At 41.1% G+C, this 72,089-nt stretch overlaps 3 protein-coding genes and 1 long non-coding RNA gene across 5 annotated transcripts; all 4 read right to left on the bottom strand.

Moving 5' to 3' along the window:
- Positions 1–2,740: 2,740 nt before the first annotated feature.
- LOC307143168 (opioid growth factor receptor-like) lies at positions 2,741–31,590 on the bottom strand. 2 transcript variants are annotated; one of them, XM_079844483.1, is made up of 15 exons: positions 30,663–31,590; positions 30,024–30,092; positions 29,687–29,722; positions 21,680–21,734; positions 21,488–21,566; positions 21,308–21,374; positions 20,982–21,130; positions 20,576–20,897; positions 6,799–6,867; positions 6,491–6,526; positions 6,252–6,306; positions 6,062–6,140; positions 5,894–5,960; positions 3,337–3,485; positions 2,741–3,252 (listed from the first exon to the last, which is right to left on the bottom strand). In XM_079844483.1, exons 1-15 carry the CDS (start codon positions 30,825–30,827, stop codon positions 2,880–2,882), a joined length of 1,770 nt encoding a protein of 589 aa, XP_079700609.1. In that variant the 5' UTR covers positions 30,828–31,590; the 3' UTR covers positions 2,741–2,879. The 2 variants fall into 2 exon arrangements, with proteins under 2 accessions (XP_079700609.1, XP_079700610.1); XM_079844484.1 differs by lacking the exons at positions 2,741–3,252; positions 3,337–3,485 and adding an exon at positions 4,538–4,642.
- Positions 31,462–43,240, bottom strand: LOC307143167 (uncharacterized protein). Its single transcript, XM_079844482.1, has 8 exons — positions 42,921–43,240; positions 42,696–42,764; positions 40,198–40,257; positions 34,361–34,415; positions 34,169–34,247; positions 33,989–34,055; positions 33,694–33,842; positions 31,462–33,608 (listed from the first exon to the last, which is right to left on the bottom strand). The coding sequence occupies exons 1-8, from the start codon at positions 43,119–43,121 to the stop codon at positions 32,426–32,428; spliced, it is 1,863 nt and encodes a 620-aa protein (XP_079700608.1). The 5' UTR covers positions 43,122–43,240; the 3' UTR covers positions 31,462–32,425.
- A 19,959-nt stretch (positions 43,241–63,199) lies between these two features.
- Positions 63,200–64,862, bottom strand: LOC307143122 (opioid growth factor receptor-like; the record flags this gene model as incomplete). The annotated part of the gene is made up of 5 exons (XM_079844427.1): positions 63,200–63,779; positions 63,864–64,012; positions 64,201–64,267; positions 64,382–64,460; positions 64,775–64,862. 5 exons carry the CDS (start codon positions 64,860–64,862, stop codon positions 63,377–63,379), a joined length of 786 nt encoding a protein of 261 aa, XP_079700553.1. The 3' UTR covers positions 63,200–63,376.
- A 643-nt stretch (positions 64,863–65,505) lies between these two features.
- On the bottom strand, positions 65,506–67,604 carry LOC307143020. The gene is made up of 3 exons (XR_013818550.1): positions 67,359–67,604; positions 67,143–67,211; positions 65,506–65,628 (listed from the first exon to the last, which is right to left on the bottom strand). It is a non-coding gene; the product is annotated as an uncharacterized lncRNA (long non-coding RNA).
- Positions 67,605–72,089: the final 4,485 nt, after the last annotated feature.

Raw genomic sequence — 72,089 nt, forward strand, 5'->3', positions numbered from 1 at the left:
ATAGCTAATACAGAGCATACAAATGTATTTTTTTTAATACAGTTTCTAAACTCAAGATTTCATATAACTAAATGTTTAAGATTCAAAAGCTCATACTTCAGTGAATTTCCAGTATGTTTCCAGTATTCTCAGTAAAATAATTCATCAGAATAGATTTAGGGAACTCGCAAATCTAACATGTATGCTTTTTTTTTTATAGTGCAACCTTTGCTTCATCCTCACAAGTTTCTTTATTTCTCATCAAGCAATCAGGCTTTAGTCAAAGTCAGTTTGTCAGTGAAGACTTAATTTCTCAGTAGGCCTACACTCCATAATAAGCAAATAAGCAAAAAAACTAAACAAAAATACAAATAATCATCAATAAATTACTTTAACTACGAGGCAGGCAAATGTACTTTTATGATGCTATTTCTAATCTGCTTTTGTCGAATCATAAAGTTAGTTTCATATTTTCTGTATTTCAGTTGTGGGGAACAAATACAGAAACTCATCAGATTAAAGTCCGGTGCACACTGTATGATTTTAACTGTAAAACAAAATTAACGCTAGAGATTGTTTTTCTTTGCTAGCCTCCATTGCAAGCTTGTGATGCAGTTCACAGTCGCCGAATGTGTCATGGATTGATGATGTAAAACACGCACATCTTCTTGCGTGTGTCCTTTTTTCTGGCTATAATGACTGAGATCCTATAGTGTGACAAGGCTTACAGCTGAGATCATGTTCTGACCAGCAATATTATAAATCATACAACGTTTTCCTATTACAACTTTTTGTCATCACTTTTCCTCATTTCTATGTCAGACAAGAAGACCCTTCATCGGGGACCCAAATTACTAACATCATCATCACCATGAAACATGTTCGCTGGTGTCATGCCAACATTATCATCATCATCATTTTCAGGCCTGGTTCTTGCCAGCTACAGAAGGGAGGGCTGGTCGATTTTTTACATTTATTTATGGGGGTAAATACACTAGATACAATAGGGTTTGGTGAAAAACACACCGAAACTGAATGTATTGTTTAATGAAAATCCTGGCCTTGGCCGCTGGTCTTCTGTGCACGGCTCGCAACCACAGTTTACTCCAACTCGCCCAGAAAATGCACATAAGATGTGAGAAATCGAGAGGAATAAATATGCAACCTGAAATACAACAGCAAGAAATCCCAAAAAAGTATTCATGTACTTTCTTCACTGATATCTCCAGACCTGAACTGATGACAGTCAGGATTGCAGTTGACAGATGTGAATGCGATAACTTCTTGTTACGATGCAAGTTCACCAGAACACACCCAGCTATCGGGTTGTTTTAACCCAGCTATTGGGTTGTTTTAAGCCAACATTTAACCCAACCGCTGGGTTAAAACAACCCGAATGCTGGGTTAAAACAACTCAATTGCTGGGTTAGTCCATTTTCAACCCAACTTGGGTTGTTTTTAACCCAGCATTTTTTAGAGTGTGTTCTGGTGAACTTGCGTCAAATGTTATATTTATAAATGTGTAGAGAAAGAATATAAAAACACAAGTTAATCAAGGTCAACTACTAACTAGTCCAAGGCCAGCAGTTTACACAAGGCCCTAAAATGGCCGAAATGTCAACTGTGTTACCCGTCAACTGTAACCGTTGACAAGGATTCACATGGTTGACAATTTTGGTTTTTCAATTTAAATTTAATGAATTGCTTGTACTTACATTAGTTGAATAAAAAGAATGTTATAATTTTAAAGAGTTTTCTCTTTTCCTTAATGTGTCCTGTCAACGGTGTTACTCCTGTCAATTGTGTTATGTGTGGTTTTTATGTCATAAATCTTTTAAATGTGAACTAAACTGTCAGAAAAATAGATAGGGATATCTCTGGAGAAGGAAATCTTGGGTAAGGAGGGTGAATAATACTAAATTCAGCATACTGTGGATTTATGACACAGCATGTTAATTTTCATGAACATATTTAAAAAGTCATTATAGCTTAAGCATGCCAAATAATTAATTTAGCACATTAAGGGCATATATTATTCAACCACCTAGTTTATTGATCAAAAAAGAATACTGATTTCCTGACTTTGTGGCTGACATGAAACGTACCCCTAAATATAGAATGACAGCCGTGCACTGAAGACCAAGATCAGGATTTTCGTTAAATAATGCATTCAATTTCGGTTTGTTTTTCACCAAACTCTATCGTATAGCCTACCCCCAGAATACAGAATACAAATATATGGCACGTGTCGCATGGGACCATTCAGTGATACTTAAAAAAAAAAAAAAACTATTCACTGTCTTTATATGTACGAACATGAGAAGGAGACAAAAAAACAAAAGAAGGGCATACAGCATCCACCAAGGTGACTATAGTTTGCCTCGTACATTCAGTTTAACAGCATCAACAGCAATTGAGGGTATGACCCATTTTAGTAGTGGCCAAATGACACTTTAAAATTAGTCAGAGCTATATAAATGTATATTTTAAATAAATATGTAAATATGAAGATACTACCGAAGATACATTAAACTCCCCATGATTTGCACCTTGATAGCACGCAGATATTTATTTGATCGTGAATATGAAGCCTCTACTTTTCCACTATAGAGACTGAAGCAGCCTCGTGAATAACATGCCGCGCTGTTACTTTCAGCTAATAAAAGGAAAATGGTACCTACCTAACGGTATTTTTTAGTGTTATTTTTTAATTGGTAGGGGCACTCTACAGCCCTTCATCGAACTTCTCAACACACACATGCCGCCTAAGATTCTTTTTTAATCAACGCATAAATCTAAAAAACAAATAAACACTATGTGCCTAAATTATGTTTGGGTGGGCAATGACATACTTGGCTCACTCCAAGACCGACCTTGACCCACTCAGTGACATGATATCATCAACTTGATGAGCAAAAAGTGTAACAACCTTCTTTTTGTTTTCTCTTGTACAGATGACCTGTGCTCCCCAGGTTAGATGCCACCCTGGCCGGTTGCTCATGTTGCGCTTGCCTAAATCTGCCATGGCCCCAGACAAACTGTTCTCGGGGTTTAAAATTATTAAAAGCAAATCTGACCAGCTCTTGTCTCTTTGACTTGTCCAATACAGCAAACATAAAGTAATCTAGTACACTTTGTTTCACACTTTGAAGCTGTCCCTCCACAAGAGTTTCATGGAGGAAGAACTTGACCAGTGGGGCCTGGTAGTGCTGCAATCCTAGAGTCCCCAAACACTTCAGGATGCGTGTGATGCGCAGGTTGTTGTGTGAATATCTGCAAAATCAAAGAAAAATACTTTTTAGTACTGAAACAACATTAATGAAATTCAACGAAAAGGAAAAACATGACAGTAAAAACCTGTTCAGGTTGCTAAAGCGTTCCTTCCAGTTATTGGCACGTTCCACCTCTCCTGTTGTTTCGTTGACCAAGCGTATACCATAAAAATCCAACATGAGCTTATATGATTTCACCAATTTCCTCTTTGCTTCTTCATCTTTACGAAAAAGCTGGAAATCAATCGATCAGATGAATTTAAAAATCAATATCTATATACACCGATCAGGCATAACAATATGACCACTGACAGGTGAAGTGAATAACACTGATTATCTCTTCATCACACCACCTGTCAGTGGGTGGGATATATTAGATATTAGGCAGCAAGTGAACATTATGTCCTCAAAGTTGATGTGTTACAAGCAGGAAAAATGGGCAAGTGTAAGAATTTAATCGAGTTTGACAAGGGTCAAATTGTGATGGCCAGACGACTGGGTCAGAGCATCTCCAAAACTGCAGCTCTTGTGGGGTGTTCCCAGTCTGCAGTGGTCAGTATCTATCAAAAGTGGTCCAAGGAAGGAACAATGATGAACCGGCGACAGGTCGGCCAAGGCTCACAGATGCACGTGGGGAGCGAAGGCTGGCCCGTGTGGTCTGGTCAAACAGACGAGCTACTGTAGCTCAAATTGCTCAAGAAGTTAATGCTGGTTCTGATAGAAAGGTGTCAGAATACACAGTGCATCGCAGTTTTTTGCGTATGGGGCTGCATAGCTGCAGACCAGTCAGGGTGCCCATGCTGACCCCTGTCCACCGCCGAAAGCACCAACAGTGGGCACGTGAGCATCAGAACTGGACCACCGAGCAATGGAAGATGGTGGCCTGGTCTGATGAATCACGTTGTCTTTTACATCACGTGGATGTCCGGGTGCTTGTGCGTCGCTTACCTGGGGAACACAGTGTGGTGCAGTGTGGTGCTTTGGGCAATGTTCTGCTGAGAAACCTTGTGTCCTGCCATCCATGTGGATGTTACTTTTTACCACCTACCTAAGCATTGTTGCAGACTATGTACACCCTTTCATGGAAACAGTATTCCCTGGTGGCTGTGGCCTTTTTCAGCAGGATAATGCAACCTACCACAAAACAAAAATGGTTCAGGAATGGTTTGAGGAGCACAACAATGAGTTTGAGGTGTTGACTTGGCCTCCAAATTCCCCAGATCTTAATCCAATCGAGCATCTGTGGAATGTGCTGAACAAACAAGTCCGATCCATGGAGGCCCCACCTTCCAAGTTACAGGACTTAAAGGATCTCCTGCTATCATCTTGGTGCTAGATACCACAGCACACCTTCAGGGGTCTAGTGGAGTCCATGCCTCGACAGGTCAGGGCTGTTTTGGCAGCAAAAGGAGGACCAACACAATATTAGGAAGGTGGTCATAATGTTATGACTAGTGCTGTCAAACGATTAAAATATTTAATCGCGATTAATCGCATTAATGCCATAGTTAACTCACAATTAATCACAATTAATCGCACATTTTTATTTATTCTAAATGTCCCTTGATTTCTTTTTGTCCCATTATTTTTTCTTATTTTAATGCTCTTATCAACATAGAAAAGTGGATCGGCTTGCTTTGTTCAAATGTTTGTTTTATTGAAAACAACATTGGCATACTGTAGTGTTCGATTTCACACCAACATTCTCACTTGAAGCAGTCATTCACACTTGGAGCAAATAATCGCTCACACAATGTAACACTGTCCATCAATAAAAGGGTGAAAAAAAATACTTTGTTGCACAAACAGCCCCTTCAACAGCCCTTTCTAAGGGATCAAAACAGGGTGATACAAAATAAAATTACAAAGTGCACATGCAAGGTAAACTAGGACTCCGCCTATAGTGCAGTTAAACCAGGGGTCGCCAACTAGCGGACTCCGGTCCAAATCCGGACCGCGAAGCCTTTTGACGTAGGCTAATGAAACAGTTAACGTTGCAATGCTCACTGTTGCGTTCAGACCCAGACGCGCGGTCAAGCATGCAGGTGCACCGGACGCGAATGACGCGACATGCACGCCGCTTAATTCGCGCCGCAGAATGTCTATTTGCGTCTTTGCATTGACTTAAATCACTGGCGCAAAACGCTTCATTCGCGTCCGGTGTGAATGCACCATCAGAGCAGAAAGCAGCGCTCAAGACAAGCACTTTTAGTTGAAGACCCCTGAGTTAAACCATGGCATAATACGTTTCTCATTTCGGCGTCTCACGCTTGCCATCCACGTCTACTCTTTTAATGGCCCAAACAAGTGTGGGCAGCCGCAGCGTGCCTGATGTTTTGTTTCCGGTCTAGCTACATCCGGAGTGGTGTTGTAGTTTTTCTAACGTTACTAGTTGCTGCAACAGCATGTGAAAAAACTACAAAGTTTGTTAGACCAAAAAGAACGTTAATCTCGCGATAAAAAAATTGACGCCGTTAAAATAGGTTTGCGTTAACGTCGTTAATAACGCGTTTAACTGACAGCACTAGTTATGACTGATCGGTATGACTGATATGTATAATTATGTCAGCCAAATACTATATTACATAATATTTTTTAAGCACCTCTGTAAATAGAGTTGAACCATCTAATTGCAAACTGACCTTTATTTCCTTTTTTGTGAGCACATGTGCATCCCAATTGAATCCACGCTCTTGTATTGGAAACAACCTGCAAAGTTTTGATATGTTTAGTTGAATGATGGTTGAAACACTTTCAGGGTATAGAATAGTTCATAAAGAGCTCAGGAATGAGGTGTAACAGGGTCTAACCATTGAATGTAGGAGTGACAGTTTTCCAGCGAGTGATAATCACCCCACCACTTCTTGTGAAATTCATCAATGTGAACACCTGCGTGAACAAAGGTAATATGTTAAAGCATTTGCCTTGATTGAATAACACTTGTATTAGACAAACAAAAAAATTGTGTAATTTAAATACAGAATGAGCACAATGCCATACCATCAGGTGAAGAGTTTATTTGACCATGGTAAAACTCCAGGTTTAAGAAGCGGCTCTTGACAACAACAAAAACAGCAACAATTTAAAAACAAACAAACAAAAAAAACACTAAACCCATTCTTAAGCATCTGCTTCAAATCAAACCAGTTTTGATCACTGAACACTGTACACTGATATGACAGATGTGGCTAATTTTGAGTGTACACTCAATAATAGAAACACTGTGATGGATTACTTACTTGACCTGGTTCATAATCATTATCAAAATCAAGGATCTAGAGTTAAAAACAAACAAAGTTATCATGTAAGACAGAGTAAGACAGTTCTGGCATTTAGACATTTTTGTAGGATTTAGATTCTCACCAACATTTTTCCTCATATAGTGTGTATCAAAGGATGAATGTGTGTTGGCATTTTTATGACTTCATGCTTTATATGCTTTGTTTTCTAATTTAGGAGCTATGCAGTGATCTGAACTATCTTTACTTTTGAAATTGCTTAGATGATGAGTGCCACAGCTTAGGCTACCCCAGTAAGTTAAACTTACCCGGACACTGCGCCGAAAGTCTTGCATGTCCTTTGCAGCATGTATGTTCCTGCGACTCCTTCTGCAGATCTTTAAACAAATCCAAAATTTCTATCATATTCATAGAAACACAATAAAATAAAATAGGAAGAATGGTAATTAGCATAAGACATGTGGTGGGGTTGATTCAATAATAATAATAATAATAATAATAATAATAATAATAATAATAATAATAATAATAATAATATACAAATCATTTGTGCCAGTATACCGTTGCAAGGGCTGTGCCCGCACAGGGCCTTGCGCAAAACTAAAGTGACCGCTGACTTGATGATGTAAAGCCAATATAGTGAAAGTTCATGTTTTTGTCCTTCAAAATAGTTAATAGTTAAAAAACATAGCTTAAAGGGATAGTTCACCCTGAAAATTCTGTCGTCACTTACTCACCTTAAAGTTGTTCCGTTTCTTTGTTCTGCTGAACACAAAACAATATATTTTAAAGAATGTTTGTAACAAAGCAGATAGAGCAACCAGTGACTAGTATTTTTTCCCCTACTATGGTAGTCAATGGTTGCTCTATCTGCTTGGTTACAAACATTCTTTAAAATATCTTCTTTAGTGTTCAGCAGAACAAAGAAACTCATTGAAAATTATGACAGAATATTCATTTTTGGGTGAACTATCTCTTTAAAATGTGTATCTTGATGCTTTATTATTCTGCTTGTTAAAAATGTATTATGCAGTAACTTGCAATATCCTATTTCTCTATGCGTGAGACTGTGCGTGTGACAGGGATTCATGCGCAAGCCTAAGCAGATCGTAAAAACGATCACCGTTTCCCAAAACCATCGTAACTTAAGTAGTAGCCTACTTGAAAATCTTCGTAGAACTACTACGAGTGCTCTGGAGTAATCGTAACTCCCTAAGTGCATCGTAAGGAGACAGAGCTATGTGGTCTCCTGCAGGACAACCTGCGAATTGCACCTATAAACTTTACTCCTGTCCAATGTGACTTTAATATTGTTTTTATGTATATTTCTTTATAAATGTTTCCTTTTTTTGTTGTTGATTAAATTCATTTTGAATAATTCAATAAAGAAATAATAATGAATAAATAAATAAATAAAATAAAAACTACATGACTGAACACTGAATGAATTCAGGAATGAAAAAGTGCACTGCTGTATGGACATTCATAGGGGTTGTATGCTTATTTACAGTAGGCCTACTACAAATAGCTATTTAAATTTGAAACACTTACTTCTACTGCAGTATATTTCATGGAGCCTTAGTCTTTGAGTGGTTCAACAAACACGTTTACTTTTTGGTCAATGGGGATATTTTACTTGTATTGCCAAAATAAGCTAAATCAAAGACATTTTATTATTATTTGAAATATACTCAATGCTGTTGGTTTATATAGTGTATAATATAATCAATTTTTTAAATTAGTTTGACCTATTTTACCTATTTGCTTTCCTAACTTTTCCTCCCTACGGCGCCCATGCTCGTGTAACCAAGTGGACGATTAGGATGGTGTACGGGGTGGGGCATATGTTTATTTTGTCCTATAAATGCCGCGGAGGGCAGCAGGTGGCGTGACTGCCTGACGTTTGATTTCTTCCTGTCCTCTTCCGGGGTTGTGACCCTGAAGCGCCATAGCGAGGTAGGAGCATTATATTTTAGGTGTTATAGGAGTTTGCATAAGGACGTTGTTTTTATGATCTATCTTATATTGTAGAGAGAACCCCTCCCGACGCAAGACTGTGAGCGCGTGGGTGTTATATGATCGCATGCAAGTCGGGCATGCCGTGTTTGCGGTGTCATCAACAAACCGTATCACGCAGCGTCGTTAGTTTGAGCTATTGTGCCACATTTCTCGTTCACTCTTGGATTACGGCAGAGGTATGTCCGTATTAGATTAGGTTTATTATAATTCTTGTGTAATTGAGTGATTTAGAGGATTGTGTTGAGTGGGCCATGACTGGTGTTTTATGTGTTGATGTATTGTTTATTTTATTTATTTTGTTGAAGAATAAGTTATGTTTTTGTTTTCTGTTGACAGATCTTACTCTGTGGAGTTCTGTACATATGGACCTTTGATGTCTAGGCCCTGCTGTTTTGCTTATGCCTTATTTACTTGTTTTTCATAAGTTTTAATTTGATTATTATGAATTGTGTGTTTTGAAATTATTTCTTTTTGTTATTATTTGTTTTGTTACTTAAGTTTTGTTTGTACCAACCGCTAAGGGTCTATTTGTATGTGCTAAAGGGGAATTTAACCCATCTTTCTATTGTTTTTAGGAACCAGCCTGTGTGGGAGTTTCCTCTTGGGGTCTCCTGGGTCTTTTCTCCACTGCATGAGGTTTACAAACACTGCATGAGGTTTACAAACACTGCATGGGTATTGAGCGTGTGAGGCATTTGCAGTATTCACTACACCTTTTTTTAAATGTGTTGGTTTATGTACACGTGTGGTGAGTGCTGTTTAAACTGTGGGTCTTTGGCCTAGTGATTTCTCCTCTGTTCTTCCCGCAGGCTTGGTTGACCATATATATGCAGATTGAGGGTCCTGATTTTAATATTACATTTAACGATTAGACATCTCAACTTGCAATTTGAATATTCCGCCTGTTCATAAATTTTTGTACTAATTGTTAATAAAAGTGTTGTACTTGAGGGTCACGTCTATGTTCTTCATTTATTAGCGAGAGAGAGCTTGTGTTGCTGTTTAGTTATGTCCGTGGGTATTAAAGCCCCGGTGGCGTAGTCGGACCAAGTATGATCATTACTTGCCATCGGTTACATTTGGCGTAGGTCGGCAGGGTATGCTTGTGTGGAACAGGACGTGATTTTCAGGTGCAACTACACATTGTTTTTTTTATCCCTGGCGGTTGTTGTTGTTGTTGTAGTTTTTTTTCTGTTTTCTCTTTTTTTTTTTTTTTTTTCTATTTTGTGGCAAAACAGCAGCGGCCTATAACCATTCAGCGGGCAGGTGTTTCGCTGCGAGATCGTTTCTATTGAGGACGACGGAGGGATCTGTGCCTGGTGACTATGGAGGCGCCGTTGCAAGAGTTTCGGGAGGAGACTATGGACACTGAGTTGCAAGAGCTGCGGGACTTAGTTCAACAGCTAAGAACTGATAATCAACGCCTGTTACAGGCTCAGACTGCTCCTATAAGAACTGAATCTACTAATGTTGTTTCTGATGTTTCCAGATCTTCAGTTCAGGCTAATGGGTTCCATGACCGCATGTTGTATGTGCCCAGGGAGAGGAAGTGTCCTGTCTTTAGAGGTACTGTGGGAATTGGAATAGCAGAATGGGCAGAGGAGGTCCGCGCTAGTATGCGGGCCCGGGGCCTTATATCTGTTGATCAAGCCTATTTTATATATGATCATTTGGAGGGGGAAGCTAAAAATGAAATTAAATATAGGTCTAGAGCAGAAAGGGAGGACCCAGATCGGATCCTTTCTATCCTCCAAGAAATGTATGGCTGCCCCCAGTCTTATGTTGCATTACAAGAAAAGTTCTTTTCCCGGAAACAGATTGAGGGTGAGTCGTTACAGGAGTATTCCCATGCTCTGTTTAGACTTATGAATGAGGTGTCGGAAAGTGCCCCGGCTCCAATGCCTAACTCTGCCATACTATTGAGAGACCAGTTTGTGGAACATGTCATCGATCCAGCCCTTCGAAGGGCGTTGAAACAAATTGTCCGAGCCCATCCAAGTTATACACTTTTAGATATCCGTAAAGAGGCTATTCGCTGGGAGCGGGAAGGCATGTCTGTTGAAGGGCGGGCACGGAGTTATTCTGTACCCTCATTGTGTGCTACACATGTATCCACTACACAAAACCCCTCTAGTACAGGTAGTTATTTGGCTGAAATGGCTGAAATAAAAGAAATGTTGAAACGACAACAAGAACAATTAAATCAGCTAGGGGAACAGCTTTCCCGGTTGCAGAATCCTAACAAGCGGCCTCCAGTACATCGTAATCAAGTCGTGTGTAGGCGTTGTCAACAACCTGGCCACTTTGCTAGTCATTGTGATAATGAACGGGTTGAATCCCAACCACAGTCTCATTTCAGACGAAGGATAGGATCCCAGCAGCAGCTGTCGGAAAACTAACTCCCTCTGAGTCGCTGAGTCACGGTTCAGGAGGGGACAGTTCTGACTCAAGTAATTCTAATGAGGTAAGCCACCTCAATGTACCGAAATTAGTGGGGCCATGTCCATCAGTTATGGTTCTTATTGGGGGGATCAGGGTACCATGTCTTCTGGATACTGGATCAATGGTGTCCACAATAGCAGAGAGTTTTTTTTTCCAACATTTTAGTGAACAACTCCATTCTTGTAATTGGTTACAACTTAGAGCTGCTAATGGGCTTGATATACCCTATCTTGGGTATGCTGAGGTGAATGTAGAGGTTTTTGGGAAAGTTATACCAAATAAGGGGATTCTCGTTGTAAAAGACACTCCTAGTTTGTGGTCAAAAACAAATATTCCAGGTGTCTTGGGAATGAACATTATTAGTGAGTGTTATGACTTGCTGTTTAGTCAGCATGGTGCTTCTCTTTTCAGCCTCCCATGTATCCAGCAGGCTCCCAAGGAGTGGCAACAGGCACTCCAGTTCTGTCAGGATGCTCCCTCCTCTGTTAGGTCCGGCACAGGGATTGCAAGAGTTAGGGGTAGGTACCCTGTTCATTTACCAGGGGGAACCATGAAATTAGTGGCGGCTACCTGCTCTCAGCATCTAATAGCCCAGTCTAAGACTGTTGTTTTCGAGCCATTTTCTAATGTTGCACTTCCTGCTGGAGTATTGGTAGTCCCTGCTGTAGTACAGATGCTTAAGGGTACTGCTTATGTTCCTGTGATCAATGTTAGCTGTATGGATGCTCGTGTTCCTTCACGCTGTGCTTTAGGGACTCTGAAGTCAGCTCAAATAGTTAGCTTACCTGCTGGGGTTGAGGAGGTTCCCTTTTCACTGGGGGTTGGGGAAGTTCAGGCTATGATTGGTATGCAGGCAGGACAAGTTGGCAAAACACAGCAGCTGATACAGTCAGTTGATTTGTCCACCCTCTCCGCATTAGAGCAGAGTAAGGTTATTGCCCTATTGACAAAGTATCAGTCTGTGTTTGCTACCCACGAAGGAGATTTAGGCTGCACTACCCTCATTAGTCATCAGATCCCCTTAACGGATGAGGCCCCTGTAAGACAAAGATATAGGCGCATTCCACCTGCTGAATATGAGGCTGTAAAGGCACACATAAATCAGCTTTTAGAAAGTCAGGTAATAAGGGAAAGTTGCAGCCCCTATGCATCCCCCATCGTTTTAGTTAAGAAAAAAGATGGTGCTCTACGTCTATGTGTGGATTATCGACAGCTTAATCGCAAGACTCGGAGAGATGCTTTTCCTCTCCCTAGAATCGAGGAGTCCCTTGACGCCCTTTCAGGAGCTCGCTGGTTTTCAACTTTAGACCTGGCAAGTGGCTACAATCAGGTGCCTGTTGAAGAGAAGGACAAATGTAAGACTGCTTTCTGTACCCCATTTGGGCTGTTCGAATTTAATCGTATGCCTTTTGGGTTATCTAATGCACCAAGTACATTTCAGCGACTTATGGAGCGCATGTTTGGGTCCCAGCACTTCCAAACTCTGTTGCTTTACCTAGACGATGTGATTGTATTTTCCTGCTCTATAGATCAACATTTGGAGCGGTTGGACAAGGTTTTGAGTCGGCTTCATCAAGAAGGTCTTAAGGTAAAACTGGAGAAGTGTTGTTTCTTCAAAACGGAGGTCAAATATCTGGGGCACGTGATATCCAATGAGGGGGTCTCTACTGACCCTGAGAAGATTGCTGCTGTAGCCAACTGGCCTCGACCAACGGATGTAGCAGCATTAAGATCCTTTTTAGGGTTTGCCAGTTACTACAGACGATTTGTTAAAGATTTCTCAGTGATTGCAGCCCCATTGTACCATCTGATTGGGGAACTGGGCGGAAGTAAGGACAAAAAGGGTGCGCGGAGACCTGTAAGCAGTGCCTGGACCCTGATTTGTGAAAAGAGTTTTCAAGAGTTGAAGGAGTGTCTGACTAATACCCCTGTGTTGGCTTATGCAAATTTTTCATTACCTTTCATTTTGGAAGTAGATGCCTGCCAGAACGGGTTGGGAGCAGTGCTGTCACAGGAGCAAGAAGGGAAAGTGAGGCCTCTTGCCTATGCAAGTAGAACATTGAATCGGACTGAGAAGAGGATGCCAAACTATAGTTCCATGAAGTTAGAGTTTCTCGCCCTGAAATGGGCGATGGCGGAGAAATTCAGAGAATATTTGCTGGGCCATAAAGTTATTGTCTGGACCGATAACAACCCTTTGAGCCATTTGAGTACGGCGAAACTTGGAGCAACAGAGTTACGGTGGGCAGCCGAGTTGGAAGCCTTTGATTATATTATCCGTTATCGACCTGGACGGGCCAATAGGAATGCTGATTCCTTATCAAGACAACATGTCCCGGAGGGAGCATCCCATGTTGATCACTTTCTTCCAGGGACATCAGTTCCAGCCCGATTGGAGCAGGCTATTGGCCAGACACCGGTAGTTGCTTACCAGTCAGAAATGTCTGTGTTACCAGCCTATTCTGTGAGTGACCTTGCTGATCTTCAGAAAAGTGATCCTATGATTGCTGTTTTTGGTAATTTTTGGCAAACTAAAAAGAGGCCAGATTACATCGACCGGCAAACGTTGAGCAAGTCTGTACTGGAATTGGTGAGACAATGGGACCGTCTGGTAGAGAGAGATAAGGTCTTGTATCGTAGGACCTTTCGCCCTGATGGAGGAGAAGAGGTTCTACAATTAGTATTGCCAGAAATATTACAAGAGGAGGTGTTACAACAGTTACATCAGGGGCACGGCCATCAAGGTATTGAGCGGACCACCGAACTAGTGCGTTCAAGGTGTTATTGGCCTGGAATGTATAAAGCAGTTAAAAAGTGGTGCGAGGAATGTGAACGCTGCACTCTGGCTAAACCAGTACATCCTCCGGTGAAGGGACCAATGGGGCACTTGGTTGCCGCAAGACCAAATCAAATTTTAGCGATTGATTTTACCCTCTTAGAACGTTCAAGAGATGGTAAAGAGCAAGTATTAATAATGACTGATGTTTTTTCAAAGTTTACGCAGGCAGTCCCAACTTATGATCAGCGGGCTCCCACGGTAGCAAATGTGTTGGTGAGGGAATGGTTTTGCCGGTTTGGTGTCCCAGCCCGAATTCACTCGGATCAGGGTCGAAGTTTTGAAGGGGCATTGATACAGCAACTTTGCAACCTATATGGGATACAAAAGACACGTACAACACCCTATCACCCTCAAGGTAACGGCCAATGTGAACGGTTCAATCGAACATTGCACAGTCTCCTTTGTACACTTCCCAAATTTGCAAAAGCCGACTGGACTAATTACTTACCCCAATTGTTGTTCTCTTACAACACTACAATACATCAGACAACGGGTGAGTGCCCACATTTTTTAATGTTTGGCCAAGAACCTAACTTACCAGTTGATTTTCTCCTTGGAAGAGTCCCACAGCCGACAGCAGGGACAGTAATGGACTGGATGGCAGAGCATAGAGGACGTTTGCAAGTGGCATTTGATGGCGCTCGGGAGAGGATTCAAGCGGCAGCCCAGCTGAGGAAGGAGAGGCACGATCAGAGGGGGTATAGCAGTCACTTAAAGGAAGGACAGTTAGTTTACCGAAGGGACCACAGTAATCGAGGTAGGAATAAAATACAAGACGTTTGGAGCCCGACAAAGTATATGGTAATCCGAGCACCCACCGAAGGAGTGGTTTATTCCATTGCCCCTCCAGATAAACGGGCGCAAGTAAAAACAGTACATCGGACTATGTTGAAGCCTGTGCCTGACGTTTTGCCTTTGTATGTTTCGCCGTGTGTGGGCTCTGAGACTTTGCGATCTGAGAATGTTGCCCATGAAGAAGAACAGGAGGATGGACGATGGGTTTATGTCCCACTGCCGGAAGAGAGGACGCCTGCCACTGTGACCGTTCCAGCTGTTCCTTCACCTGGTCACTCCGAGTCAGTTGCTGGTGTATTGCATCCTGATGGCTGGAAAAGGAGTCTAGGTCGGCTGGTGGAGATGCCGCCTTCGGCAAGTGGTGAGGCATTAGACAATGAAGAAAATCCCCTACGCCGGTCAGCAAGAGGAACTGCAGGGAGGCATTCCAACCCTCATCATTTGCCACGGGCTGTGGGGAGTAGTGCAAACGGGGCTGCGACTTCTTCGTCTTTCCTTGGCCATAGTGAGGGGGTGACAGTTGTGTTTAGGCCCTGGATGTAGGTAATTTAAGTAAAAAAAAAAAAAAAAAATTTTTTCCTTTTAATTTGCCGACGGGGCGTCGACACAGAAAGAGGGGGTGAATTGTAACCAAGTGGACGATTAGGATGGTGTACGGGGTGGGGCATATGTTTATTTTGTCCTATAAATGCCGCGGAGGGCAGCAGGTGGCGTGACTGCCTGACGTTTGATTTCTTCCTGTCCTCTTCCGGGGTTGTGACCCTGAAGCGCCATAGCGAGGTAGGAGCATTATATTTTAGGTGTTATAGGAGTTTGCATAAGGACGTTGTTTTTATGATCTATCTTATATTGTAGAGAGAACCCCTCCCGACGCAAGACTGTGAGCGCGTGGGTGTTATATGATCGCATGCAAGTCGGGCATGCCGTGTTTGCGGTGTCATCAACAAACCGTATCACGCAGCGTCGTTAGTTTGAGCTATTGTGCCACATTTCTCGTTCACTCTTGGATTACGGCAGAGGTATGTCCGTATTAGATTAGGTTTATTATAATTCTTGTGTAATTGAGTGATTTAGAGGATTGTGTTGAGTGGGCCATGACTGGTGTTTTATGTGTTGATGTATTGTTTATTTTATTTATTTTGTTGAAGAATAAGTTATGTTTTTGTTTTCTGTTGACAGATCTTACTCTGTGGAGTTCTGTACATATGGACCTTTGATGTCTAGGCCCTGCTGTTTTGCTTATGCCTTATTTACTTGTTTTTCATAAGTTTTAATTTGATTATTATGAATTGTGTGTTTTGAAATTATTTCTTTTTGTTATTATTTGTTTTGTTACTTAAGTTTTGTTTGTACCAACCGCTAAGGGTCTATTTGTATGTGCTAAAGGGGAATTTAACCCATCTTTCTATTGTTTTTAGGAACCAGCCTGTGTGGGAGTTTCCTCTTGGGGTCTCCTGGGTCTTTTCTCCACTGCATGAGGTTTACAAACACTGCATGAGGTTTACAAACACTGCATGGGTATTGAGCGTGTGAGGCATTTGCAGTATTCACTACACCTTTTTTTAAATGTGTTGGTTTATGTACACGTGTGGTGAGTGCTGTTTAAACTGTGGGTCTTTGGCCTAGTGATTTCTCCTCTGTTCTTCCCGCAGGCTTGGTTGACCATATATATGCAGATTGAGGGTCCTGATTTTAATATTACATTTAACGATTAGACATCTCAACTTGCAATTTGAATATTCCGCCTGTTCATAAATTTTTGTACTAATTGTTAATAAAAGTGTTGTACTTGAGGGTCACGTCTATGTTCTTCATTTATTAGCGAGAGAGAGCTTGTGTTGCTGTTTAGTTATGTCCGTGGGTATTAAAGCCCCGGTGGCGTAGTCGGACCAAGTATGATCATTACTTGCCATCGGTTACACTCGCACCCGCCCTTGCGACGGGCCTGATTCGAGCCGTAGATGACGTAATATAATCCAGTCAGATGCGCTATTAATAGCCTACTATAGCCTAGTTCATATTGATATAAATAAAAATATAAAATACAATTTCATAGAACCGATCGATAAATAATGACTTAATCTTATTAACAAATGGAAGGTTTTTTTTTTGCACGTGATTATGCGGCATTTTAGGATTAATAATAAAAAACAAAGCGGCATTTTAGGATTAATAATAAAAAACAAAGCGTCCCAGAAATCCAGGAAATTAATTTTAAAAAAAAAAGGTCGATTGTGGTGCAGGGACTGAACTTCATTCAAACAAACGACAAAATAAGACAGCACTGACGTCCAAGCCTACCTTCTTTCTGCGTGTTTTGATTTCGTATTCATCTTCCCATGTGGAGTCAAACTCGCAATCTGACTCATCAAACTCCATGTCAAGTAGGCCTATAAAGTATCGCAAACTCAGTCCGATTATAATCTTATACCAAGAACCGGGACTATATAAAGAGCTCAATCTTTCCACTGTCAAGAGAAACTTCAAGTCAAAGTCATGTTAAAATCGAAAGTAGTTTCTAGTAGCCTACAGTTCAGCAAAGAATGACACAACTCGAGTTGACTAAAGGGTTGCCATGTCTTCCATTAATGTTCAGTAAAAAAAAAAAAGGCTATAAGGCAGGTCTTGTGACACACTTCTGCCACATAGCCTACATATTTTTTCCACTCAATCATGTCGTAATAACGAGATATTATGCCGTTTACATCTTTTCTCATAATAACGAGATGTATGTCGTTAAAACGACATATATTTTCTCCTATAATAAGGACATATGTTGTATAGTGATGTGTAGCTAAAAAATATGCCTTGGTCCACATTAGATTTAATTTAATATAGCCGATGTGCCTTTGTCATAGGCTACTGGATAAGACTTAAGTTGTTGAGAGAAAAAAAAAAAACAAACAAAAAAAAAAAACAGGTAAATCCACCTGTTTTTCTCTCTCAACAACTTAAGTCTTATCCAGTATGACAAAGGCACATAGGCTATATTAAATTAAATCTAATGTGGATTATTTTGTAGCTACACATCAATATACAACATATGTCCTTATTATAGGAGAAGTAAAAGTGTGACAGTTGCATTTTATTAAATTTTTTTTTTTCTATATTCACACTTGGATGCTAAATTATTTATTATGGTAACAATGCTTTGTATGACTCATATCCCAGTCTAAAACAACATTCACATGAGTAAAAAATATGTTTTTAATATATATATATATATTTGCATTGTTGCAAGTTTTTATTTATTTATATATATAACACTTCGTTATTTTGGCTTGGAATTTCGTTTGTTGAAAATTTGAAATGAATTTTGAAATGCTTTTGAACTTAAAAACTTTGCGTTTAATAAACAAAATACATTTTTTGAAATTAAGACGTTTGGAGTGGAGTGCATGCAAAATAATCTGTTCCCTGAGTCCACGGCCTTTGTTGTTATTGTGAGTTTATAATATAGTTTATAATTATGTCTTGAAATGATCTGTATGATAAAAATACTCCGGTAAAAATGAGTATGAGTATTGTGAGTTGTTTCCACTGTCATAAAGGAAAAAAAAATCCTTGGCGCCTTTGTCAGACAGAGGGTTAAAGCAAAACGTAGCCTATATTTAGTTTCATAGTTAGGCTATGTTTAAATATTAGCCTATGATATTATTTAAAAAAAATGTAATATGTTGATTATGAAAAGTGAGCAGCATGAGTAAGATTATAACATTATAAGATGCGCGAAGGCACATGGGCTATATCAATTCTCTAATGTGGATAAAGGCATATTTTGTACACATCACTATACAACACATGTCCTTATTAGGAGAAAAATATGTTGTTTTAACGAGAAAAATACATCGTTTTAACGACATAACATCTTGTTATTAGGAGAAAAGATATTGTTAAAATGACATAACATCTCGTTACGACATAATTGAGTGGAAAAAAATAATATATATGTGTCTGACCAGAAGAGTCAGGATGTGACGTTTGAGTGAAGTTGTCACTGAGGCACCAACAGACTTTTTTCGGGAGGAGAGTGGAGCTTTAGTTTTAATTTCAACATTTCCATAACTGTTTATTTCACACAAACATAATGAATTGTTCTGCATCTGCGAGAGTGTAGGCGGGCTTTTGATATCACACCTCTACTTCCTGCTCTCTACTGCGCAGATTCCGGTCCTGAGAACACTACTGTGCAGACTCAATCCCAAATCTGCGCAAGATGTCAGCACCATATTTGGACCTCCGGAGGCTTCAATTACTTCAGCGGAAGCCAATGAAGTCGTGTCATCCATATTTTCTATGAGCGAGATGCGAGCACAACAGTCAAACATTTGACTGTTTACATTGAAAATGTATGGAAAAGTATAGCGCAATGGAATGAATATCTATCTATCTATCTATCTATCTATCTATCTATCTATCTATCTATCTATCTATCTATCTATCTATCTATCTATCTGTTGGGAAGGTTACTTTGGAAATGTAATAGCCTAGGTTACAGATTACAAGTTACCCTATTTAAAAAGTAATAAGTAGTGTAAATATTTCAATTACTTTATTAAAGTAATGTAACTGATTACATTTGATTACTTTTTGATTAATTTTCTAATTTCCAGCACTAAAATGCCTTTTTATCACTTGCCATGGTAACTCTCAGACAGGTTGTAGCCTAAAGAATGGAGAAGAAACCCTTTAAATGTTGAGTCATTTTTAGTCGCAATATTGTTGAGCAGCTTTTTTCTCCAGTTTTTTAAAAAATATATATTTATAGCATGTAACTATACATGTTCAGTGGTTTACAAAAAGGCTCTATTCTTAATTTTAGCATTTTATTAGTGGGAACTGGGAAGACATTGTTTATTTGCTTCAGCAGTTAAAACCTTGATAACAAAACCGAGCAAATAACTTTCAAAAACTCACATAAAGAAAATTCCAATATATTTTCTCAATATCTCAGCAAAATAAGAGATAAAATAATAAATAAAATAAAAAACCCAGAGAAATCGTGATTCTAAATGAATTAGGTGCTAATTTTCATATGGCAACCTTGCTTTATCTTCACACGTTTCATTGCTTCATTTCTTGTCAAGCTATACGTTTACCTTTATGATGCCATTTTCTCTAAATAACCACACTATAAAAACATATTCATCTTTAAAAATCTTATTCTGTAACTTGAGCCAAATTCAATTTGACATTCAGATCACATTCATATAATTCAGAGGAACAAACATAGAAAATCCTGAAACAAATCTTTTTAAGTTCAACCTTCAAATTTTCCTATAACATTCCTCATTTCTATTTAGCAAATCAGATATTCACAACCTACTTCAGATTATTATGAGAACTTGTCTCTTCATTACTATCATTAGTTTCCGGAGCTTGCTTTTGCCCTGTTTTATTGTTTGAACTGCATTGTCTGTTTTCATTTGTATCATGTTCATCTTCATTATTTTTGTTTGAACTTGTTTTGACCAGCTGATCTTTTCCACCATTTTCTTCATTTAGCATCCCTTTGACATGATTAATGGCATCTATTTGGTTCCCTTCATGTGCGCTATTGTCTTTATTCTCTGTAAACTGGCTAAAGTTTTAATTTTTGCTATGTACCTCACCTGACAGAAACTTTTTAGAGCCATCATCATCCTCATCATTATCACCAACGATCATCTCTAGAATTGTCTGTTCTCATTTGCCCCCTGATCACGTTCAAAAATTTCCCCCGTCATTTTGTTTGGAGTATCTGCCTTATCTATTCTCTGGTGATATTTTTTACCAGGTGTCTCACTTCCCATCCCTTCAGGAGTAGGATTGGCATCTATTTTGTTCATTTCATCTGTGCTCTCACGGGGGTTCACCCAGTTTTCTTGGGGCTTGGAATGCTCTTCATTACTTTCATTACTCAGTTCTTGATCTTGCTTTTCTGCTTTTTTATTGTTTGAACTGTTCTTATCTGGATCCTCTCCTAACGTCTTGGCATCACCAACACTCACCTTGTGGTTTTTCTTTACACTTCCCTCTGGATCCTGTTCAACTTCATCTACCTCACGTGACAAAAACTTCTTGGGGCCCCAGACAAACTCTTCTTGGGGCTTGAAATTCTTAAAGGCAAATCTAACCAGCTCTCGCCTCTCTGATTTGTCCAATACAGCAAACATAAAGTAATCTAGTACGCTTTGTTTCACACGCTGAAGTTGTTTCATCTCAAGAGTTTCATGGAGGAAGAACTTGACCAGTGGGGCCTGGTAGTGCTGCAATCCTAGAGTCCCCAAACACTTCAGGATGCGTGTGATGCGCAGGTTGTTGTGTGTATATCTGCAAAATCAAAGAAAAATACTTTTTTGTACTGAAACAACATCACTGAAATTCAACGAAAAGGAAAAACATGACAGTAAAAACCTGTTCAGGTTGCTAAAGCGTTCCTTCCAGTTATCGGCACGTTCCACCTCTCCTGTTGATTCGTTGACCAAGCGTATACCATAAAAATCCAACATGAGCTTATATGATTTCACCAATTTCCTCTTTGCTTCTTCATCTTTACGAAAAGCCTGGAAATCAATGGATCAGATTTAAACATCCCATATATATATATATAAGCTTCTGAATTTGAGACTGACGTTTCCTCCAAAATCTGACAAATCCTGTCAGGCAAATACTTTTTAAGCTGGATGGTACATATAGTTGAAAAAGCTAATCTAAAATCTAATTGTATGTTTTAAACTGACCTTTATTTCCTTTTTTGTGAGGACATGTGCATCCCAATTAACCCCTCGCTCTTGTATTGGAAACAACCTGCAAAGTTTTGATATGGTTAGTTGAATGATGGTCATTTAAATGTTCTAAAACACTTTCAGGGTATAGAATAGTTCAGAAAGAGCTCAGGAATGAGGGGAACAGGGTCTAACCATTGAATGTAGGAGTGACAGTTTTCCAGCAAGCGATAATCACCCCACCACTTATTGTGAAATTCATCAATGTGAACACCTGCGTGAACAAAGGTAATATGTTAAAGCATTTGCCTTGATTGAATGACACTTGTATTAGACAAACAAAAATAAATTGTGTAATTTAAATAGAGAATGAGCACAATGCCATACCATCAGGTGAAGAGTTTATTTGACCATGGTAAAACTCCAGGTTATAGAAGTGGCTCTTGACAACAACAAAACAAACAACAAAATAAACAATAAATATAATGCTATAATCAACACTTTTCACGATTAGTCATTCTCGACAGCTGTAATAGTAAACGACCAATCATAGCAACGGTTTACATTAGTTTCACAGCAGACACACCCCTTCCAACAGAACGTTCAAATCAGTGGGCGAAAATCAGGGAAGAAAATGGCATTTTATTTAAAAACTATGACGATTTTTGAGGTAAAATCATATTTACATTATAACCTAAAGAAACATTATTTAAAAAATCTGTTCATTAACACTTTAATGTTTTTACTAGTACTTACCGGTATTTAAATGTCGGAAACATAAAATGAATATTATGTTGTTTAATACACTGTACGTCTCCTGAGGGAGGGAATGGAGACACCACATCGGACTGACCAACCCAATCTCACGACAATTCGTACATATTTTACGAAGTGGCTAATTCGTACGAGGAAGTACATATGGAATGTTTTGGGGGTGGCTCATCAAAGATGGAAAGACACAGTATTCCGTTTAGGAGCTACCGTGGAAAAACACATATGGGATGCCCTTTAGGTCACACATATGGTACCCAGCCTAGTACCGGTTCTCATGGATATAACGGATTAGGCCTGGCGCCAGATGCTCTGCCACGTCTGGCTGCCGAGAGGACTCAACAGGATTGCTCTGGAGGATATAAGCTCAACAGCTCAGGGCACAGGAAGCCAACATTGAGCCGGACCTCTCTGTGCTTCTACCTGTTTGAGGTGAGAACACAGGAGGATACCGGCTCTACACGGAGGCAATGTAATCTCGCAAACATGTTTGGTGTTGCCCAGCTCTACAGATATCTGTCAGCGTGGCGCCCCATGCCAGCGTCCAGGAGGATGCAACACTTCTGGTAGATTGAGCTCACAACCTGAGCAGGCAAGGCACACCTTGTGCTTGATAAGCCAAGGTGATGGCATCCACTATCCAGTGGGCCATCCTCTGCTTGGAGACAGCCTTTCCCTTCTGCTGGCCTCTGTAACAGACAAAGAGCTGCTCTGAGGTCCTGAAGCTTTGTGTTTTGTCCACATACAGAAACAGAGTGCAGACGGGACACAGCAAAGCCAGCGCTGGGTCTGCCTCCTCCGGGGTGGGTACCTTGGGCACATAGCCATCCCTTTGACATGATTAATGGCATCTATTTGGTTCCCTTCATGTGTGCTATTGTCTTTAATCTCTGTAAACTGGTTCAAGTTTTCATTTTTGCTATGCACCTTAGAGCCATCATCCTCCTCCTCCTCCTCATCATCATCCGGCCTGAATTATAGGCACGATTTGTTGACCGAAAAGGCCTGCAGGTCCCATACAACTCTTGAAAGAAGCCAGTGCGATCAGCAACAAGGTCTTCATAGACAGAATCTTTAGCTCTGCTGACTGCAAAGGCCAGTCCTCCTATGGGGTTATGATATGCAGAATAAACTTTGAGGATGGAGGGAGACAGCCTTCGCTCCAACCCTTGCTGCAGGAAGGAAAGCATGGCACTGATTGAACATTTTCAGGCGTCTTCTTGGCGAGAAGAACACCACTCAACTAACAGGTTCCACTTCAAGGCAGCACGTGCTCGAGCTGAAGTGATGGTGTTAACTACCTCTTGGGTAGGGCTGTGAATCTTTGGGTAGACAGCGTATCGATTCGATTCACGATTCATAGGTTTTCGATACGATTCAAGAACGATTCAGAATGATTCAATTCGAGACGATTCACATTAGAATTCAATGCGACACGATTAATTTGATTCGATTCTGCATTTTTTAATATGCATTAATAGGATTATTTAAATGCGTCCCCCAATGTGTCTTAGTCAGGGTGCAAATTACACAGCGACCTTCAGGGGGTCAGAAAGCGGGGCAGTTTGTACTGCTAAACAAAAGTTTGTACATTGCTAATGAAAGTTCATGTTAGTTGATGCTATTATTATTAACTTTATTTTAATAGCCTACAAAAATTGGCATTTGTAGAAATGTACACAAGCCAAATTTTAAAAAGGCTTTAAAAGTATTGTTAGCTCATCATGCTAACTATTGTGTAGGATAGTGTTAATGGCTACACAACCTATTAAAGTGTTCCAGGTACTTTAAACCATAGCTGTCAACCCTCCCGTTTTTTTCTGGGTTTCTCACGTATTTTAGCTCTTTTCCCGCTGTCTTCCCGTTTTAGTATTTTCCCGTAAAATATCCCGAATTTTTACGCTCTGATTGTGTTAACTCAGAACACGCAACGATCTGTGTCTGTGAAGTGGCTTGCACTTGGGTTGCTAGACCTCCAGTCCAGCAGGTGGCAGTACACAGACAGTAGCTTAGGCCAGTGTTTCCCAACCGGGGTGCCATCTGACTAGAGCAGGGGTGCCGTCTAAAAGTCCTTTAAATATTTTTTTTTTGTTCAAATTTTTCAAATAATTCTCTCTTTGTAAACTTTGTTCATTGCATGCCGTATGTTCGAATATGACCAGTCATTTTCGCCGTCATCACCCGGTTGTAGTGCCAGAAGACGCGAATGAGAAGTCGCGCGCGCTGTGAGAAAATGTGTCTCTGTGCACTCACCTGAAAGCGCGCACACTTCTCACAGCGCGCAAATATTGAGTTCTCTTTCAAGTCTTGCTCTTGAACGGACAAACTCACGCAAAAAGTATGTCAACATCTTGATGAGTATTCTAGCAGACATAGTCTGTATATGCCTTAAGTAAACTTTATATTGTCGAGAAAGACGACTCATATCCGAGCATTAGGTCTTAAAGGGGCAGTAGCCTTTACTGCTGTCAACAGACAAGGACATCACTCACTGCTCTTGACTGAATAGCTTTTGTAAGCTTAATAGGATTAATCTTTTATTTATACAGTCAAACATGCAATGTTATTTTACATTTGATACATTTCTGTACCTGAAAACTAATGTTAGACGTACCTGAAAAACATAGTTTACTTTTTTAGTAGGCCTATCTTTGCTCCATAGTATTTATTTGTGCTGCTGCTTGTATTTAAATTATTTGTTCTTATTATTTTCTTTATTTTTATTTGACAGTAGTCCTTTTTTCCTTGAACATAGCAAATACTGAACCATACCGAAACGGTGAACCTAAAACCGTGACACAAACCGAATTGTGAGCAATCTGTACCGTTACACCCCTAGCGTAACGTATGATAGGAGGTGCCACAAAATGGAGAAAATTTTCAAAGGGTGCCATGACTGAAAAAAGGTTGGGAAACACTGGCTTAGGCTACTATCGAAGAAGAAGAAGAAGAAGAAGAAGAAGAAGAAGAAGAAGAAGAAGAAGACAGTTGCAGTGGCGGGCGGGAGGAAGAGGGAAAAAGTAGCGGGAAGTGAACTTCAAGGAAAGTAGAGTAGATGAGTGTGATGTGCGATAATGGATCAGGACGCTGACGGCTTTTTTTAAAATTTTGTGGGTATGAATCGAGTAAAAAAAAAAATCCCTTATTTTGTGGATGGATTCCGGGAAATCTCCCTTATTTTCAATGTTCAATGTAGACAGCTATGCTTTAAACATACCATGCTTACATGGAGAGAATATCATGCACTTTTCCAACTAATCCTAAACTAAGTTTTCTTCATGGAATATTAAGAAAAGCCCTCTTTGTTCTCTTTATATGGGACATTTTCCTTATGATGATTCTAAAAGAAAAAGCGTTGGGTGTCTACTTTTGCTATGAATGCTATGTGCATGAAATGCGCATCTGATTGATAGATAAACCTTGCACATTTATTTCAGTGTTGTTAATGTTGTAGTTATTTTAGCAGTTTCCTTTGTACGTTTAGTTTAACAACATCGATGATAAAATGAAGCGGAACTATCCTTCTGGTCATGAAAAGAGGAAAAAAAAGAAAAGAAAAAAAAACACCAGTGAGTGAATTGCATGAACAGCAATCAAGTTTGTATTCTCTCCTCTCCAAGATCGATGTCAGAAAATAACAGTAAAGTTAAGTTGATGTGCATCTATCTTCTGTTCTGTCTTGCTAACCTAAATGGACAGGCAGGCTATAATGCATCTCTTGGTCTGTCTAGCTTGCTAATGCCAGCCGCTTTCATGGCTGTGTTCTGTGACTTTGTGCCTGAGAAATAAAATGATTTATTACGTTTTTGATAAACGACAAAGGGCAAAGGTGTTTGTTTACTGCAGCTCGGAAAAGATAACATGAACATGCGTTCATATGCGCGTTCACAAAATGAAACGCGCATTTTCCAGCAGAAATATCTGTGTGGAGACCAGACAGACAGAACAATATATGGGCGTGATGGTCCTCCTCCTCATCATAAGTGGACATAGGCTACATACTTTTAAAACAAGATAATGCTTATCTAGTCTTAGTCAATGTTTAGTTACAACTTTAAACTACTGCACAAATTATGCAAGATGGAAAGCAATGTATTGACAATTTGACATTGATTGACTTTTGATTTATAGGCTATATTGAATTTAAAATGTTGATGTTGATTAGCTTGACATACTGGTCAATATGGATGCACATCCCTCAGTAAATAATAACCATAAATCAAATATTGCTTTAACATGTATAATATAAAACATAGTAGCATGCTATGGTAAGTCATTTTAGCTTTTATTCATTCGCAGTTTATGCATTTTTGATATCAAGAATTAAATGTTAACTATTTACAATGTGAATTCTTGATATTAGGTATGGAATTTTTACTAGTAACAATGTCTATTTTTGATATCAGGGATTACATGTTCACTTGAACAAAAGTGAATTCTTGATATCAACAAAGATGTCATAACTCACAGAGATTCTTGATATCTGAATCACTAGTTCACTGGTTAAATATTACAAGAGCCAAGCCATAGTATAAATAGTATTTTATGTTTGAAAATGTATAAAAGGAAATCCCAATAAGAATTTTTTTTAGTTGTTATCTATTATTTGCAGGTGCTATGCTTAAGTTTGTCAGTAGAGGAGATGCTGGATCATCAGCCAGTACAAGCACAGACTCAGTTGATCCACATCCAGCCTCATCCAGTACTAGCACAGACACAGTACAGCCAGCTTCACCAACAGTAAAGCCGTCTTCAGCAAGTAACACAGTGACAGACCCAGGTGAAGTACAGGCAGCCTCAGCCAGTAGCACAAACCCAATCCAGCCAGCTTCAGCAAATACAGTAAAGCCGTCTTCAGCAAGTACTAACAATGGCAAATGGTTTACATAGCTCACGGGTCAGGTAGGAGGGCCCCTTAGGCCCCATTTCCGGCAGTTCGCCCCGCACGCCCACTCATGCTGGCTCCACACGCCGCTCAAAGCAATTCTACAATGCTAAAATCTTTTCCTTACACATTTCTAAGCGACCTAAAAAAAAAACTTTCGGCCGCTCCCATCAGCATTCATGGTAAAAGAATTTCTGCTTTTACCGAGATGTAATTGTGTCTTTGCCACGATTCACAATCGCGATTCTGTCTTCTAACAATTCTAATCGATTCGCAAACTTCAATAATCAATGTTCTGAAGGCATGTTAATAACGTGGTGTTTTTGGAACTATGATGACAGAGTCAACTGCGAGAGCTGCGCTCGGACAGTGTAACTTGCAACAGGGAAAACTACAACAGTTCCTGTCTTAAGATAATGTATTGTTACCGGCACACATCAAGCTTTTCTTGCGATCTTGCCACCTCTGTGTACTACAGACAGATACATTTCACACACAAGAAGTGCGTTCATCATGGGCGCAAGCGGTTGCCTTGGTGATGAACAACAAACATACTTGCTGGTAAAGCGAATGAACATATTGTGAGGCTAAATCACTAAAATGATGGCAATACAACAGCGCATATTACGCCAAACAGTCAGCCACTAGTTGGAACCAGCTGATAATCACTGCCTTTGATTCAATACTTCTCAACTTGATGCTCACATAAGTTCGGTCAAACAGGGCTCGACACAGTGCTACCATGCCACCACATGCAACTATAAATAGATGTGTGCGAACTGTACAATGTATTTTGGAGCACCCTTTTTTTATAAATGAAACATCAATACCTTACATTAAGGCAGGCTATATTGTATAACAAGCGTACCAATGATTATTGTAAGCCATCTTATATTTTGGGGATGGAAAAACATATCACGATACTGAAAACTTCAAAGGCTATGATTTCATTAAATAAATGTGAGTGTTCACGTTTCAAAATCTGAATGTGGCACTGTTGTGCGTTCTACGGGCTTGCAAAACAATACTTCAGAATGCTTCAGTTTAGAGCAGTTCGCAATCAATGAATAGCGCACATTTGTGCCAAGCGAATTCTTATGAACAATGACGTTTTCTTTACTGTGATTATATCGTAATATGTTGTATTCATTTGTAAGACTGTATATTTTATCTCCCTCATATGAATTTGATCATATAGCATCCTGCAATAATAAAGCATAGCAATTTCAAAATAAGAGTCCCATTTGGTTACACAAATGTTTCTCCATTTGTCTGTCTAACCTTTTCTCCACTGCCACAGCAGTGCTTTTCCTTCTGCTCCCGCAGGAGCTCAGTTTCTCTGGCTAATTTTCTCCACTGCTACAGCAGTGCTGTTCCCTCCCAGAAACCTCCAATCCTACGTGGCCGCCTGAGATGTTTTAAAGCATTCCACTTCTCTTACAAACATGCCGTTCCCCGATTTTTACTCTCCTTTCAATCACCTCATTTATTTCCTACCTTAATACCGCTAAGGGCCTCCAAGTCGGGTCCATCAAAGGTTACTTGAGCGGCATCCAGTTTTCCCACAAATTGATGTATGGCGCACCCTCCCCCGAGATAAACAATACACCAACCTCTCTCCCGATCAAAGGGATTCAAAGATCCCAGCGCACCCTTCCCGACACCAGACAACCTATAACGCTAGACATCCTCACCAAATGTATTCACGCCCTCCGCACAGGCTACCAGTCCCTCAATACCGCCCGAACACTCGACGCCATGTTTATCCTAGCCTTTTTTGGTTTTCTTAGATGCTCGGAACTCGCTATCCAAAATTCGACCCAAAAAATCCACCCCACCATCTCAGACTTATCAGTTCTAGATGGGGAAACAATCTCATATTTGATTAAGCAAAGCAAGACTGACCAAACCAAAAAAGGTAATTTCATCTACATTTTAACCTCTCATCGCCAAAGAGAAAGAGTGGAAAGTTTCCGCGCAGCGTGAAAGAGTGGAAAGTTTCCACGCAGCGAGGAAGAGTGGAAAGTTTCCACGCAGCGAGGAAGTGTTTTTTTATTTCTTCTCCCATGTTTCTCTTTTCCTGTTTTCTTTTTCAGGTGGTCTCCCCCGTATAAGGCCGCACACTGCTCCCATCAAGAAACGATGTGATCCCTCTTGACCGTCGCTCCTTTGGGGGTACACCCTTAAAAATAAAGGTGCCAGGAAGAACCATAAGGGGTTTTCACAGTGATGCCACAGAAGAACCATTTTTGGTTCCCTGAAGAACCGTTTTGTGAAAGGTTCTTAAAAGAACCATTTTTTTCTAACTATTTTATAGTCTAAATAACCTTTCTGCGCTACAAAGAACCTTTTGTGCAATGGAAAGGTTCTTTGGATATTAACGGTTCTTCTTGAAACCATACACCCCGCCAAAGACCTGTTTAAGAACCTTTATTTTTAAGAGTGTATTTAGCCAGGCGGCTGTCATATGCTCTTTAGCCTTTTGCGGGGGTACTCTGGGTTCAGGGCAGGCCAAATTCCGAGCTTGAAGCCCTCCCCCTGGACAGCATGCCAAATACGCATTTCAATTTACTCTCTATAAATTATATGTAAGTGTGAACTCGTGAAATGAGGTGGAGGGCCGGTTTTGGCCCACGGGCCTTGTGTTTGACATGTTCTAATAAACATAATGCTAGTTTAAGATAAGCTAGAAATGGCAAATGCTGAGTGTAATAGTAGAAACAGGATGCATTACTTACTTCACCTGGTTCATCATCATCATCATCATCTAAGTTCTAGAGTCAGAAACAAACAATCATATAAGACTGAATTTTAAGAAACAGTCTACAGCAGGTTTTAATTTTGGACGTTTCAATGGAGGAATCTGAGTAGACATGCACATTTGACATAAAGGAGAGTGGGGTAAGACGTGTCAGTGGGTAAGTTGTGTTACCTGATTAATCTAGGTAGAAAAATGTGCAAAAATGTTTTCATGACACCATACGTGTACTAGAAGCTTTCTTTTTGAAAAGTCCCATTTTATGGCTGGATGGCACATCTTACCCCACTCTTTCTTATGAAGATAATGAAATTTACCTGGACACTGTGCCGAAAGTCTTGCATGTCCTTTGCAGCATGTATGTTCCTGCGACATGTTCTGTAGATCTTTAAACAAATCACAAATGAGACAAGTGAAGTTTGTTAGAAAAAAAAAAAAAAGAAAAAAAAAATTATATATATATATATATATATATATATATATATATATATATATATATATATATATAAATAAAACAGGAAGAATAGTAATTAGCATAAAACAATGTTTTACGTGTGTTTGGTTCAAATAATTGGAACAGGATCATTAGACAGTGTAGTTTACGTAAAAATATTCCAGGCAGGTGCGTTATTAGTGGAACAGGAACATTGGAACAAATCATTAGGCAGCATAGAATATAATCCAGTGCGTTATTAGGTCAGTAGCAAAGCAAAAAGCTAAAAACCGATCGATAAACAATGACTTAAATCGTATTAACAAATGAAAGGTTTGTGTAGGCTACGTGATTATGCAGCATTTTAGGATTATTAAAACAACAAACAACAAAGCGTCCCAGACATCCAGGAAATGATTATATATCTTTTTTTAAAGAAGAAGGTCGATTATGGTTCAGGGACTAAACTTTATTCACACAAAAATGTAAAACAAAATAAGACAGCACTGACGTCCAAACATACCTTCTTTCTGGGTGTTTTATTTTTTTCTTCATCCTCCCATGTGGAGTCAAACTCACACTCCTCATCCTCTACTTCTGTTTCAAGTATAGCCTTACGACTGGGAGTATCGCAAAGAAAAATTATCGCACAGAAAACGCACACGCATATAAGACATATAGAAGACATAAGAACCAGGACTCTATAAAGAGCTCAACCTTCCCACTGCCAAGAGAAACTAAGTCATGGTAAACCGAAAGTAATTTCTACCGTCTAGCAAAGAATGACACAACTCGAGTTGACTAAAGGGTTGCCATGTCTTCTATTAATGTTCAGTAAAAAAAAAAAGAAGGCAGGCCTTTACAGGTATTTAGCCAATGGTGGCATGGAATAAAACAGCAGACCTATACTAAACTGGCACATATTTGTTTACTAGTTATTTGCATAATTCAAACTTTAACAACATCTTAATAAGAATATTCTAAAAACTATTATTTATTTATTTTTTACTATTTGCAGGATCAACCTTAAAAATAATAATCTTAATAAGAATATTTTTTTAAAACAAAAATATTTTAAATAAAAATATGTTCATGAAACAAATGATAGACTTACAGAAAATGTTCCAGTCTTTTCTTAAATAAAATGCTGCCATGAAAAGCTAAACAAAATGACAAGAAATGTTCACTGACAGTGTTATTGATTCCCACTGAAACACTCAGTGAAACTCAGTGCTAATACGTTGCTTTTTTAATTCAAGCTAACTACATTTTAATTCCACTAGATTTAGCATACTCTAATAAAATTACAAGCGACACATTTTAGGGAGTTTTTATTTTATTGTTGGATTGAAACTGAAAGAGTTTACCGGTGCATTAGCCTACGTCGCATAGTTACCAGTGCAAGTCAGTATTTTCCATTCTGATCCTGTGACAGAAAAGAAACCCTCTTAAGTTGTCATTTTTAGTAATTATATTGTTGAAACAGCATTTTAAATGTGATATTCATGGCATGTAGCTATTAATGTTCAGTGTGGTTTACAAAAATGCTCTATTTTTAATTTTAGCATTTTATTAGTGGGAAGACATCATTTATTTGCTTCAGCAGTAAAAACCTTAATAACAAAACACCATGATTTTTTTTACATACTTCAATAGAATCACCTACGAATTTATACAAAGCATTCAAATGTTATTATATAATACTGTTTCTAATTATAAGCCACCACATTATCTAAATCAAGCAAGTACATAAAAAACTAAAATAATGACATACAGAAAATTCCAATATGTTTTCAGTAATCTCAGCAAAATAAGTGATAAAAAATTAATTGTGAATCTAATTGAATTAGGTGCTAATTTTCATATGGCAATGTTTTATTCTTCTTATGCTTATGCTTCATTTCTTGTCAAGCTATAACAAGAATTGCCTTTTTGTCAGTGAAGAGACATTAACTTGCTTTAACAGTAGGCTACAATCTATAAACAAAAGTAAAACAAAGCATCATGTTTATATTGCATTTACAAGGCAGATACATTTACATTTACCTTTATGATGCCATTTTCTCTTATCAATCAGCTAAATAACCACAAAATAAAAACATATTCATCTTCTGATTCTGTAACTTGAGCCAAAATTCAATTTGACATTCAGATCATACATTCATATAATTCAGAGGAACAAACATAGAAAATCCTGAAACAAACCTTTTTAAGTTCAACCTTCAACATTTTTAAGTTTTCCTATAACATTCCTCATTTCTATTTAGCAAATCAGATATTTACACCCTACTTCAGATTATTATGAGAACTTGTCTCTTCATTACTATCATTAGTCTCTAGATCTTGTTTTCCTGCTGTTTTATCGTTCGAACTGCATTGACTGTTTTCATTTGTATCATGTTCATCATCATTATTTTTGTTTGAACTTGTTTTGACCAGCTGATCTTTTCCACCATTTTCTCCATTTAGCATCCCCTTGACATGATTAATGGCATCTATTTGGTTCCCTTCATGTGTGCTATTGTCTTTAATCTCTGTAAACTGGTTCAAGTTCCCTTCATGTGTGCTATTGTCTTTAATCTCTGTAAACTGGTTCAAGTTTTCATCTTTGCTATGCACCTTAGAGGCATCCTCCTCCTCTTCCTCATCATCATCATCATCATCACCACGGAACATCTCTGGATTTTCCGTTCCACTTTTGTTTTCTGAGCAGCATTGACTGTCCTCATTTGCCCCCTGATCACTTTCAATATTTCCCCCCGTCATTTTGTTTGGAGTATTTGGCTTATCTATACTCTGGTGATCTTTTTTACCAGGTGTCTCACTTCCCATCCCTTCATGAGGATGACTGGCATCTATTTTGTTCATTTCATCCGTGCTCTCATGGGGCTTCACCCAGTTTTCTTGGGGCTTGGAATGCTCTTCATTACTATCATTACTCGTCTCTTGATCTTGCTTTTCTGTTCTTATCTTGTTCTTATCTGGATCCTGTTCATCTTTATTATTTTTGTCTGAACCTGTTTTGACTGTTCTCTCACTGGTTTCCCATTGCTGCCCATCTTCTGCAGCTCTATTCTCTGTAAGCTGGCCAACGTTTTCATTTCCACTACGTACCTCTCCTAACGTATTGGCATCATCAACACTCACCTTGTGGTTATTCTTTAATCTTTCATCTGGATCCTGTTTAACTTCACCTTCCTCACCTGACAACAACTTCTTGGGGCCCCAGACAAACTCTTCTCGGGGCTTGAAATTCTTAAAGGCAAATCTAACCAGCTCTCGTCTCTCTAATTTGTCCAATACAGCAAACATAAAGTAATCTAGTACGCTTTGTTTCACACGCTGAAGTTGTTTCATCTCAAGGGTTTCATGGAGGAAGAACTTGACCAGTGGGGCCTGGTAGTGCTGCAATCCTAGAGTCCCCAAACACTTCAGGATGCGTGTGATGCGCAGGTTGTTGTGTGTATATCTGCAAAATCAAAGAAAAAGTATTTTTTTGTACTGAAACAACATCACTGAAATTCAACAAAAAGGAAAAACATGACAGTAAAAACCTGTTCAGGTTGCTAAAGCGTTCCTTCCAGTTATCGGCACGTTTCACCTCTCCTGTTGATTCGTTGACCAAGCGTATACCATAAAAATCCAACATGAGCTTATATGATTTCACCAATTTCCCCTTTGCTTCTTCATCTTTACGAAAAGCCTGGAAATCAATCGATTCAGATGAATTTAAACGTCCCATATTTTTTAAGAAATATCTTATCTTCTGAATTTGAGAATGACGTTTCCTCCAAAATCTGATAAATCCTGTCAGGCAATCTAAAATCTAATTGTATGTTTTAAACTGACCTTTATTTCCTTTTTTGTGAGCACATGTGCATCCCAATTAACCCCTCGCTCTTGTATTGGAAACAACCTGCAAAGTATTGATTTGGTTAGTTGAATGATGGTCATTTAAATGTTTTAAAACACTTTCAGGGTATAGAATAGTTCAGAAAGAGCTCAGGAATGAGGGGAACAGGGTCTAACCACTGAATGTAGGAGTGACAGTTTTCCAGCGAGCGATAATCACCCCACCACTTATTGTGAAATTCATCAATGTGAACATCTGCGTGAACAAAGGTAATATGTTAAAGCATTTGCCTTGATTGAATGACACTTGTATTAGACAAACAAAAATAAATTGTGTAATTTAAATATAAAATAAGCACAATGCCATACCATCAGGTGAAGATTTTATGTGACCATGGTAAAAATCCAGGTTATAGAAGCGGCCCTTGACGACAAGCAACAATAACAGCAATAAAAACACTACATAAACCCATTCTCAAGCATCTGCTCCAAATCAAGACTACTTTGTAGGCTATGAAACCAAGTCGAGTTTTGTGTAAATTATACTATTAACTAGGGGTGTCAAAGTCAATTTCTGCCCAGGTCACATCAGCTTATGTGAACCTTTAAAAGGTAACTGAAAATTAAAGACCAATTTCATCACTCATTATACACACCAAAGCTTTCAAGTCTTTATTTATCTATTTTCTTTAACCATATTATGTAACAAACATTAAGTTTGTGCAGCAAATCATTTCATTAGTAGAATTTTATTTAGTGCAGGGCTTTGCTAAAATTACTAATGTAAACTGGTTATTTTTTTTTTTAAATAGACAAACGTTTTTATTAAGAACTTCCTGCTTTGAAAGAGGATACAGAAGAAGTTTCACATTCCTATTTCCATTGCGACACACCAAACTTGTCACTTGACACTTTGCGTTGCTTGACTGATGTATCGTGATTATCGTGAGAGTGCAGAAGTCGAGTTGCAATGATGACATAACTTTCAGTTTTTTAGTTAATCTCAACAGCTGTAATAGTACAAACGCAGTAAAGGTTTTTCGAGAGAATTCCAAATGTAATACTTATTTCATATGCAAAAAAATGTTGGCCAATTATAGCAAAGGGTGTTCCCTTTCAAAAGCTACACTCAATGCTGCATGCTAATGCATATGGGGAATGTCTTGACATGACCAGCTGTTGAAAATAGTGTGAAAACACGTCAATGAAATTGACCCGGAGGTATTTATAGCCTCGGCCTGTGACGTCATAGGTGCACCTGCTGCACGAGGCTATAAATAGATGAGCTTCAGCTGGAGCCCTCAGGTCTTTTTGTTTTCAGACCAATTCTGTGTTTGGTGTGTTACAAAGTCTCTGAAAGTAAAAAAAAATCTCTCTCTGAAATCTCTCTCTTTCTCTTTAAAACTCAGCTTTAGATATTTGTCAGGAGTTAGTTTTCAACTGATAGTGTGCAGAACTTCTCTCTTTCATCTCTGTGTGAAGCAAGTGAAAACAGTTCAAGCTAAAGAAGTATCAGTTAAAAGAGAAATGAGTCAGCAGAAGCGTTGTGTGCCTCCATGCTCTCGTCCGATAGTAGACGTGGACACACGATTACTGCTTTGTGTGTTTGGGAGAAGAGCATGCGGTCACTGTATTGGAGTCAGGCGAGTGCCAGCATTGTGAACTGTTCACAGTAAAGATGCTGCGTGCTCGGCTTGGCTTCTTTCAGTCCGGACCCACATTACAATCGTGGGGCTCTAGGATGTTTTTGGCTGTCGAGAAGGAGACGGGTCCGTCCCTTTCGACTGCTCGTTTACCAAATCCACATCTCTCGAATTAGTTATCTTTTGGGTCTGCGGACTTCGAGCAGCCACTTTCCGAGCATTCCTCGCACGATAATAAATCCGTCTAGGAATTATTGGCAGTGGTTACTCGCGCAGTGGCCAGGTTGCAGATTGACTGGCCCTGTGAACAAGAGATCCCAAAACGCAGTAAGCTTGAGGATCGGTTTCTGTCCGGTGGCGGGGGGAGAAAACGCAACATCAGTCTCTCCCCTTCTTTAAGGACCTCTATGACGAACTATCTAAGTCATGGATGTGTTTGTGCCTTCAACGTCGACTTTTTCAACCATCGTGGGTGCGAAGGCACGTATGTATACAGAGATGCCGCAGGTTGAAGAGACGCCCGCGAGCTATCTCTCGCTTGGTTCGACATCTTCGTTGAAGAAACCGATCCTCCCCACGAAGCCATATAGAACAACATCAACGCTCATGGGATAAGCTTATCAAGCTGCAGGTCAGGCTGGTGCCGAGCTGCACACCATGGCGGTGTTACAGGTGTACCAGGCTGACCTATTGAAGGATTTGAGTGCGGGGGGGACGATTGATGGCGAAGCTTTCGAGCAAAGAGGCCATAGAACATGTCCCTCTTCCAGAGAGAGAGAGAGTCAGGCTATTACAGCAGATATGTCCTGGTTCCCAAGAAGGATGGAGGGTTGCGTCCAATCTTAGATCTTCGAGGCTTAAACCGTTCAGTCAAAGCACTCAAGTTTAATATGTTAACCATAAAGATGGTCGTGTCGCAAATCCAACATCGCGATTGGTTCGTCACGATCGATCTGAAGGACGCTTATTTCACATAGAAATACTGGGGGGGGGGGGGGGGGGGGGTCAGGTTCTTCCATCGGTCAGGCCTTATCACCTCGCACATACATAAAATGCATGGATGCAGCACTGGCTCCATTGCGACTACAGGGCATTCGCATTTTGAAGTATATCGACGATTGGCTGATACTAGCTCAATCGCGAGAGATGGCGCTTCAGCACAGAGACATCGTGCTAGCTCATCTAGTTTCTCTCGGGCTGAGACTCAACACCAAGAAAAGCATTCTTTCTCCTGTCCAGAGAACAACTTACTTAGGGGTGGTTTGGGATTCGATCACGATGCGGGCACAACTGTCTCCCGCTCGAGTCGAGACCATTCTATATACCCTGAGAAAAGTCAGGCTAGGTTACTGTTCATCAGAGTCAAAGATTATTAGGTTTAATGGCTTTGGCACCCACGGTGATCCCTATGGGGCTGTTGCACATGAGACCGTTTCAGTTGTGGCTCAGAGCTAGGGGGTTTCATCCAAGGGCCAACCCCCAGAGGCTAATAAAAAAAGTGATGCGCCGTGGGCTTCGTACACTAACTATGTGGCTCAGACCCCGGTTCCTTACCTTGGGTCCCACTCTAGGCGTACCTTGTTGTCACAAACTGCTAACGACGGACTCTTCCCTGACGGGCTGGGGTACGGTCTTAAGTGGTCGTCCAGCCCAAGGGGAATGGGAGGGTCATCAGCTCGATTGGCACATCAATTGCCTCAAGTTAGCTTTCCTATAGCTCAAACAGTAGAGCATGGCGCTAACAACGCCAAGGTCATGGGTTCGATTCCCAGGGAAAGCAAGAATTGACAAAATGTAAAATGTGTACCTTGAATGCAATGTAAGTCGCTTTGGATAAAAGCGTCTGCCAAATGCATAAATGTAAATGTAAGTTGATGGCTGTATTTCTGGCCCTGAAATACTTTCTCCCCCAATTGAGGGGCTGTCATGTCCTAGTGCGGGTGGACTACACAGTGAAAGTCTCATATATAAATCACCAGGGAGGTCTGCGCTCACGCAATTTAAACAGGTTAGCGAGAAAGATTTTTCTCTGGGCCCAGGACAAGCTCCTGTCACTCAGAGCAGTGTACATTCCGGGGCAGTTGAATGTGGGAACAGATTTACTGTCCAGACAGAAATTACATACGGGGGAATGGAAATTCCACCCAGAAGTAGTCAGGCAGATCTGGGGCCTCATTTATAAAACTTTGCGTAGGATTTGCGTCAGAAGTGGCGTACGGATGAAACATAGGACGTGCGTACGCACAGAAATATTCGGATTTATAAAACCGTGCGCACGCACATCCTACGCAGTTTTCCCTTAATAAATCACAATCAATTCTAAATGTAGCGCAGCTTTCGCGGCTTCATGTCACGCCCATAGTTGCCCATAAATAGTCCGTGAAACGCCCACAAGTTAATATTCATCGATTGCGAAATCATGGCAAATACAGAGAGGAAATCAAAAAAACTTAACTTCACTCAATGTGAAGTAGAAATTATCGTTGGCGAGGTGGAAAAGAGGAGAAAAATATTTTTTGGAGGGCACAGTGTGGGCATTACTAATGCCAAAAAGGCACTTGAGGTGCAAAAGGTTGCAGACGCCGTAATGCTGTAGCCTCACAACCTCGGACCGTGGCCGAAAAAAAAAAGAAATGGTTGGACATCAAAGTCGAGGCAAAAAAGCGTCTACAGCTCCATCGCCAGAGTGTGTCTGCCACGGGTGGGGGAGAGGGGACACCGCAGCTGACCCCTCTTGATAAGAGACTGGCGGCAATTATTGGGGAATCCCAATTAATCCCTATCCCTATTATCTACGTGGAAATGGGAAATAGTTCAGTGCAAATGTAATTTCTTGCAGCTTTCTGAATGGTTGAGACATACGTCATATGTTATTTTATCGAAAATAAAACAAACTAAAGGCATATGCATGAATACCATGATTCCGTAGCTGATGAAGAAATTTTTACTATGAAAACAACTTTCCCCAGTGGACAATTAATACATCTATCTATTTATCTATATATCCCCCTAATTATCTATCTAATTGCATATCTGCTCCGCCAGACGGACACATTGACGAGAATGTCAGTTTTGTACATTATTTCGTTCTGTTTACCATATTATTTATGAGGATGAATTGCATAACATGCCAATATTGTTGCAGAACATATTTAATTTTTTTTTGCATTACTGTTGTAATTTTCGTTTGATTTTGTTTGTTTTACACTGCCGATCGATCAAACGGGTGTTCGTGTAGGCTGTTAATTGTAAGACTTGCTTTGTGAAGTCTTCATGTTATTTATGAGAGGCAGTATTGCCATTTCTTTTACACAATGGTCTACAGTTTCACACACTTTCCCGTGTTTCTTCCATCTGCCGACGGTGTCGCCATTTCTCATTCCACCCGTTTTTGTGCGTACGCCTGGGTCAGAGCTTGCGTGAAGGACCGCACATTTTCCCCTCAAGTTTGCTTTTTATAAATACCAATTATTGCGTAGAGAGTGGTGTACGCCTTCTTTTGTGCGTACGCAACGTTTATAAATGAGGCCCCAGGACCAGATTTTACAGAGCAGAAGTGGACCTCTTTGCCTCTTATCAGACATCAGACAGCGCAATGTCCCCTTTACTTCTCTCTCGATCACCCAGCCCAGGTGGGTCTGGAAATGATGGCTCATACATGGCCCAGAATGCGCATGTATGCCTTCCCTCCAGTCGCTCTGCTCCCAGAAGTTCTAGCAGAAGTTCTACTCCTTGAGTCGACATCACAAGCTAATGTCTGAGGCTTCTTGCGTTCTTGTGCACACCTACACAACCGCAAAGGGGTCCAGACACCATCAAGCATGGCGGCGAGATCTGATGGCTCCAGCTGAAGCTCATCTATTTATAGCCTCGTGCAGCAGGTGCGCCTATGACATCACCGGCCGAGGCTATAAATACTTCTGAGTCAATTTCATTGACGTGTTTTCATTTTCAACAGCTGGTCATGTCAAGACATTCCCCATATGCATTCCCCAGTGTAGCTTTATCAGGGAACAGGGTTACAGTCAAGTAACCCCAAGTGTTTACATTAGTCTCACAGCAGAGCGTTCAAATCAGAGGGCTAAAATCAGGGTAGAAAATGGCCTTTTATTTCAAAATTATGATGTTTTTGATGTAAAAATCATACTAACATTATAAGTGCACCCCACGATTCACGAAACATAAAGGTTTTTACTAGTACTCACGGGTATGTCGGAAACCTAAAATAAATATTAAGTTGTTGAATGCACTGAACAGTTCTGAACATATGCGATACACTTGAAGGGTTAATATTCACAATAAAAGCACTAACTGACTGGCTGAACAGCGCTATCTGAGACGTTTCATTCATAGGATTTTTTTTTTATTAACTCGTGGGCCACATTAGGGTGTGGATATAATGATGACAGTATAATGAAATTATCTTGTGGGCCACATGCAATGAGGTGGCGGGCCGGTTTTAGCCCACGGGCCTTGTGTTTGATGTGCTCTAAACATAATGTACACTGATATGCTAGAAGTGGCAAATTCTGAGTAATAGTAGAAACAGGATGCATTACTTACTTCACCTGGTTCATCATCATCATCATCATCATCATCATCATCATCATTATTATCCAAGTTCTAGAGTAAGAGACAAACAATCATATAAGACTTTAACAATTTTAGTTTTGTTTTACATGTTTAATAAAATAATCTGAGTATATATGCTCATTTGACATAACGGAGAGTAGGGTAAGATTTGTCAGTGGGTAAACCTCATTAATCTAGGTAGGAAAATGTGCACACTTTTTGTCATGACACCATGGCTGAATCCGAAATTGCCCCCTATACCCTTAAATAGGGCACTATTTGAGGGGACAGCCATTTGTAGTGGTGTCCGAAACCATAGTGGACATTATTGAGTGCACTCATTCTATCCCACATTGCACCACAATAACGAGTGCACAGCCGATGTACACAGCGCTCACTTGTTTTCATTCACTCCTTCAAGTGAACTGTATTACAGTTTTTCTCAATTGCTAAAACACAATTTCTGAAACCTTACTCCATTTTCTGAAACCATTAAACACAAAACCTCATATTCAAGCATTATTTACAAAACCTCTGACTTTTTACCTTTTTACTGTTTTACCTGTGTTCAAAATTAAATACTGCTCTCAAATCATAAACAAAGTGATCAAAATGATATACACTATCAAGCAGTTAGTAAACAATACACCAAAAATTAGAAAACACATTGTTCAAAACATAGTTCTCAGGGAAAGGTACATTTTTAATCTAAAAACAAATGTCCTATTTTCTGTCATTGTCTTTTGATGAACGAAAACTATAATAGTAGCTCAGAAATTACTACTCTGCTTTGCTCTTTGCAATTTTTTTTGTTCTTCCTCTTCCTCCTCCTCCTCCTCTTCCTCTTCCCTGCCCTCCTCGTCGCCCACATCGCATACGCACTCGTCCTCGTCCATTGTTTCTTCTATCCATTCTCAGACTTTCTCCTAACCATCTTCAAAACCCTGTTTGCTCTCTGAACTGGCTTATATTGGTTGTGTCACATCATTTGAAACAGGTTAAATCAATTTTGAGTGGTTGTGTTCAATCAAGGACATTTGTTCTTTATTTGTATTTGATTGTTGCCACTTGTGTTTACCAGTAGCCTATGGATGACATGTGCATTAGAGTGCAGAATGTATTATGAGAATGAGAATGTGTTTAGAGTTTTGCTGAAAAGTCTAAGTGAGATCTGCAAATAGTGTTTTACCATGTGAAATGGTTTAAGGTATTGACAACAGACTGCACAATTAGCTAAATGACTTAAGGCAACTGAGAACTTTGTTCAGCCAATGGGTTTTAGTGTTTTAGCAATTGAGAAAAACTGTAGTGGACTAAAGTAGGGAATAGTGAATGAGGGTTTAGGGGTTGGTTTTGGATTCAGCCCATGTGTAGGGGGGCGCGGGGCATAACCTAACGGGGGGTTAGTTGTAACACGCATGTTTTAACACTTTACACACATGCCAGGATGACGAAACTTAGTGTATTTAGTTGCCATATCAACATTATTTAGAGAAAAAATACCGCCAAAATTAAAAATTCTCTGGAAGATATCACTGAACATGTATTTAACCATAGCAAAAGTAAATTTTTTAAGTTTAGTTTTCATCTCTGTTTTTTGTGTTCATTTAAAATAAGACAAATCCAATATTATTGTAATCTTATATCTGTTATTTAACAGTTGAGATCATTCTTTAATGCTGATCTAACAGCAGAAGACACGAGTCGCGATTTAAATCCCGGTTGTGCAGGTGGGGTGGGTTATAACACTGCATTACAATGAGCCCCTATTAGAAATATGCCATTATATTCTATACTTTTATGAATTCTTTTGAGAAACCATGAGAAAAGGGTGAATAATGACTGAGAGTTAATGTTCAGAAATTATTAATTATTATTATGTTCTGAATTATGCTGTATAGCTGTATTTAGCGAAGTGTTTGTTGTCAAACTCAAAAATGAGTATATTTTTAATGATTAAAAAATGTCATTATTTTATTTTAAAAAGTTAATAATTGTATTTTGTTGACAAAATATTTTAGTTTGTCTTGGATATTTTTTTGATTATATCAGGTGACATTTTAAGCTGTCATTTGGTCATGTTACATTGTGCCCCACCACGTTACAATGTACCCCACCTATGGGGCATGTTGTCACATTTCACTTCCATTCTTTCGGGCTAAATCAAGAAAAAAGTACTGTACTGTATTAATGAAACAAAACCACATAATTGTACTAGACATGTGTGAAATTAATGTGGGGAAAAATAAATACTCTGAACCCCAAGTGACACAAACTGAGAAAGTCAAAAAGCGTTAGGTTGTGCCCCGCTCTCCCCAACTAGAAGCTTTTTTTATGCTTAGCTTAGTCATTTTATGGCTGTTTAATTTATGCTTTCATCTTATTTAGTAAATAGTTTCATTCGTTGTTCCTTTCTCCTTGTCAAGATGGACAGCGTCATTAAAAAATGGCATATCTTACCCCACTCTCTTATAGATAATGAAACTTACCCGAACCCTATGACGAAAGTCTTGCATGTCCTTAGCAGCATAGCTGTTCCTGTCACTTCTTTTGTGGATCTTTAAACAGACAGAAAATTCCCAAATGAGACAGTTGTTTGAAAAATCTTTTCATAAAGGGTTGCCTAAACAACGTTCCAAAAACAAGATTCGGTGAATAAACGTTGCATAGTCACAATTCGGGGAAAATAAATAAAGCTTTGTGCCCAAATTTACCTTCTTTCTGGGTTCTTTATTTTCGCATTCATCCTCCCATGTGGAGTCCAAATCACACTCATCGTCTAACTCCATGTTAATTTGGCGAGTATATCGCAAACGCAGGTAACTACCAGGAACACGCCACAACAAAGTAGCCAAAGTACGTACAAATCTTAACACACAACGAATCAAAGACTTCAGAAACTGTACGAAGTACATCAAGAGAAACTCCCGAGTAACCAGTCGAACAACCCGTGCTCAACCCTCCTACTGTCAAGAGAAAACGAAAGCTCATAGTGAATCGAAAGCATTTCTATGCTACAAATCAACAAGGAAGAACAGAGTTCACGTTAACTCGAGGGTTGCCAGGTCTTGCTTAAATGTTCTGCCAAAAGTTTCCCACAGTAAAGAAAATTAGTTAAATGTTCTAGCTTCAGCTCCACTCATTTTATATATCATGCTTTTTTTTCCTAGGGGAAAAATAATGTAAATAGTCCTGCCTTGCACTCTTTTGCTACATTCACTGTTTTTTTTATGCACATTGCACTTGAAATATATTTATCATATTTATTATTCTACATTTGAAATCTAGTTTTGTATGTTAAATAAATGATGAATGCGAGAAAAAATTATTTTCCCATCATATAATCACATAACTTTTTAATATGACACAATATGATACAACAATTAAAGTTTATTCATTATGAACACAAACTATTTCTTGTTTCTATGTGTGTGAGGAAAGTGTTTGGCTTTTGGCACCAAGGCTGGTAAAACATTCTGTGTGTTCTAGGCACTGAACTGTTCATCCTGTTCATTCATGACCCAAAGCCTGTCTGGGGTGAAGTTGCTTGAATGCTCTTGTGCACCTAGCAGTGTGTAAGGCACTGCACACTATGGACAGATGGTGGTCCAGTGGGTTAAACCAGTGGTTCCCAACCATGTTCCTGGAGGACCCCCAACAGTACACATTTTGGATGTGTCCTTTGTCTGACACACCCACATCAGGTCTTGGAGTAGCTACTAATGAGCTGATGACCTGAATCAGGTGTGTTTGATTGAGGAGACATGCAAAATGTGCACTGTTGGGGGTCCTCCAGGAACGTGGTTGGGAACCACTGGGTTAAACCACTGAATTGATATGCAAAAGGTTGCTGGTTCAATCCCAGCAGTCACCACCAGTGTGTCCTTAAGCAAGGCACTTTACTCCATGTTGCTCCGGGGGGATTGTCCCTGTAATAAGTGCACTGTAAGTCTGCCATAAATGTAAATGTCTCCATGCTTTCTGACCTTTCCGAGTATAGAGTGTGAGAAAGCTTTTAGCATCTTGAGTGCTGGACCTTTACCGTTTTAACATGTTAATTTTTGGTTTTAAGGTTTGTTGATCTGTTGATAACCCGAAATTGAATATACTGTACATCCCTCATCCTAGATGACATTTCTTAATCTTGTAGTACTGATGTTGTACAAAAATGGAAGTGAACAATGTAAACATAAGCAACACTCCACTCTTCAATCAAAGTTTTTCCACACAATTTTATATTAAATACAGTAGGCAAGGCAAGGCAAGGCAAGTTTATTTGTATAGCACATTTCATACACAGTGGCAATTCAAAGTGCTTTACACAGAAATGAAATAAAAATATTACAGTTATAATAGGAATTTAAAGAAATAAAAAATAAAGAAAATATTGAAAGATAAAAATAAAGAGTATAATTAAAAATAAAAATAAAAACAGGGTTAAATTTAAGCATATAAATTAAAATGCAAGCAGTTCGGACAAAGCACGTACAGTGGCACAGCTCATTCAGTAAATGCACAGCTGAACAGATGTGTTTTGAGTCTGGATTTGAAAGTGGCTACTGTTGGAGCACATCTGATCTGTTCAGGAAGCTGGTTCCAGCTACGGCTGGCATAATAGCTAAAAGCAGACTCTCCTTGCTTTGAGTGAACCCTTGGTATTTCTAATTGACTTGATCCTGATGATCTGAGTGATCTGTTGGGTTTGTATTTAATCAGCATATCTGCAATGTATTGAGGTCCTAGGTCATTGAGTGATTTATATACAAGTAATAGCACTTTAAAATCGATCCTAAATGTAACTGGAAGCCAGTGTAAAGATCTGAGGACTGGTGTGATATGGTCATATTTTCTGGTTCGGCTCAGGATCCTGGCAGCAGCGTTCTGTATGAGCTGCAGCTGTCTAATGGTCTTTTTGGGAAGGCCGGTGAGAAGACCATTACAATAGTCCACCCTACTGGTAATAAAAGCATGAACGAGTTTCTCTAAGTCTTGCCTGGAAACAAAGCATCTAATTCTTGATATATTTTTTGAGATGATAGTAAGCGGATTTAGTTATTGCTTTGACATGATTATTGAAACTCAGGTCTGACTCCAAAAACACACCAAGATTCCTGACTTGATTTTTTGATTTCAGGCCTTTAGCCTCAAGATATGCGTTCACCTTCAGAATTTCATCTTTGTTTCCAAATGTAGTAATTTCAGTTTTGTCTTTGTTTAACTGAAGAAAGTTTTGGCACATCCAACTGTTAACTTCATCAATGCATTTACATAGAGAGTCAATGGGGCTGTAGTCATTAGGTGATAGGGCTAAGTAGATCTGGGTGTCGTCAGCATAGCTGTGGTAAGCCATTTTGTTATTTTTCATTATTTGGCTGAGTGGCAGCATGTACAGGTTGAATAGGAGTGGTGCAAGAATTGACCCTTGTGGGACTCCGCATGTCATGGATGTCCACTCAGACTTATGGTCACCTATACTCACATAATAACCTCTCCCTTCTAAGTATGACCTGAACCATTTGAGGACCATTCCAGAAAGCCCAACCCAATTTTCTAGCCTGTCAAGAAGTATTTTGTGGTCAACAGTGTCGAATGCAGCACTGAGGTCCAGTAGTACCAGAATTGATGTTTTGCCTGTATCTGTATTGAGGCGAATATCATTTATAATCTTTATGAGCGCCGTCTCTGTGCTGTGATGCGGTCGGAAACCAGATTGAAAATTGTCAAAGTATCCGTTTGAGCTTAAGAATTTGTTCAGCTGACTGAAAACAACTTTTTCAATGATCTTGCCTATGAAGGGGAGATTTGAGATTGGTCTGTAGTTGCTCAATATGGAGTTATCCAGATTTCTCTTTTTCAGGAGAGGCTTAACTACTGCGGTTTTAAGGGAGTTTGGAAAAGTCCCAGAAAGAAGTGAGGCGTTTACCACTTCTAGGAGATCTGCTTCTAAACAGTTAAACACACTTTTGAAAAAAGAAGTGGGGAGTGTGTCAAGGGCGCAGGTTGATGTTTTAAGGTGCTGTACTGTTTCTTCTAAAATTTTACCATCAATTGCTTCGAAATCAGTCATAGTAACTTTCTGAGGCTGTGGTCTGATCTGATTCACCTCAGAGCAACTAAACGATGTGCTGATCGCATTTCTGATATTAATGATTTTCTCGGAGAAGAAGGAAGCAAACTCACTGCATTTGCTGTCTGAGAGCATTTCACTGGGAATGTGACTCGGGGGGTTTGTTAGTCTCTCTACAGTAGCAAAAAGAGTGCGCGTGTTGTTTATGTTTCTGTTTATAATATTTGAAAAGAAGGTCTGTCTAGCTTTGCCTAGTTCCACATTGAAAGCACGAAGACTGTCTTTATAGATCTTATAATGGACTACAAGTTTTGTCTTTCGCCACATGCGTTCCGATTTCCTGCATTGTCTTTTCATTAATTGCACTTCTGTTGAGTTTCTCCAAGGTGCTTTTTGTTTGCCACTCTTTTTCCTGGCTTTTACAGGAGCAATATCATCAATTACACCCTTAACTTTTGAGTTAAAAGAGTCAAGGAGAAAATCAACAGAGTCTGCAGATATGCTTGGTGTTAGAGATATAGCCTTCATAAACAGCACACTAGTGTTCTCATTTAAGCATCTCTTTTTGATAGAGACAGATCTGGTTTCAATGGCAGGAGAGATTGATATATCAAAGAAAATACAGAAATGATCAGACATTGCCACATCCTTAATAACTATTGATGAAATGTTTAGCCCCTTACTGATAAGTAAATCTAGAGTGTGTCCACGATCATGTGTGGGTCCGTGAACATGTTGTGTCAAATCAAAAGTGTTAAGAACAGTCATGAGATCTTTTGTTGTACTGGATTCAGCATTGTCAATGTGAATGTTAAAATCCCCAGCAATAGTAAAACAGTCATACTCAGATGAGATTGCTGATAACAGCTCTGTAAAGTCATCAATAAAGGCCGGAGAATATTTCGGAGGCCTATAAATAATGATAAGCAGGATGCGTGGAGCACCTTTTAGCACAATGCCCAGATATTCTAGAGACAAATAGTCACCAAAAGATACTTGCTTACATTGATAGACATCTTTAAATAGTGCTGCGACCCCCCCGCCCCTTCTGACTGGTCTGCAGACACTCATAAAAGTAAAGTTAGGAGGGGCTGTTTCATTGAGGACTGTTGCACTGCAGCTGTCTTCTAGCCACGTTTCATTTAGCAGCAAAAAATCTAGGTTGTTTGTGGATATTAAGTCGTTGACTAGAAATGATTTGTTTTTAAGTGAACGGATGTTTAAGAGTGCTAACTTAACAGTATTAATTTTAATTTTTTCCCCCATAGTAATCTTAGTTTGACAATTAACAGGCAGCAGATTAGATGGGTTTGCCATACGGCCTGAGAAAGCCTTGGACTTTCTATCACGTAACAGAACAGAAATAGAGAAAGATAGAGGCACACTGGATTCACGCATGTTTTGTAAACATTTGATAAGATTGCTGTTGACGTTGCGAGGACCCAGAACACGTCACTGAGAGCTGGTATCAGTTGCTTTTGGTGCAGATGGAGGAGGGTGTGTGCCCTGGCGTTGTGACCGAAGAAATCTCACAGGAGGAGGGGCAGAGCGAGCTGGGCCCACAGTCTTTGGTGGTTGTGGGGCTCGACGCTCTTTGGTTGATATCTGGGGGCTCGCAGTGATCGAGTATGATTGTCTGTTTCCAGTATAAACAAAATCCATTTTCTCTGTGAAGCTCAGAGGCGGGGATGCTGTAGAGCGGGATAACATGTCTGGTGAGTAGTTTCAGGGCAAATATTAAGGGGAGAATAAGGGACATGCCAAGTTGATCTGCGAGGTCTAGAGCTGTTCAAACTGGTAAACAAATTGATTTTCATTGATTTTTGATATTTGATATGGTAGATAATTGATCATATCAAAAAGCATGTGAATGCAATACTATTTTGCTCAAGTGTTGGCAGTAAGGAAAACCGTGAAATGCTGATTTATAAAATATTGTACCCTTTCGTTCAGTCACTACGACGTACGTTAGTGACTAACGAATGGGGGTTTCGCCTAGAAGCCAATTACCTTCGAGGTGTTTAACAGCGCCCAATGGCGTGCCAATGCCATGGACATGCGGAATTTGCATGCGTAACTCCGCCCCACCGCGTGGGTATATAAGGAAGTACGCTGGCAACATCGCATTATGTTTCTGCTTTGGAGCCAAGAGAACCTCTTCACTCCTTCAAGCCTACAACTGAGTCTTTGTCAAGCCTTCGAGACGAGCAGCTTTCCAGAGGCGTTGGATCTACGGCGCGTTCCAGTGATCGCATACTGCCTGCCTGCTGATCTGCGCAGTGGTCCGTCTGACAGCTGGTGTGTGGTCCCTGGGTGCTTCGGCGTCTCTGCGAAGCTTTCCTCTCATAAAAGAGCTTACACGTGGCACGTCCTTTTCAGGATGTCTCGCCCGTGTACTTCTGGGTGTGGCCGGTCGTTGACTTCCTCTGATGGGCACGATCTCTGCTTGGTATGCTTGGGCGTTCAGCATGCTCAAGCAGCGTTCGTGGATGAGTCATGTTCTCACTGCGGGAACATGACCATCGCGGTTCTGCGGTCGAGACTCAAGGATCTTCGTAATGAAGTGAGAGTCCCCTCAACCACACCCCGATCTACCGTGCCCCCCGTGGCCGGTACTTCGGCTGGTGGTCAGGGTGACCTGAGGGTTACGGTGTGGAACAAAGCCCAGACGCTCATGCCTCGGGCCACACCCCCCTCTAGCGTTCCGCAACCCGTGAGTGTCCAGGCTGAAATCGCGGGGCCAGCTCCGGCTCCCTCGCGCATTTCATTTGGCGCTCCGGAGGATGATGCGATGTCGGTCACCGCATCACAAGGTGGGCTCGAGTCCTCTGAGGATGATGACTCGGCTGTGCTGCCGCCTTCGGGCGCGCCAGCATTGCCCGAGTCGGACCCAGAGCTGACAGCCATGCTGTCTCGGGCAGCCGCGAGTTTAGGGTTAGAGTGGAACCCTCCACCCTGTCCCGAATGCTCGCGGCTCGATGATTGGTTTTTGGGAGCCCGCGCTGACTCACGTCAGTCCCCGCCCCCAATACCTTTCTTTCCCGAGCTGCATGAGGAGATTGCCCAGTCCTGAAAGTCCCCGTTGTCTTCCCGTGACCGGTCTGCAGTCTCCTCCGCCTTCTCCACCCTTGATGGGGCCGCGGCCAAAGGGTACACTGGGGTCCCCCAGGTTGAACGTTCTGTTGCGATGCAACTGTGTCCTCAGAGCGCTTCAGCCTGGCGAGGCGATCCTAAGCACCCCTCCAAAGCCTGTCGATTCACATCAACCTTGGTGGCGAAATCGCACAGAGCTGCGGGGCAGGCTGCCGCCTCTTTGCATGCCATGGCGATCCTCCAGGTCTACCAGGCCAGGATCCTCAGGGACATGCACGAGGGTGGAGTTGATCCGGGGCTCTTAAATGAGCTGCGTGCCGCCACCGACCTCGCTCTCCGGGCGACGAAGGTGACCGCACGCTCCCTGGGTCAAGTGATGTCCACAAATGTGGTCCAGGAGCGACATTTGTGGCTAAACCAGGCCGATATGCGGGACACCGAGCGAACACGCTTCCTCGATACCCCCATATCTCAGGCTGGCCTCTTCGGCGGAGCGGTTGAAAACTTCGCCCAACAGTTTTCAACCGCCCAGAAGCAGACTGAGGCTCTCAAACATGTACTGCCCCGGCGGCCAGCTGCTGCTTCCACCCAGCCGCCGGCACAGTCGCCTCAGCCTGCTCGCCGCCGAGGACGCCCTCCTAAGGCTCTAGCCCCTCCCACCCGGTCCAAGCAGCAGCCTTCACCCGGGCCGGGTCGCGGAGGAAGCCGTAGGAAGGCGTCCAAGTCCCCTCAGACCGCCCCACGCCCCGCTAAACGCCAGGCCAAGCGGCGCTCCTGAGACGGACGGCTCAGGGATGGGAAATTCTTTCGAGGAGATGGTAGCAGGACCACTCCTTCCCCCGGTGGAGGGCCGGGGGAGAATCCTTTGTTTAGCTGCTGGCCCCCGGGTCAGCAGCACCCTAATCTGGTCAAAGAAAGAATTAACACTCCCATCCCTGAGCCCCCAGAGATCGGTGATGTCAGTGCGCGCCACCTACGGGTCCCGCCACTCGCATCCCACTCTGTCGCCAGCCTCCTGGCAGAACAGACCCCAGTGGAACGTGCGTCCTTCCCTGGTCTCCTCTGTCAGGACGCAGCAGTTAACCGCACCCCCACACCGGGACGCCCAACAGCCTCCCTTGTCCGGGTCGGTAACGCTGCATCGCTGCCCCACACCGGGTACGCCTGTAGTCCGAATGATCCCGCTGGTGCAGTTCCTGGGAGCCTGGCTTCAGATTCCAGGGCTGTCCCGCTGGGTCGCGAAGACAGTCAGGTCCTTCGCGCAGGTTCCTCCCTGTTTCCGGGGAGTCCGCTTTACTATGGTCGGGGCCAATGCCCCTGTCATGCGAGCGGAGGTTGCCACCCTACTGGCGAAGGGTGCGATCGAACCTGTCCCTCCAGCCGAGATGAAGTCCGGGTTTTACAGCCCCTACTTCATTGTACCCAAAAAGACCGGTGGGTTGAGACCAATCCTGGACCTGCGCATCTTGAACCGTTACCTTCACAAGTTTCCGTTCAAGATGTTGACAGCGAAACGCCTTTTCGAATGCGTTCGTCCCGGCGATTGGTTTGCAGCGATCGACCTGAAGGACGCCTACTTTCATGTCTCCATCCTACCTCGACACAGACCGTTCCTACGGTTTGCTTTCGAGGGGCGGGCATACCAGTACGCGGTCCTCCCATTCGGGCTATCTCTGTCCCCTCGCGTCTTTACGAAGATTGCCGAGGCAGCCCTTGCGCCCCTACGGCAGCACAGGGTTCGCATCCTGAACTACCTCGATGACTGGCTCATACTGAGTCACTCTCGAGAGCAGGTTTGCGAACACAGAGATCTGGTTCTCCACCACTTAGCCTGTCTGGGCCTTCGGGTCAACTGGGAGAAGAGCAAACTTTGCCCCGTGCAGAGGATCTCTTTTCTCGGTATGGAGATCGACTCGGTCGCCATGTGCGCGCAGCTTACGAGCGAGCGCTCGCAGTCTCTGCTGACTTGCCTCCGTCAAATCGAGAGCAAGAGTGCGGTTCCACTGAAATATTTTCAGAGGCTCCTGGGGCATATGGCATCTGCAGCCGCGGTAACGCCGCTCGGATTGCTACATATGAGACCGCTTCAGCACTGGTTTCGCGATCGAGTCCCGAGATGGGCATGGTGGTCTGGCACGCTCCGGGTCCAAATAACCCGGGCTTGCTTACAGACACTCACTCCGTGGTCGAACCTCAGTTTTCTTCGGGCCGGCGTGTCCTTAGAACGAGTTTCCAGGCATGTTGTTGTATCAACGGATGCCTCCTCCACGGGCTGGGGTGCCATGTGCAATGGACAAGCAGCCGCGGGCTCCTGGACAGGACCCCAGCGCCTTCTGCATGTCAATTGCCTCGAGTTGCTGGCAGTACGGTTCGCCCTGCACCGCTTCCGAGCGTTGCTGAGGGGTCAACACGTACTTGTCCGGACAGACAACACGGCCACAGTAGCGTACATCAACCACCAGGGCGGTACAGCAAATTTCACATATGGAATTAAGTAAAATCTACTTAATTAATTTAGACCTCAATAATTGGTAGACACTACACAATAATATTTAATACTTTAATTTCTGCAATCTTAAATTGAGTACAAAACATTTACATTTTTATTTTTAATTCATGCCTGAACTATATATATATATATATATATATATATATGTGTGTGTGTGTGTGTGTGTGTGTGTGTGTGTGTGTAAAATGCAGAACGTTTTAGGTTAGGGGATAGAATGTAGTTTGTACAGTATAAAACACAGTACAGTACAGCATAACACATGGAAACCCAACGTGTGTGTGTGTGTGTGTGTGTGTGTGTGTGTGTGTGTGTATAACATCTGTATATATAGCGTGTATATAACTTTATTTCTCTTTTACAATTTTATACCGTTTTTAGACTTTAAAATAGAGGCAAAAATGAACTGAATAGTTATTTTGGAGTAAATGTATTCTATAATAATACTAAAATTATTATTTTTGTTTTAATCACAAAACTTTTAGCTAATGTTGTGCATTCTGGGGTAATATATTTTCCCTGTAGTGTGACTGTGTATTTTTTTTAAAAATTGGAATTCATTAATTTTCTCTTCCTGTCATTAAAGTTGATGTACTGAAAGGGAATCAATTCTTAAATTCAGAATTTTGTCCAACCCTGTTATGACACAATCGATTTCAAATTGATGTTTCAAGCAGTTTGACATGCTGTGGACTGACTCCCTTCTTCTAACCTAGAACTTCCGAACATAAGCCAATTACATCATATCAGAGGTCAGTGAGGTCCAGGAACATGTCACTCCATCGACAACCATTTTCTTGTGACATCTAAGCTCAATATGACAGCATCAACTTCTATCTATTTACTATCATCAACTAATCTATTTACTACGCATTGTAATTTCAGATGACCTGGATCCATAAGCACTGCATATGGTATATTCTTCGTTGTTTGCTTTTCATTATTATTGGGTGACTAATATTTACATCTTTATATCTACCTAGCCATAAAATGATAATTTCTTTATATTTCAAAATTTTCTGTTCTCAAAAAAATAAAGTATATATATATATATATATATATATATATATATATATATATATATATATATATATATATATATATATATATATATATATATATATATACAAATCTTTGTTTGAAGGGTTATCTGGCCCTTCCCCTTACCACTCCAGCCAAAAGAGAATCGAGACACCCCAAACCCCTTCACGTGATTGTGCGTGAACGAAAAAGTTGTCAAAATGATCCCTTCACCCGGATCTGCGAAAATCATTAAAAATGCTGTATTATGCATGCCAGGCCAGTAGTTAGCGATATCACTTTGTAAAGAAACAATACGAGCCTATAGACTGAAAATGTATGTAGCGAATTAGCTCTGAGGGGAAATATTAATAATTATTCATAACTCATTAGGATTATTCATTATGATTAATTATTAATATTTTAATCAGTTAAATAGATTAACTTGATGTAGCTACATTAACATTACAATCAATCAATCAATCAATCAAGTTCCTCCTATGAACGTTCACTATTAATTATTCATTAATTCTAGATTAAGTATCCTCTAGAAAGGATATTTTTCATGGCTACAGAAAATTAATTATTTCTTTGAATTTATGTAAGCGCTTAGAGCGCATAGCAAGATCGATCATTTAAGGGACAATTTGTTTGCAGGCAGGAAGTCAGGACCAAACTTTTGCACAAACTTTAATAACTAAATCATGGAACAAGACTAAAACTAACATGAAACATACATACACAAAACATATACATGACAAGAGGTAAGGTTAAAGTGGTTGGAGGGAAAAAGGTCAGAGCAGATTAGACATGTGCCGGTTTACGGTAATACGATATACCGCAAATAATGAACATGCACAATATTGTTATCGTGGACACTTGAAAATACCGTGAATAATTATTTATTTCGAATTATTCAGCTTTTTAGAATGCATATTAAGAATACTTTACCCATCAACCTTTTAAAATGAACAACACATCAAAGAGAAACACACGCTGATGTAAACAAACCGTGCATGAGCCGAGCACATGGCGGAATGAGTGAAGGAGACGCACATTCACTCTCTAAAAGCAGAGGGCGCTGACGGAACAGCAGAAATGCAGCCGTTTCCCCGGTAACCCTCGTAAACAAAACAATACGGTGCTCATCACATAACTTAATACTTAATACTTAAAGACTTAAGGCTATTCATTTTCAAACTTAAACATTTTATATTTTAATCTAGACTAAATGACATGCCCTAGATATTGTTTGAATATGTTCTGATAGTTGTTCAGTCACACACTTTACAATACGGCTCTAATATTTAACATTAGTTCATTCATTAACAAACTGACAATGAACAATACTTCTAAAGCATTTATTAATCTTAGTTAAATGTAAATTTCAGCAAAATAATAACACATTATTAAAATCAAAAGTTGTAACTGTATTATTTAATGGACCTGAGCTAACACTAACAGTTGCTTTTTTTAACTAACATATCAAAGAATAATAACTGTAGAAATGTAGCTATCCGCTCTTTGTTGATGTTAATGCATTAACTAGTGAGACCTTATTGTAAAGTGTTACCTATTGTTCTTTATCATTCTTTAGCACTTTAATCTGTTTTAAATATTTGTTTACTTTATACAGTTTTGTGTATTGCTTTATTGTATTTAAATGTTTGGTTCTTTTTGTTATAAGAACGTTTTTAAACCTGTTATAGTATGACAACTTTTTTGCAACGAATTTCAATATCGTGATAATACTGTATACCGTGATAAAAGCTTCAGCAATTAACCGCAACATGAAAATTTGATACCGGCACATGCCTAGAGCAGATGGATGAAGTTAGGCAATGAGTCTAAACCTTGGTAAGAACCGTCTTTGATAAACTTTACAGTTTACAGTTTTGCTAACTCCACAGCGACTTGTACATTACTTCTTAGTACAATACTTGCATTTTCCCAGGAAGGCGTCCAGATATACGGCCGCAGGAGAAAATCTTGATGGTTCCGTCCGTTGGTTTTGCAGTTGCGATCATTTTCTTCCATGTTGAGCGAAGGAATGACGGTTAACTTGCATAGACTTAGATGGTCGAAGAAGGTTGCACAAGCTGTGAGTTGAGCCTGCTGGCCCAAATGGCTAAGTAGTGGCATCTGGTTTTCTGTCCCACACACACACACACACACACACACACACACACACACACACACACACACACACACACACACACACACACACACACACACACACACACACACACACACACACACACACACACGTGAGGCTGTGTGTAGAGGCCTTATCTGGCCGGCAGGCCGGCTGGCTGAGATGAGGTGTTGTTTCAGCCAGGGAGAAGAGAAGAGAGAGAGGGAATCTGCGATAAAAAATCTTACAGCAGACATAAGAACCACGACTCTATAAAGAGCTCAACCTTCCCACTGTCAAGAGAAACTTAAAGTCTAGCAAAGAATGACATAACTTGAGTTGACTAAAGGGTTGCCATGTCTTCCATTAATGTTCAGTAAAAAAAGAAGGCTAGGATCTAAAGGTAGGCCTTTACAGATATTTAGCCTATGCTGGCATGAAATAAAACAGCAGACCTATACTAAACTGGCACATATTTTTTTTACTAGTTATTTGCATGATCCAAACTTTAATAACATCTTAAGAATATTCTAAAAACAAGTTTTTTATAATATTTTTTATACTATTTGCAGGATCAAAACCTTAATAATATTAATAATCTTAATAAGAATATTTTTTTAAAACAAAAAGATTTTCAATAAAAAGATTTTCATGAAACAATTCATTAGACTTACAGAAAATTCTCCAGTCTTCTCGTAAATGAAATGCTGCCATGAAAAGCTAAACAAAATGACAAATGTTCACTGACAGAGTTATTGATTCCCACTGAAACACGTTTACAAAACGTCTCGGTTACGACTGTAACCTTAGTTCCCTGAATAGGGAACGAGATGCTGCGTCACCGCTTTGGGAACGCCCCTGCGTGATTGCGTCGTGAAGCACGTATGTCATCAGTCCAATAGAGAGACGGAACGTCATAGGCGGGTGACGTCATAGACCCGGAAACTATAAAGCACACCGGCAAACACACGCCGTTAGCTTCTGAAGAAGGCCTGAAACAAGGCGCTTGCGGGCATGCGAGGAGCATGGCAGGGTGACGCAGCGTCTCGTTCCCTATTCAGGGAACTAAGGTTACAGTCGTAACCGAGACGTTCCCTTTCAAGGGAACTCGCGCTGCGTCACCGCTTTGGGAACGAGAATACCCACGTCCCCATACGAGTCTGAATGCCCGCCTGTGGCACGAGTTAAGAGGCGAGCACCCGAGACCCCGGAGTAGCATTGACATCAAGTTCATAGAATCTGATGAACGTATGCGGCGAGGACCACCCCGCCACATCACAAACTTCCTGCAGGGAGGCCCCTGCTAAAAGAGTTTGAGAGGCAGCCATACTCCTAGTGGAGTGGGACCGAACAGCTAGAGGGGAGGGCTGTCCGACCGCCACATAAGCAAGTGAGATAGCCACAACCACCCACTTGCTCATTCTCTGCTTTGAAACTGGACCTCCTCTCGAGGGAGGCCCGTAACAGACAAACAGTTGATCAGTTTTCCTCCACAGGGCAGCTCTGTGGACATAAGCATCTAGTAAGCGAACAGGACAAAGCAGATTTAATTTTGCCTGGTCTGACGTCGTGAAGGGAGGAGGACAGAAGGCCTGGAGAACAATAGGTCTCACTGGGTTAGTGAGGACCTTAGGAATATACCCGGGCCTCGGAGAGAGAAAGGCCTTAGCCATGCCCGGGGAAAACTCCAAGCACGAGGGTGCAACAGAGAGGGCTTGCAAGTCCCCTAATCTTTTAAGGGAAGATATAGCAAGGAGAAATAAGGTTTTTAAAGTGAGAAACTTCTCAGGAACATCCTCGAGCGGCTCGAAGGGAGCCTCGGAAAGGCCTTGAAGGACGATGGATAAGTCCCAGGCCGGCACCCTGGTGCGTGTCACAGGTCTCAGTCTCAAAGTTCCACGGAGGAAACGGGTTACTAGCGGGTGTCGCCCTAAAGAAACTCCACTCAAAGGAGTGTGGTAAGCTGCTATGGCCGCCACGTACACCTTCAGTGTGGAGGGAGCTAACCCAGCAGAGAATCTCTCCTGCAGGAACTCCAGCACCACGCTCGCAGGGCAGTTAACTGGATCCCGCAGGCGATCTTAGAAAGTAAAGTTTCCTCGTAGAGGGAGCTCTGGAGTGAAGAATGGTCTCAACAACCTCGGTTGAGAGACCGGAACTTATGAGCTGGGCCCCCTCAGAGGCCAAGCCCACAGTTTCCACAACTCCGGGCGGGGGTGTACGAAGATTCCGCCCGCCTGAGAGAGAAGGTCCCTCCTGATAGGAATCTCCAGGGGAGAGCCGTCGAGGAGAGACACTAGGTCCGAGAACCATACTCGGTCCGGCCAGAACGGGGCTACTAGCAGAAGACGGGCCCCGTCCCGACGCACTCTCTCTAGAACTCCAGGAAGCAGAGCAATCGGGGGAAAAGCGTACAGGGGCAGCCTCGGCCACTCCTGTACCATCGCGTCCAGTCCGAGAGGAGCTGGGGGTGACAGGGAGAACCACAGACGACAATGCGAATTGTCGTGAGTGGCGAACAGGTCCACTTGAGCCCTGCCGAACTTCTCCCAAAGGAGCTCCACTACCTCTGTGTGAAGCCTCCACTCCCCGGGCCTCGGCCCCTGCCTCGACAGGGCGTCTGCTTCCACATTCAACCGCCCTGGAATGTACATTGACCTGACTGACAGCAACTTTCCCTGGGCCCAGAGGAGAATAAGGCGCGCCAACTTGTATAAGCGACGGGACCTCAAACCCCCCTGATGGTTGATGTAGGAGACCACCGATGTGCTGTCTGTGCGTACAAGCACATGATGGCCCCTGAGATGTGGCAGGAAGTGTTTCAGGGAATGAAACACCGCCAACATTTCCAGGCAATTTATGTGCCACGAACGCTGGTGTTCCTGCCACAGACCCTGGGCTGAACGACCACTCATGGTCGCCTCCCAGCCCGTCAGGGAGGCATCCGTGGTCAGAGACGCACGCTGACACGGTGCCCCCAGGGACGGGCCCTGGGTCAGGAACCAAGGGTCCTTCCACATAACCAAGGTGCGGAGACACCGCCGCGTTGCCTTGATTACGCGAAAGGGGTTTCCCCTCGGGGAAAAGCCCCTGGTCTTGAGCCACCACTGTAACGGTCTCATGAACAGCAGGCCCGAAGGAATCACGTTGGACGCGGCTGCCATCAGACCTAACAGTCTCTGAAACTGTTTTACAGTGAGCGGCTGGTCTAGCTTCACCCCTTTCACGGCTGAGAGGATCGACCCTACGCGAGGCTCTGACAGACGAGCCTGCATAGAGACCGAATCCCAACTCACACCGAGATAAGTGATCTTTTGCACAGGAGAAAGAACACTCTTCTTGGAGTTGAGCCTCAGCCCCAACCTCCTCATATGGGCGAGAACAACATCTCAATGCTGAACCGCGAGACGCGCTGACTGCGCCAGTATCAGCCAGTCGTCGATGTAATTGAGAATGCGGATCCCCTGTAAGCATAAGGGGTCCAGAGCAGCGTCCACACACTTCGTGAACGTGCGGGGTGAAAGGGCTAGACCGAAAGGAAGCACCCGATATTGGTACGCTTCTCCCCTGAAAGCGAACCTCAGGAACTTCCTGTGCTGTGGAAGGATGGATATATGAAAATATGCATCTTTGAGATCTATCGGGACAAACCAGTCCTCGGACCTGATCTGAGACGCGATCTGTGTGAGTGTAAGCATCCTGAACTTGAGTTTTGCCACGGCTCTGTTCAGGACGCGAAGATCCAAGATGGGGCGCAGCCCTCCATCCTTCTTTGGCACTATGAAGTACCGGCTGTAAAAGCCTGACTCCCTGTCGGGGGGGGGGGGGGGGGGGCAGAGTCTGTACTTCCTGTAGTTTTGCAGCAGAGTCTGTACTTCCTGAGTCATCACCAGAGCCTGCTCGGGGTCCACCACAGTGGAGAGGACCCCGTTGAAGCTGGGGGGACGGCATCTGAACTGGATAGCGTACCCCAATCTTACACATCGCAGGACCCAACGAGATATGTGAGGCAGATTCTTCCACTCTGACACAAAATCTACTAAGGGTACCAGCCTCTCGAGGCTGGCCTCTGATGTACTCTGCACCGCGAGTGCAGCGCCCTGAAGCGGCGAACCGGCAAGGAACAACTGACTCGACGGCATAGTTTCCCTCCGAAGAGGGTGCGGGCCATCCTCGGATGACCCGCGGGGTTTCTCCGCGCCCTGGCACTCGGGCGGGGTTGGCGGATTGACCCCGTGAGGGTACCGCGGACACACGGGTACCGTATACAGCGGTGAGCACCGTGCGCCCGCGGAGGGGATCACCCTCACTGTCCTGGGCCCAGAGGCGTCAGGACTTCTTAGACGCAGCCTTCCTCGCCACGATGACTGTCCTCAGATCAGCCCTGGGCTTAGAAGGCTGCGCCTGTGAGTGCTGCGCACCCGACGACCCTTTCTGAGGGGGTGTACGAGTTGCGACACTCACTTTCTGCTGCGCCCTATGGGAGGAGCTCGTACTCGGGGTCTGCTGCTCCCGCCCAGCAGCAGACGAGACCTGGGGCTTACGGGGAAGGAACTGCTTGAGCGCCGCCGCCTGTTTCTTTGCCTCCAGGAACCTGTCGGTAACAGTGGTGACAGCGTCACCGAACAGGCCTCCCGGAGACAGCGGCGCATCAAGAAAAAAGCTTTTATCACGTTCCTTAATCTCCGTAAGATTGAGCCACAAGTGCCTCTCCGTGGCCACCAGGGCTGCCATAGAACGGCCAACGCATCGGGCACGGAGAGCGAGATCAGCTGTAGATCGGAGTTCATTGATGGTATCAACTCCGATCTCGTGGCTCTCACCCAGGTCTCGCAGCAGATCAGCCTGGTATGCCTGCACGATTGACATAGTGTGCAGACACGCAGCGGCCTGACCTGCTGCCGAGTACGCTTTGCCCACAAAAGATGATGTCACTTTTAACGGTTTTGTGGGCAAAGTCGGAGCCTTTATGGCAGACGCAGACTCGGGTGAGAGATGGCTCGCGAGCGTCTGCTCAACCGCATCTGACCATAACCGTGTCTTTTCAACCCCGCGATATTGCTGTACACGGAAGTGTGCGGGGTGAAAATGCGTGCAGACACGGGCCGCTTCCAAGACCTCGACACCTCGGTGTGGAGGTCCAGGAAAAACGGCAGACTCCTACGTGGAGGCTGAACAGAGCGCGCGGGGAGAAAGCGCTCGTCGAGTCTGCTTTTTACAGCAGCTCGCTCATGTTGTTCAGGTGGCCAGTCAATATGTAATCTGGCCACCGCTCTGCTCAGCACATCCATCAGCTCCTCACCAGCAGGGGTGTAGCGTATTAGGGTTACATATATATTTAAATTAAAAATTAGCTCAATAGGGAATTGTGGGAATTGTGTAATCTATGATTAATCATAACGGGTTATAATCTAATCACCAATCTCCAAAATCACCCAAAATGGGAATACCTCACCTCGGTATTTATGCAATATAATATATATGGTTAACAACAATTTATTGTAATTAACTACAGATATATCTATATTAAATAATCACAGAATAACCCCAAGGGAGTTGATTCAAAATTCCTCTCCGTTCCGTTTAAAGAACGAGCGGAGATTCCTTATCCACTCACCAGGTCTATTCTTCCTACCCAATTTTCGGGAAGTTCATCCCTCTGGCCACAAAGGACAAACTTTCCGAGTTACGGTATTAATTAAAGCATTCAACGAATAAGAGCTCGTAGCTTAGATCTGACATTAAAGGGACTCGTGTTCCGTGAGCAAACAATGACAATCAAAACGTGAATATCATGGTTTTAATAAAGATTAATACTACGATTACATATGACTACATAAAGAATACATGTATTTACAGAATAGTGGAAAGTAAAGAGGAGGATGAGGGGAAGGGAAAGGAAAGGAAGGAGGGTAAGATCGTGTCCGATCCGACACCTTCCCAGACGAAACCATTGGAGCCAGCAAGAAATATCACCTTAAACAGGGGTACAATCTTTAAAACGCATCTAAATTTCGGTAGAATTGATACTTGCATGGTTTCTTGGTGTGCAAGCAAGATGCGTGCGTTGGCGTTTCTCAGAGAGTTTGCGCGCTGAAGCGTTCTCTCCGTTTGGTTCTTCCAGAGCTTCGTTGGTCCGCGGGACTTTTAAAGGTGTCGACTTGGAAGGAAGTTCATCTCGTCCAGCTAAGTGCGTCCGCTGACTGCGCCGCGGAGCGCGTCGATCTTCAAAGGAAACATCAGCTTGGCTGGACCGCGCCGGCTCGCAGGTCGATAACCCGCGAGCCGCGCTGATGAGATGGGAGGAAAAGGGAATTTGTCTCGTCCGGGGTTCTTGCAAGGTGACTGAGCACCGATATGCTTGTGTTACTGTCTTTTGAGATCCATTAAACTACGCCCACTTTCCCGGCGGCAACCAATCGTTGGTGTGAATTTCAGGCGGGAGAGAGTTTCTTTGTTCTGACTTTATTACTCAATGGAATGTTCTTGCCGGGAGCCAGAATTAGTAAAGTTTTGCTCAAAAAGGGCTAAACCTACTAAAAGGTACATCTCATAATCATCTACTTTGCACCACTGACTGGGACAAAGAAAGAGAAACCTTTAGACATCAAACATGCCTGTGTTTAAATGCATGAAAGACAGTGTATCTCTTTTACAGAGCCATTTTGAGCATTTAGGATTAACATCACACACACATACAAATATATACTTTGTGGTCAACATACATATAACACAAGGGTCATCACATATTTCTGGGATGGTTAAATTAAAGGCTAATATGAAGAGGAATACTTGTGTGTGTGTGTGTGTCTGTGTGTGTGTGTGTGTGTCTGTCTGTGTGTGTGATAGGAATCTATTTGAAGTTCCTCACAAGGTGATAACGGCACGGCCTGCGTTGTCTCTGCTGGTCGTAAGGGTGATAGTGCGGCCATTTGGCCAGCCTCAACTGGCACCACTACACTCATTTATATGCTAATACTAATTCATAGGCAGAGCTGTGCAAAAGATCTGCATCTCTGGTGTTTCTCGAACGACCCACCACTTTGATCTCATGTCAAGAGCGACTCCAGACGCTACAGGGGAATGAAGTGGCGAGTCCTCACCCCCTGTGTCGATGCTACAGACATCGACCTCCTCGGAGGAAGATATCTGTAACACCGCGGCCGCTCCCCGGGCGGGAGAATCCGCAGAGCGGGCTCCCGAACCCAGAGAGGCGGCACTGGATCTGCCGGGTGAAGGATGAGATAGGGCGGGGCCCGTCTCCATCCCCTCCGACAGATCCTTTTGCGAACTCCACGACATAAGTCGTCGCTGAGCCTCAGCAGCAGCAGGACCCGTGCCGTGGGGAGCATGAACCGGGACGCCCTCCTCGAAGAGCGCCCGGCGGGATCGCAGCACGCGAAGAGGCAGCGCCTCACAATGCTCGCAGCCGGCACCCTCGAGAGCCGACTGCGCGTGCTGCTCACCCAGACAAACAACACACATCAAGTGTGTATCCCCGCTCGTAATGTAGCGTGAGCAGGGAGGAACACACTGTCTGAACTGTTGTTCGCTCGCCATAGCTTTTTTTCTTTCTACAAACGTGAGTGTGAGTGTGACTTGAAAACAAAAAAGTCTGAACTCAGACACAACACAGAATGACAGGGACAGAGTGACAGAGAGCGCTTGTTGAAGGCAACAGAAGCTAACGGCGTGTGTTTGCCGGTGTGCTTTATAGTTTCCGGGTCTATGACGTCACCCGCCTATGACATTCCGTCTCTCTATTGGACTGATGACATACGTGCTTCACGACGCAATCACGCAGGGGCGTTCCCAAAGCGGTGACGCAGCGCGAGTTCCCTTGAAAGGGAACTCAGATTAATGTGTGCTAATGCGTTGCTTATTTAGTTAAAGCTAACTACATTTTAATTCCACTAGATTTAGCCTACTCTAATAAAATAACAAGCGACACATTTTAGGGAGTTTTTATTTTATTGTTTCATTGAAACTGAAAGAGTTTACCGGTGCATTAGCCTACGTCGCATAGTTACCAGTGCAAGTCAGTATTCTAATCTGATCATGTGACAGAAAAGAAACCCTCTATTGAGTTGAAACAGCATTTTAAATGTGATATTCATGGCATGTAGCAATTAATGTTCAGTGTGGTTTACAAAAATGCTCAATTCATAATTTTAGCATTTTATTAGTGGGAAGACATCATTTATTTGCTTCAGCAGTAAAAATCTTATTAACAAATCAAAACAACATGATTTTTTACATACTTCAATAGAATCACCAACGAATTTATACAAAGTATTCAAATGTTATTATATAATAATGTTTCTAATTATAAGTCACCACATTATCTAAATCAAGCAAGTACATATTCAACTTTCAAAAACTCATTTTCACTATGTACCTCTCCTAACGTATTGGCATCACCAACACTCACCTTGTGGTTATTCTTTACACGTTCATCTGGATCCTGTTTATCTTCATCTACCTCACCTGACAACAACTTCTTGGGGCCCCAGACAAACTCTTCTCGGGGTTTGAAATTCTTAAAGGCAAATCTAACCAGCTCTCGTCTCATTGATTTGTCCAATACAGCAAACATAAAGTAATCTAGTACACTTTGTTTCACACGCTGAAGTTGTTTCATCTCAAGAGTTTCATGGAGGAAGAACTTGACCAGTGGGGCCTGGTAGTGCTGCAATCCTAGAGTCCCCAAACACTTCAGGATGCGTGTGATGCGCAGGTTGTTGTGTGTATATCTGCAAAATCAAAGAAAAAGTATTTTTTGTACTGAAATAACATCACTGAAATTCAACAAAAAGGAAAAACATGACAGTAAAAACCTGTTCAGGTTGCTAAAGCGTTCCTTCCAGTTATCGGCACGTTCCACCTCTCCTGTTGATTCGTTGACCAAGCGTATACCATAAAAATCCAACATGAGCTTATATGATTTCACCAATTTCCCCTTTGCTTCTTCATCTTTACGAAAAGCCTGGAAATCAATCGATTCAGATGAAATTAAACATCCTATATTTTTAAGAAATATCTTAGCTTCTGAATTTGAGAATGACGTTTCCTCCAAAATCTGACAAATCCTGTCAGGCAAATACTTTTTAAGCTGGTTGGTACATATAGTTGAAAAACCTAAATCTAAAATCTAATTGTATGTTTTAAACTGACCTTTATTTCCTTTTTTGTGAGCACATGTGCATCCCAATTAACCCCTCGCTCTTGTATTGGAAACAACCTGTAAAGTTTTGATTTGGTTAGTTGAATGATGGTCATTTAAATGTTCTAAAACACTTTCAGGGTATAGAATAGTTCAGAAAGAGCTCAGGAATGAGGTGTAACAGGGTCTAACCATTGAATGTAGGAGTTACAGTTTTCCAGTGAGCGATAATCGCCCCACCACTCGTTGTGAAATTCATGAATGTGAACACCTGCGTGAACAAAGGTAATATGTTAAAGCATTTGCCTTGATTGAATGACACAACTGATATTAAAGACCAATTTCATCACTAAAGTATTTATTTGTCTATTTTCTTTAACCATATTACGCAACAAACATTAAGCTTGTGCAGCAAATAATTTAATTAGTAGAATTTTATTTAGTGCAGGGCTTTGCTAAAATTACTAATGTAAACTGGTTATTGTTTTTATTTTTTTTAAATAGACAAAAGTTTTTATTAAGAACTTCCTGCTTTGAAAGAGGATACAGACGAAGTTTCACATTCCTATTTCCATTGCGACACACCAAACTTGTCACTTGACACTTTGCGTTGCTTGACTGATGTATCGTGATGTATCGTGAGAGTGCAGAAGTCGAGTTGCAATGATGACATAACTTTCAGTTATTTAGTTAATCTCGACAGCTGTAATAGTACAAACGCAGTAAAGGTTTGAGAGAATTCCACATGTAATACTTATTTCATATGCAAAGATGCTGGCCAATCATAGCAAAGGATGTTACATTAGTCTCACAGCAGAGCGGTCAAATCAGAGGGCTAAAATCAGGGTAGAAAATTGCCTTTTATTTCTAAATTATGATGTTTTTGATGTAAAAATCGTAGTAACATTTTAAGTGCACCCCACGATTCACGAAACATAAAAAAATTCAGTTCATGAACCCTTTAAGGTTTTTACTAGTTCTCACAGGTATTTAAATGTCGGAAACCTAAAATAAATATTATGTTGTTGAATACACTGAACAGTTGTGATACATGATAACTAAATCCATTTCTGGATCAGTGCTGCCAATCAATGAGCAAATGTTTTGAACATATGTGATACACTTGAAGGGTTAATATTCACAATAAAAGCACTAACTGACTGGCTGGACAGCGCTATCTGAGATGTTTCATTCATAGGATTTTAGAAATTAACTCGTGGGCCACATTAGGGTGTGGATATAATGATGACAGTATAATGAAATTATCTTGTGGGCTACATGCAATGAGGTGGCGGGCCGGTTTTGTGTTTGATGTGCTCTAAACATAATGTACACTGGTATGCTAGAAGTGGCAAATTCTGAGTAATATAGAAACAGGATGCATTACTTACTTCACCTGGTTCATCATCATCATCATCATCATCATCATCATCTAAGTTCTATAGTCAGAGACAAATAATCATATAAGACTTAACAATTTTTTCGGTTTTACATGTTTAATGGAGGAATCTGAGTATATATGCTCATTTGACATAAAGGAGAGTGGGGTAAGATTTGTCAGTGGGTAAATTGTGTTACCTCATTAATCTAGGTAGCACACTTTTTGTCATGACACCATGGCTGAATCCGGAATTGCCCCCTATTAAATAGGGCACTATTTGAGGGGACAGCCATTTGTAGTGGTGTCTGAAACCATAGTGGACATTATTGAGTGCACTCATTCTATCCCACATTGCACCACAATAACGAGTGCACAGCCGATGTACACAGCGCTCACTTGTTTTCATTCACTCCTTCAAGTGAACTGTATTACAGTTTTTTCTCAATTGCTAAAACACAATTTCTGAAACCTTGCACCATTTTCAGAAAACATTAAACACAAAACCTCATATTCAAGCACTATTTACAAAACCTCTGACTCCTCTTGCAAAATTAAACTTTTGCCTCAAAACAGTTTTACCTGCATGTGTTCAAAATCAAATACTGCTCTCAAATCATAAACAAAGTGATCAAAATGATGTACACAATCAAGCAGTTAGTAAACAATACACCAAAAATTAGAAAACTCATTGCTCAAAACATATAATTCTCAGGGAAGTAAATTTTTAATCTAAAAACAAATTTCCTATTTTCTGTCATTGTCTTTTGATGAACGAAAACATGTTCTATCATATACCTCAAAAATTGATCAGAAATTACTACTCTGCTTTGCTCTTTGCAATTTTTTGTTCTTCCTCCTCCTCCTCTTCCTCTTTCTTGCCCTCCTCCTCCTCCTCGTCGCCCACATCGCATACGCACTCGTCCATTGTTTCTTCTATCCATTCTCAGACTTTCTCCTTCCCACCTTCAAAAACCTCTTTTTTTCAGAGTTTGCTCTCTGAACTGGCTTATATTGGTTGTGTCACATCATTTGAAACAGGTTAAATCAATTTTGAGTGGTTGTGTTCAATCAAGGACATTTTTTCTTTATTTGTATTTGATTGTTGCCATTGTGTTTTTCATCACTCAAAAAAGTGATGAAAAACAACCAGTAGTTGTGTTTTGAGAATGAGAATGTGTTTAGAGTTTTGCTGAAAAGTCTAAGTGAGATCTGCAAATTGTGTTTTACCATGTGAAATGGTTTAAGGTATTGACAACCGACTGCACAATTAGCTAAATGACTTCAGGCAACTGAGAACTTTGTTCAGCCAATGGGTTTTAGTGTTTTAGCAATTGTGAAAAACTGTAGTGGACTAAAGTAGGGAATAGTGAATGAAGGTTTAGGGGTTGGTTTTGGATTCAGCCCATGTGTATGCTTGAAGCTTTCTTTTTATGCTTAGCTTAGTCATTTTATGGCTGTTTAGTAAATAGTTTCATTAGTTTTACCTCTTGTTCCTTTCTCCTTGTCAAGAAGGACAGTGGCATTAAAAAGTGGCATATCTTACCCCACTCTTTTATAGGTAATGAAACTTACCCGGACCCTATGCCGAAAGTCTTGCATGTCCTTAGCAGCATAGCTGTTCCTGTCACTTCTTTTGTGGATCTTTAAACAGACACAAAATTCCCAAATGAGCCAGTTGTTTGTAAAATCTTTTCATATCGGAAAGTGGGAAGAATAGTGGTTGCCTAAACAAAAAACAAAAACAAGATTCGGTGAATAAACGTTGTATTGGGTTGTGCCCAAACTTACCTTCTTTCTGGGTTCTTTATTTTCGCATTCATCCTCCCATGTGGAGTCCAAATCACACTCATCCTCTAACTCCAAGTTAATTTCGCAAATGCAGGTAACTACCAGGAACACGCCACAGCAAAGTAGCCAAAGTACGTACAAATCTTAACACACAACGAATCAAAGACTTCAGAAACTGTACGAAGTACATCAAGAGAAATTCCCGAGTAACCAGTCGAACAACCCGTGCTCAACCCTCCTACTGTCAAGAGAAAACGAAAGCTCATAGTGAATCGAAAGCATTTCTATGCTACAAATCACCAAGGAAGAACAGAGTTCATGTTAACGCGAGGGTTGCCAGGTCTTGCTTAAATGTTTTGCCAAAAGTTTATATCCCACAGTAAAGAAAATTAGTTTAATTTTCTAGCTTCAGCTCCACTAATTTGATATATCATGATTTTTTTTCCTAGGGGAAAAATAATGTAAATAGTCCTGCCTTGCACTATTTTACCAGTGCCTTGTTGCTACATTCACTGTTTTTACACTTGAAAGATATTTATCATATTTATTATTCTACTTTTGAAATCTAGTTTTTATGTATCTTAAATAAATAATGAATGCGAGAATTTTTTTTTTTTTTTTGTACACAATATGATACAAAATTAAAGTTTATTCATTATAAACACTAACTATTTCTTGTTTCTATGTGTGTGAGGCATATGTTTGGCTTTTGGCACCAATGCTGGTAAAACATTCTGTGTGTTCTAGGCACTGAACTGTTCATCCTGTTCATTCATGACCCAAAGCCTGTCTGGGGTGAAGTTGCTTGAATGCTCTTGTGCACCTAGCAGTGTTTAAGGCCACACTATGGACTGATGTCTCCATGCTTTCTGACCTTTCCGAGTATAGAGTGTGAGAAAGCTTTTAGCATCTTGAGTGCTGGACCTTTACCGTTTTAACATGTTCATTTTTGGTTTTAAGGTTTGTTGATCTGTTGATAACCCAAAATTGAATATAATGTACATCCCTGATCCTAGGTGACATTTGTAGTACTGATGTTGTACAAAAATGAAAGTGAACAATGTAAACATAAGCAACACTCCACACTTCAATCAAAGTATTTCCACACAATTTTAGATTAAAAGCCAGTAGTTTCTGGGCAAATATTAAGTGGAGAATAAGGGACATGCCAAGTTGATCTGCGAGGTCAAGAGCTGTTCAAATTGGTAAACAAACACTGATTTTTGATATTTGATATAGTAGATAATTGATCATATCAAAAAGCATGTGACTGCAATACTATTTTGCTCAAGTGTTGGCAGTAAGGAAAACCGTGAAATGCTGATTTATAAAATATTGTTCTACTAATCTATACTATTTATAAACTTATAAGCAATGAACAAACTTATGGTTAAGTATTTCACGTATATAGGCCTATGCGGCTCACTTTATAAGCACCAATGGCATGTTTATAGTGGCCCCTAGTGGATGTATTTGGGAACAACGTTAGGTTTCCATTCTAACCAGTTGGGTTTGTAATTTGTAGCTTTGAGAAATGTGTCAAAGCAGTTGCAAAGATAATATGCCTACTATTCTAAAAAAAAAAATTAAAAAAATAAGTACAATTTACTTTTCTTTTGCAAGTTTTTGCACGCAATTTTTGTAAAGCAAATTTTACATATGGAATAAAGTAAAATCTTTTAGACCTCAATAATTGGTACACAATACACAATAATATAACTCTCTTTCACAATTTTATACCCTTTTTAGACTTTAAAATAGAGGCAAAAATGAACTGAAAAGTTATTTTGGAGTAAATGTATTCTATACTAATAATAATACAATTATTATTTTTGTTTTAATCCCAAAACTTCTAGCTAATGTTGTGCATTCTGGGGTAATATATTTTCCCTGTAGTGTGACTGTGTATTTTTTTTAAAAATTGGAATTCATTAATTTTCTCTTCCTGTCATTAAAGTTGATGTACTGAAAGGGAATCAATTCTTAAATTCAGAATTTTGTCCAACCCTGTTATGACACAATCGATTTCAAATTGATGTTTCAAGCAGTTTGACATGCTGTGGACTGACTCCCTTCTTCTAACCTAGAACATCCGAACATAAGCCAATTACATCATATCAGAGGTCAGTGAGGTCCAGGAACATGTCACTCCATCGACAACCATTTTCTTGTGACATCTAAGCTCAATATGACAGCATCAACTTCTATCTATTTACTATCATCAACTAATCTATTTACTACGCATTGTAATTTCAGATGACCTGGATCCATAAGCACTGCATATGGTATATTCTTCGTTGTTTGCTTTTCATTATTATTGGGTGACTAATATTTACATCTTTATATCTACCTAGCCATAAAATGATCATTTCTTTATATTTTTCATCTTTCTGTTCTCAAAACATTCTCATTTTTTTTCAGTACATAGCCTCTTTTTTGTGGATTTGGTGGTTGATGTCATGATTGTGCATTATACATATTGTTGCAATAGTGTATTATGAACAGCAGATGGCTCTGTGTCATAAACCTTTTCTCAAAGCAGTCACTGCATAAGAGCTAATATCACTATGGCTCATCATTCTCTGAGCTATTCAAATACCTGCTGCTAATACACTTGTCAAATGTCACATTTGGAATCAGATATAAAACCATTTATATAAAACCATTTCACACCAGGATTAAGTCTGAATGAAATATTTGCTCAGCTTATGAATGCCAGTTAGCTAATCAAGTCTGTCACCAAGAAAGATTTTGTGTTAATATTTTAAAAAGCTGTTTTCAGTGTCATTTGAAGTAAATATGATTGCTACAAAAAGTGCTTGGCCAAAAAATGCCCGCTGAAGATGCAGCATTTCATAACAAGTCACGTTTTCTGCAGGCAAAAGCCATCCAAAAAGCATATACTGTACACTGCACACAGTATGCATACTACCTGTCATACTTTATTGCTGAAGTCATATCCACATATGCAACAGCATTTTCTCTTTGAGTTTATAATGTGTAGTACTGGATTATTCTTGACAGCTTTATGTAACAGCATGTCCTTTGTGGGTGTGTTAATAATTCATTTGCTTGATTTTCTTTGTTCAGGGTCTTTTGAACAGCTATATCTTCAGAGACGTTCATACAGCAGAACATTTTCAGTGTTTTTCACTGTATTAGACCAGAGAACCACGAATGTAGGTTCAACGTTAGTGCAAAGTGTTGCTTTCAGCTGCAACTGTTTCCAGCTTGCTATTAAATTTTGCATGAGGAAGTTTGCTACACTTCTGAACAATGAGATTCTAAAATGCTGTGTATACTGTGCACTAATAAAAATCACATAGCATTTCTAGCTGATAAAACACTGTGTTTTCCTCTTATATTAGCACATTAATTAAAAAATAGTGTGTAATAAAATATTCAATTAGACACCAAAACAACATTAGGCTACCATTTTTATAAACCTTTTCCAAGCAGTTTTACAGGCTTAATCACACATGCAGAATGGGGAATAATTAATACAGCACATGATTGTTTCACAAGTCTGTTATTTAAAAGCTTAGCAAGCGCATCAACAGCTGCCCCAAACACCATGTACCAGGGTCAAAGGCTTTAGTGCTAAAAAGCAGTGAACTGCATTCTTTTTTTTTTCTCAATAATATACAGTTTAAAAATTCAGAGACGTTCAGTTCCAGTCGTTTAGTAGAGATATGAAGCCAGCGCAAGTTCTGCCTGGAAGACTCAATCGTCACGTCACTAATTACCTGCTCATCTATCCAATCATATCCTTTTCTGTAGCATATAAAGGTAGTAATTACTCGTGTCTGAGTTCGCAGATACTGTCGCTTCAGCACCACCATCCTCCCCACCACCACCAAGATGGGACCTTTCCTCCATCCCACCCTACACCACCAATCGGGCCCTCCTATCATCCTCAACCACCAGATGGGCTCTCCCCTCTACCCCAGAGACTTCAGGATGTTCTCTTCCTCCATCTACCACATCACCACCAGATGGCCCCCTTCCTTACTTCGCGGGGGGTGGGCTGCGCCCCTGCCTTCGTCTTCAGGCAGGATACGCAGATTCCGTACCCTCGGAATGCGAATTACGAATGGGGCCTACGCCAAAGAACTTGATTGCTTGCTGAGCTCCTAAATAAATGTTATTGTAACAGCATTAATTCTCCAGAGTCTTTCTGGTAGAAATTGTGTTCGCTAAAGGAAAGTCAGGCCTCTTGCTTTTATCCTATTGACCATGCATTGTATTGCTTTCATCTCTCATATTCCAGACAGGCTTTTTGTACAGCTATTCAGTCAATGAGCCCATTTCGCAGACGCTGATGATGTATTTCTGCATTAATTAACATTGTAGCAAACTTAAACTTTCACTTTATTTTGATGGTCCCTTTTACATTCTGTTGACTATAAGGCCCAATCCCAATTCCATTTTATACATCTTCGCCTACCCCTAACCCTATGCCTACCCCTTTCCCTTGAGTGGCAAAAATATTCCCCTAAGAAATGGGACACCACTACTACACCATTACATGTCATCATACCCCATTTCTTTTATTAGTGTCCTGTAACATTTGACCAGTAACAGCAGTGAAGTGCAGATATATATATATATACGTATGAGCCTTCGAGTTTCCTAAGACGATACAAATGATACAGAACATACAAGACTGGTGAAGCTGCTTTTCCATTGGGCCAAACTTTGTTAACCGCTCCATTCCATTCCGTGCCGATC

The sequence above is a fragment of the Gobio gobio genome (assembly GCF_949357685.1).
Source record: "Gobio gobio genome assembly, chromosome: 19".
Lineage (NCBI taxonomy): Eukaryota > Metazoa > Chordata > Actinopteri > Cypriniformes > Gobionidae > Gobio > Gobio gobio.

What these genes read in the sequence shown, in the direction of transcription:
- LOC307143167 (XM_079844482.1), bottom strand. Translation starts at nt 43,121, where the DNA reads ATGTACTTCGTACAGTTTCTGAAGTCTTTGATTCGTTGTGTGTTAAGA. An exon ending in TGTCACTCCTACATTCAGTG is followed by an intron (nt 34,056 to 34,168) that starts GTTAGACCCTGT and finishes AATACTTTGCAG; the next exon opens with GTTGTTTCCAATACAAGAGC. An exon ending in CGCTTTAGCAACCTGAACAG is followed by an intron (nt 33,609 to 33,693) that starts GTTTTTACTGTC and finishes TTGATTTTGCAG; the next exon opens with ATATACACACAACAACCTGC.
- LOC307143168 (XM_079844483.1), bottom strand. Translation starts at nt 30,827, where the DNA reads ATGTCTTCTATATGTCTTATATGCGTGTGCGTTTTCTGTGCGATAATT. An exon ending in ATAAAACACCCAGAAAGAAG is followed by an intron (nt 30,093 to 30,662) that starts GTATGTTTGGAC and finishes ATTTGTTTAAAG; the next exon opens with ATCTACAGAACATGTCGCAG. An exon ending in CGCTTTAGCAACCTGAACAG is followed by an intron (nt 3,253 to 3,336) that starts GTTTTTACTGTC and finishes TTGATTTTGCAG; the next exon opens with ATATTCACACAACAACCTGC.